Source organism: Chiloscyllium punctatum, chromosome 20 (genome assembly GCF_047496795.1).
Source record: "Chiloscyllium punctatum isolate Juve2018m chromosome 20, sChiPun1.3, whole genome shotgun sequence".
Taxonomy (NCBI): domain Eukaryota; kingdom Metazoa; phylum Chordata; class Chondrichthyes; order Orectolobiformes; family Hemiscylliidae; genus Chiloscyllium; species Chiloscyllium punctatum.
The window spans coordinates 33523516-33595604 of record NC_092758.1 but is presented as its reverse complement, the minus strand read 5'-3'; the positions used below and the strand labels follow the sequence as shown (position 1 = coordinate 33595604).

Sequence of the window (72089 nt, the reverse complement as noted above, 5' to 3'; positions counted from 1 at the left end):
GTTAGAATTTTATAAGTCTCTGAGACACCCCCAACTCATCGAAACTCCAACAAAAACAATCCTAACCTAGTCAATCTTTCCTCATGTCAGTCCCACCATCCCGGAATCAGCCTGGTAGACCTTCACTGCACTCTTTCAAGAGTGAGAGCAAGAGCATCCTTCCTCAGAAAAGGCAACCAAAACTGCAACAGCACATCCCCTGCTCCTGCATTTGAAATATCTGACAATGAAGGCCAACATACCATTAACCTTCTTTATAGCCTGTTGTACTGCATGCTTAACTTCAGTGACTGGTGCACAAGGAACCCAGGACCCACTGCACACCCACCTCTCCTACTTTATAGCCAAACAGGTAGTATTTGCCTTCTCGATTTAAGTTTCAAAGTGAATACCTTCATGTTTATCCAAACTATACTACATCTGTCATTAATTTTCCCACTCATCCAACCTGTCCAGATCATATTGAAGGACCTCTGCATCCTCGTCATAGATCACCCTCCCACCCAACTTGGCATCACCTGCAAACTTTGAGATGTTATGTTTTGTACCCTCATACAAATCATTAATATATATTGTGAATACCTGGGGTGCCCCACTAGTTACTGCCTGCCAAGGGCCCATTAATTCCTAATCTTTTTATTTCATCTCTGTCAGCTAGTTATCTATCCATCTCAATATGCTGGCCCCAATCTCATGTGCTTGAATCTTGCACAATAATCTGTTCTGCGGGACTTTGGGCTTTCAGAAAGTGTTTGACAAATATACCACATCAACTAGCTCCCCCTTGTCAACTGTACTAGTTGCATTTTCATAGAATTCCAAGATTTTTCAAGCATGATTTCCCTTATTTACGTGTTGACTTTCTGATTCTGCCACTGCTTTCTAAATGCTCCGCTTAAGTTCCTGGGTAATGAATTTGAGAATGTTCCCTGCTACCGATGTTAGATGGATCCTATTTAACCCTGCTGTTTCTTGAGTGAGTATGTGGGTCTTTTTTTTTGTTCCAATCATACTGGTCCCCTCTCTTTCAGTACTTTGATAACTGTATCAATGCCGTTTCTTGCTCTCAGCATGGATTGAAAGAAATCATTTAACATAGCTTCCAATTTTCTATCCTTTCCCCCTTTAAAGATGAGCCATCTTCAACCCTTATCATTTTTCCCATTTCTAAATATAGCCTGTTACTCAATATCCACTTATCACCAGGATATTCCTGATATACTAATTATTCGGCAATTTGCCCTATTTTGATTATCTCACGAGTTAGTGATAGCAACTCATCTTCCCATCCTTTTAAAATTATTCTCTACCAGCCTACCAAGTAAAATTAAAGTTTTACTAACTCTTGAGAAAAACTAAATATTGCATTTGCTGAGAAGTTAAAATAATGGAAAATGCCGGAAAAACTCCAGATCAAAGTTCTTTCTCTCCACAGCTGCTACCTGACCTGCTGACTTTGTAATCAGTCATTTCAGTGTTCTGTCTCTGAATTCAATACCCTCTTATCCTTACAAATCTCTCTTTAAGTGTCCCAACCCATATTCACAGCCACCACCTCTTCCTTGCTGTTTGACATGATCTTGAATCTGATTGCCTTTTATATAATTGGTACAATCTCTGATCCCTACCTTGGACCATTTATCATCCACATCTTCCTGCATATGCAAAGCCTTTGGCTGCCCTCATCTGCCACTGGAACGTGCCTGGACAGAATCCACTCATGCTGAGACACCACGTGCTCTCAAAAGGCTGGGTCAAGACACCACCATGGGTGCCTCACCAGGTCTGTGCTGAGGCTGGAAGAAACACCAAGTGAGAGAAACAAAAAGGAAAACTGAGAGAGAAACAAACTGAGAGCATGAGCTCAAGCTGATCCGTCCTACTCTTCCACATCTTGAATACCAAGACATTCATTAAAAAGCTCATTCATCTGTCCATGATTTTGGTAACTTGAATTTATGCTGCTCAGTGTGATTTTGTTCTATAATGTTCATGAGAAGTGCCATGGACATCTTATAAAGTAATAGAGATGTACAGCATGGAAACAAACCCGTTGGTCCAACCCGTCCATACCGACCAGATATCCCAACCCAATCTAGTCCCACCTGCCAGCACCTGGCCCATATCCCTCCAAACCCTCCTTATTCATCCCATCCAAATGCCTCTCAAATGTTGCAATTGTACCAGGCTCCACCACTTCCTCCAGCAGCCCTTTCCATACACATACCACCCTCTGTGAAAAAGTTGCCTCATAGGTCTCTTTTATATCTTTCCCCTCTCGCCCTAAACCTATGCCCTGTAGTTCTGAACCTCCTGACCCCCGGGAAATAACTTTGCCTATTTACCCTATCCATACCCCTCCATTTTTAAACCTCTATAAGGTCACCCCTCAGCATCCACTCCAGGGAAATAAGCCCCAGCCTGTTCAGCGCCTCTCTATAGCTCAAATCCTCCGACCCTGGCAACATCCTTGTAAATCTTTTCTGAACCCTTTCAAGTTTCACGGTGGCACAGTGGTTAGCACTGCTGCCTCACAGCGCCAGAGACCTGGGTTCAATTCCTGCCTCAGGCGACTGACTGTGTGGAGTTTGCACATTCTCCCCGTGTCTGCGTGGGTTTCCTCCGGGTGCTCCGGTTTCCTCCCACAGTCCAAAGATGTGCAGGTTAGGTGAATTGGCCATGCTAAATTGCCCGTAGTGTTAGGTAAGGGGTAGATGTAGGGGTATGGGTGGGTTGTGCTTCGGCGGGGCGGTGTGGACTTGTTGGGCCGAAGGGCCTGTTTCCACACTGTAAGTAATCTAATCTAATCTAATCTTTCCGATAGGAAGGAGACCAGAGTTGCATGCAATATTCCAACAGTGGCCTAACAAATGTCCTGTACAGCCTCAACATGACCTCCAAACTCCCTGTACTCAATACTCTGACCAATAAAAGAAAGCATACCAAATGCGGCCTTCACTGTCCTATCTACCTGTGACTCCACTTTCAAAGAACTATGAACCTGCACTCCAAGGTCTCTTTGTTCAGCAACACTCCTTTGGACCTAACTATTAAGTGTATAAGTCCTGCTAAGATTTGCTTTCCCAAAATGCAGCTCCTCACGTTTACCTGAATTAAACTCCCATCTGCCACTTCTCAGCCCATTGGCCCATCTGATCAAGATCCTGTTGTAATCTGAGGTAACTCTCTTCGCTGTCCACCTCCAATTTTGGTGTCATCTGCAAACTTACTAACTGTACCTCTTACGCTGGCATTCAAATCATTTATGTAAATGACAAAAGGTAGAGGCCCCAGCACCTGTCCTTGTTGCACTCCACTGGTCACAGGCCTCCAATCTGAAAAACGACCCTCCACTACCACCCTCTGTATTCTACCTTTGAGCCAATTCTGTATCCAAATGGCTAGTTCTCCCTGTATTCTGTGAGATCTAACCATGCTAATCAGTCTCCCATGGGGAACCTTGTTGAATGCCTTTGAAGTCCATATAGATCCCATCTACCACTCTGCCCTCATTAATCCTCTTTGTTACTTTCTCAAAAACTCAATCAAGTTTGTGAGACATGATTTCCCACGCACAAAGCCATGTTGACTATCCCTAATCAGTCTTTGCCTTTGCAAATACATGTACATCCTGTCCCTCAGGATTCCCTCCAACAACTTGCCCACCACCGACATCAGGCTCACTGGTCTATAGTTCCCTGGCTTGTCCTTACCACCCTTCTTAAACAGTGGCACCACATTAGCCCACCAAGAGTCTTCTGGCACCTCACCTGTGACTATCGATGATACAAATATCTCAGCAAGAGACCCAGCAACCACTTCTCTAGCTTCCCACAGTTATTAAAAAAGGCCATGTAAATTAGTTTTACAAGACCACCAGTGCACACAGATACTTGGACTGTATCTCTTAACCCTTTTTTCTGTAAGGACTGTTCAATTCTATTCCGTTATTTTGATAATACTGTGGCTTTAAGAGGTTTGTGTTGTCCTAGTTTATTTTATAGATTGGATGACAAGTGTCAAGCAGTTTGAGAAGATAAACAAATTGGGTATTATTTTAAAAGCTGGAGTAATAGATGTGGCCTGAATGGGTGTGGTCAGACCCCCACCCCCAGAAAGAGGCATTTTTGGTTTAGCTTTCAGTAGTTGCTGTTGGGACCTTGAACAACATCAAGATGTTGTTGATGTTGGAAGTTTTTTTAGTCCATCTCTGTTATTGCTGAAAGCTGGGGATTTTTTTGCCTGCTATAGGAGTCATGTGTGAGACAGTGTTTTCTGAATTTGCCCTTTTTCCAAAGTTGTGTTAATGGGATGTTACTATATTGAACAGTTAATTAATAATAATTACTATATCTATTGTTCTAAGTTTTTAAATAGCATTGTTATCCCAATTTCTTTATTCCTTTCTGTATTTTAACTATAGTGGATGAATAAAGTATGTTTTCTTTAAATCTAGTAATTTGACCAATTGAATTGCATCTGGAATGCAACACCTTACCTTTAAAATAAGAAATGGTTAGTTTGATTCTACCTGGTGTACAACAGAGCCATCTGTGGTGCCATCACTCTGACTGCTGCTGTTGCCATCCCTTGAAAGGTCATCATCTTTCAAAACCAGTATACTTGTTAGAAGGGGGACAGTCATAGTGGACTCCTGACTGCCTGTGCTTTTTTGCAATCACCTATCTATCTGCCTGAACCCTGAGTGTGACATGACTCTCTCAATCCTTCGCTCTCTGCCTCTGGCATGCTCCTAAATGCCACTGTTCTAACAGATCCATGCGGTCTGACAGAAGCTGCAATTGGACACATTTCCTGCAGATGTAGTCATCAGAGACATTCAAACTGACTCTGATTTCCCACATTTTGCAGAAGCATATTACCTCACTGACTGCAGCAAATATTAAATAAAAATAAATTTCTATTAAAATTAAACTGTCTTAGTCTCAGCCTCCATGCAAGCTCAAGAACAATGCTTTGTCTTTTCACTAGGCATTTTATGGCCTTCTGGATTCAGAACTGGGCGAAACAATTTGTGATCCCTGCCCTCATTTTTTGATCTTGTATTTTGAATGGCAGCTTGTGCCATCATCCTTTTGTCACTTATTTATTATCCTCTTTCCTTACTGTTCTTTCACAAACATTCCCCTTTGTTCTCCCCTCTCTCCCTTATCTGTCTCAGGTTTTAAATCCATTGTATTATCACATCTGTGATTTGTTTCCAGCTCTAATGAAAGGCAATTGACCTGGAATATTAACTCTCTTTATCTCTACAGATGCTCCCAGGCACACTAGTTCCAGCATTTTGGTTGTATTTCAGAATGCTGACATCTGCAGTATTTTGGTTTTGTATTTATGTCACCTGATCCCATTAGGCATGCATTTGCAACATAACATTTGGCATTGTTGATGACATCTAAAAGAGCCTGTACAATTTTTTTTCAGTGATTTGAAACATATCGTGACACTAAATATTGGGAACTTTTCAAAGCTTGGCAAAGCTCATTTTGAAGGGGTTGGAGGGGTGGAAAGCAACTCGGTAAAAACAATGACTGTAGATGCTGGAAACCAGATTCTGGATTAGTGGTGCTGGAAGAGCACAGCAGTTCAGGCAGCATCCCCAAGTAGCTTCGAAATCGACATTTCGGGCAAAAGCCCTTTATCAGGAATAAAGGCAGTGAGCCTGAAGCGTGGAGAGATAAGCTAGAGGACGGTGGGGGTGGGGAGAAAGCAGCATAGAGTACAATGGGTGAGTGGGGGAGGGGATGAAGGTGATAGGTCAAGGAGGAGAGGGTGGAGTTGATAGGTGGAAAAGAAGATAGGCAGGTAGGACAAGTCCGGACAAGTCATGGGGACAGTTCCTGAGCTGGAAGTTTAGAACTAGGGTGAGGTGGGGGAAGGGGAAATGAGGAAACTGTTGAAGTCCACATTGATGCCTTGGGGTTGAAGTGTTCTGAGGCGGAAGATGAGGCGTTCTTCCTCCAGGCATCCAATTCTGTTGTATTTCACTTGTGATCTGAATGTGCAGTTTATACCATTGTCTTGAATGTTTCCTGACTCTTGTTTATAGCTTTTCTTTTGAGATGTGTATGGATGTTTTCTCAATCTACTGCATTATTGTATTTCTTTGCGAAGTACATTGAAGATTCGTATTAGGAGAGCATATTTTCTATGCACAAAATGCTGTGATCTAAATGTAGTTTGAAATCCCCATGCCCTCCCCTCCCCCTGAAATGGTGTCTCCCTGAACCATACCTGAGGTTTTAAATTTAACTAGATTATAGTTTAAGAAAAAAATGCTAGTTTCTATCTTTTTTCACAGTTAGTGAGATACAAGTTTTTTTAAGATAATGTTATCGAAAGTGGGTGGGGAGAGAAGTTGAAACCCCTACTTACATTCCATAGTGCCTGTAAGCACTTTTTTTTTGGATAGCTGGGTGTGTATGTTTCTAGCCCCAAGTTTGTTTGAATTTAAAAGACCCAACAGCAGATTTTTGTAGGTTTGAAAGTAAAGATTAATTATTCATCAGCCTAACCTCAAATTTAAATGCAAGTCACTCACACGCCACAAATTCAGGAAAGATACAGATAAGATAGTCTGTGTTCCATGAGTGGGGGCTCTCCATGGTGGTCCATTTAGAGCTTTGTGGAAGCTTGAGAGAGTCTGGTGAATAAGCAAAGTTACCTGTCATTTTAGCCATCTTGTGCATGTCCAGGCAGTCCCAGAAGCTTTTACAAGACATTGTTATGCTCAGGGAAGGTACTTTTAACTTTATTTACAAATCATGTACCAGACGTGTGTACAGATTAAAGGTGGTTGTAAATCATATTCATACACCACTTGAATATATTTGATGTCATGCTATTTCAAAACACTGGGAATGCCATTGGATTATGTAATTATATGTTCAGCATTTAAGAGAATTTTTTGTTAGTGTTCTATGTAAAAGGTAAATATCAGAGAAAGTGTTATTGTCCTTAAATTATATGCTAATATTCTAAAGTGGAAAACCGTTCTCAAAACAAATGTTTGTTATAGCCTGATGACCTCTTTTATGGACAGTAAATTAAAATGTCAGCGTGTGAAATAACTGCATAGAGGCCAGTATCCTGTCACCAAGTCACACTTTGTTTACTTGTGTACAGTTCACTGGCAGTGGTCAGTCACCTCTGAGTCAGTCCCCTGGACTGAGAAGATTCTAAATCCCCTGTTTATTTTGGTCAGCCAGTGCCCCCTGATTGTGGTTGTTAACCTGGACCAATCAAGGACCTTGTAGTTAATGAGGTCCATCTGGTTCCACTCATGCAATGTGCCTTCATACTAAATATTGATTGGTATAGCATACATAGTGCTCAATGCTGAAAAATGGAAAACAAATCCCTGATTTTAATTGGTATGATGAAAACAAGAACAAAAGATTTCTCACAACTACAAAGTCTTGAAGAAAAATAAATATGCCATATTATGGTTGTGACAAGGAGAACACTGACAATTCAGCTCTAGGATTTCACCAGTTCCACTGTTAATTTCAGTGTGATGATTCACTTGCCAAAAAAATGGTCAGTTCCACACATTTGTGCTATAATACAGAATTAAGAAATATTTAACTCTATATAATTAGTTCATTATAAACAAAACTTAAAGCAACTGACAGGTGGAACTAGGTTGGGGTGGGATATCTGGCCGGCATGTACGAGTTGGACAGAAGGATCTGTTTCCATGCTGTACATCTCTATGACTCGAAGTGGATATCACTAATTAGAATCTAAACCATCATTTATGCAGTTAGTACTATAGCTCTTTAATTCAATAATTACAACAAAAAAAATCTCCACATGGATTTTTTTTAAAACAAATTTACTCTTGGTTTGTTTCTTCTCAAAGAATTTGGAGACAAAAGATAAAATGTGATGACATCTCACATCCACTTTTCCATCACAATGAAGCAGAGTTGATTACAACCATAGATTGATAGATCTTTAAATCTTAAAGGAGATTTTGTTCCAATCAACTTAACTTGGAGTCTCTTGAAATGTGGGCATAATCCAACTTTTTAGGCTTTACCAATTAATTTCCAAGTACCAGTATTTCAATCTATCAGGTTCCCAAGGAACCTCTACTGAGACCAGAATTTGAATCTTGCAATTTCAGAGGTATCTTCCCACTAATAAGTCTAGATCTCTAGAACAGAACGCTCAAATCTAGAGAGAGTTGTTAAGTAACCATGGCCAATGGGAGTCCCCAGTTCTCAAAGCCATGTTATTTTCAGTAATTAAGGTAATAAACCCCATCTTCCCCTTAAGCTTTCCTTAGTTGTTTCTCCAAAATCCCATTTTCCAGTTTAAAGGGTAGTTGGCTAACTCCATATATTAAACTGGTTGTTTGAAAAGAAATCACATGGTAAAACCAATCTTGATCCATATAATGTTTAAATAGTCCTCATGTATTTCTGGCACGGTGATATATTGAATTGAATGATACAATTCACAGAACAGGTGTTTTCTTCTGTTACATGATATTCTAAAAAGAGCTTGTATGTATTGAAGCTATCCCAAAGACCTCCACAGCCAATCAAGTAATTTGGAAGTATGATAACTTCAGAATGCAGGAAATACAATGGTTAAATTTCTGTCAGTGAAGACACATAGCATGAAGGCAATAATAATCAAACAATCTGTGATATCAAGGGATAAAGTTTGGTCATGCAATCAAAAGAAAACTCTTCCATTTATCAAAAGTCAACGCGATCTTAAATGTTCACTGGAGAATCCAGAGAATTGAAAAGATAACACCTCTTATAATTAAGCACACTTAACTTTGCATTAGAGTATCAGATTATTTGCTTCAGTGTTTGGACAGGAGCTTCAACAACAGATTTGTATTTATGTGATGTTTTAAACACAGCATACCAAGGTGCTTCACATGAACATTGTACAATAAAACTTGATGCAGAACAACTGAAGGAGATAATGAAGTTTATCAAAATCTTCACAGTGGAGGTAGGTTTTAAAGACTGTGTCAGTAATAAAAAAATAGAAGCTGGCAGAGTGGTATAGGGAGAAAGTTTCAAGATCTTGGGACCTTGGTAGCTGAAAGTTTGCCCAATAATAATTGGAACATAGATACTTAGTCATGGAGACATTTGAAACCAGGAGTATATTTAACTTGTGTTGCTTTACTAGAAACCAATGTCAGTCAGTAAGCACAGATATAATGAGTGAATGGGACTTGACTGAAGTGATATTGCCAATAGAACTTTGGATGGTCTGAAATGAAAGGAGAGTGGAATGTGGAAACCAGCCAATGCAACTTTAGAATAGTTCTGAAGTAATGATGAATATTATTTAAATGAATAGATGGAAGAGGGATGAGGACCTGAAAAGTTAATATATGGAGTTAGGTTGGAAGCTAAAATGCAGGAAAAGCAGAGCAGCAATCTCAGGATTGCCACCAGTGCCATGGGCTGATGAAAATAGGAACAGAGAGCCAGTGCAGCTGAGCATGTTGCTTCAGAGCTGGTGTAGGAGGGAGGGTTTCGGATATGTGGATCACTGGGGAAGGTGGGACCTGTACAAGGAGGACGGGTCCCATCTGAATGGGAGTAGTACCAATATCCTGGCGGGAGGTTTGCTAGAGCTCTTCGGGAGGCTTTAAACTAGTTTGGCAGAGGGATGGGAACCGGAGCTATGGATCAGAGGATGGGGTAGCTGGTAAGCAGGCAGATGCTGTGTGCAAAGAGTCTGAGAGGAAGGATAGGAAGTTGATAGGGCAGAGTTGCAGTCAGTGTGATGGGTTGAAGTATCAGGAATAAGGCTGGTAAACTTAAAGCATGGAACAGTACTTGGAGCTACGATGTGGTTGGATGTTTCAAAAGGTATAGGGAGGGAGGTAAAAGAGGTGGGGGAATGGTATTGCTAATCATGAATAGTATCACAGCTGTAGAAAGCAAGGTCATAGAGGAGGGTTTGTCTACTGAGTCAGTATGGGTGAAAGTCAGAAACAGGAAGGGGGCAGCCACTTTGAGACTTTTCCATAGACCCCCCCCCCCCCCAATAGCAACAGAAACACCGAGGTCCAGATGTGATAGGGTTATCGTCATGGGTGGCTTCAACATCCCTAATATTGATTGGAACCTCCATAGTGAAAATAGTTCGGATGAAGCAGATTTAGTCAGTGTGTCCAGGAAGGATTCCTGACTCTATATATAGATACAAAATCAAAACTGCAGATATACTGGAATCCAAAATAGACAGGGAGGAGGATGGAAGAATACAGCAGGAGGTGGCAAAGCCCATTTTTTGGGTGTAAACCTTCTTCAGGACTTAGCTGTCTATTCAATATGTAGATAGGCTGACAAGAGGGGAGGCCATATTGAATTTGGTGTTTGGCAATGAACCAGGTCGGGTGTCAGATCTCTCAGTGGGAGAGCATTTTGGTGATAACATTTCCCTGACTTTCACTATAGTCATGGAGACGGATAGGGGCAGATGGCGTGGTATTTAATTGGGGGGGGGGGGGGGGGGGGAGAAGGAGGAAGGAGGAATTACAGTGCTATTAGGTAGGAACTGTGGAGCATAAATTGGAGACAGATGTTTTCTGGGAAATGCACAACAGAAATGTGGAGGCTGTTTAGGGAGCACTTGCTGCAAGTGCTGGATTGGTTTATCCCATTGAGACAAGGAAGGGATGGTAGGTTAAAGAAACCTTGGATGACAGGAGATGTGGAACATCTAGTCATAGAGATGTACAGCATGGAAACAGACCCTTCGGTCCAACCCGTCCACACCGACCCACCTGCCAGCACCCGGCCCTTATCCCTCCAAACCCTTCCTATTCATACACCCATCCAAATGCCTCTTAAATGTTGCAATTGTACCAGCTTCCACCACATCCCCTGGCAGCTCATTCCATATATGTACCACCCTCTGTGTGAAAAAGTTGCCCCTTAGGTCTCTTTTATATCTTTCCCCTCACACCCTAAATCTATGCCCACTAGTTCTGGACTCCCGGACCCCAGGGAAAAGACTTTGCCTATTTGTCCTAACTATGCCCCTCATAATTTTGTAAACCTCTATAAGGTCACCCCTCAGCCTCTGATGCTGCAAGGTAACCAGTCCCAGCCTGTTCAGCCTCTCCCTGTAGCTCAGATCCTCCAACCCTGGCAACATCCTTGTAAATCTTTTCTGAACCCTAAGCTTACCTAAGGTTGAGGATGTAAGGATCAGACAGGGCTCTCGAGGGTTACAAGGTAGCCAGGAGGAAACTGAAGAATGGACTTAGTAGAGCTAGAAGGGAGCATGAAATTGCTTTGGGTAAGATTAAGGAAAACTCCAAGGTGCTCTACACTTGTGAGGAACACGAGGATGGCCAGAGTGAGGGTAGGGCTGATCAAGGGTGGTGGAGGGAACATGTGCCAAGTTGGAGGAAGTAGGGGAGGTCTTTAATGAATACTTTGCTTCAGTGTTCACTAGTGAGAAGGGCCTTGTTTGTGAGGACAGCGTGAAACAGGCTGATATGCTCGAACAGGTTGATGTTAAGGAGGATATGTTGGAAATTTTGAAAAACATGAGGATAGATCATTCCTCTGGGCCAGACAGGATATACTCAAGGTCAATACAGGAAGCGAGGAAAGAGATTGCTGCGTCTTTGATGATCTTTACTTCCTCACTGTCTGCTGGGATACTACCAGATGATTGGAGGGTGAGTAGAGTGGGTTCATTCTTGATTATATGTTTTTGGAGATATGTCTGTTGATTAAACTTAAAATATAAGCCATAACTATTAATTTAACCTGGGGCAGTGTTTTGTAGAGGAATAAGACGGTGTTATTTTCTGGGTCTGCAGATTGTGAAGGAACAAAAATGGCCTTTAGTAGATTGATAGGTGCTTCTTGTCAGATGTGGGAGTTTAGAGAGTTTAAGGGTTACTGCGGATTATATCTGCAATAAATGCTGTTGATTGTGAATCTCATCAGATTTAATGGATCAGTTGGAGAGGCAGTTAGAAGCAATGAGGAATTTTCAACAGCAGCAGCAACACTCTGACGGATGGCAGTTATAGGAAGGAAGAAGTCTCAGATACAGTCACACAGATAGGTTAACTCCAGGAAAGGTAAGAGGTAGGAAGCTAGTGCTGCCTTCTGTGGCTATCCCCATTTGAAACCAGTATGCTGTTTTGGAAAATGTAGGGGGTGATGGATTGTCAGGGGAATATAGCACAAGCAGCCAGGTTTCCGATATTAAGACTGGCTCTAATACAACAAGGGGTACATTGGGTTCCAAGAGATCAATTGTGTTCGGGGATTCTCTCGTCTGAGGTACAGACAGATGTTTCTGTGGCCAGTAGTGAAAAATCAGATTTGTGTGTTGCTTTCCTGTTGCCAGGATTAAGGATGTCTCAGAGAGTGTGCAGAATGTTCTCAAGGGGGAGAGGGACCAGCAAGAGGTTATTGTGCACATTGGAACCAATGACATGGGAAGAGAAAAGGTTGAGATTTTGAACGGAGATTACAGAGAGTTAGGCAGGAATTTAAAAATTAGGTCCTCGAGAGTAGTAATATCTGGATTACTCCTGGTGCTACGAGCTAGTGAGGGCAGGAATAGGATAATAGAGCAGATGAATGCATGGCTGAGGAGCTGGTGTATGGGAGAAGGATTCACATTTTTTTGACCATCGGAATATCTTGGGGTAGAAGTGACCTGCACAAGAAGAATGGTTTGCACCGAAATTGGAAAGGGACTAATGTACTGCCAGGGAGATTTGCTAGAGCTGCTTGAGAGGATTTAAATTAGTAAGGTGATGGGGGTGGGGGTGGGACCCAGGAAGATAGTGAGGAAAGAGATCAATCTGAGACTGGTACAGTTGAGCATAGAAGCGAGTCAAACAATCAGGGCAGGCAGTGACAAAGCAGAGAACAAGGTAGGACTGATAAATTAAACTGCATTTATTTCAATGCAAGGGCCCTAACAGGGAAGGCAGATGAACTCCGGGCATGGTTAGGAACATGGGACAGGGATATCATAGCAATTACAGAAACATGGCTCAGGGATGGGCAGGTTAATGTTCCAGGATACAAATGCCATAGGATGGACAGAAAAGGAGGCAAGAGAGGAGGGGGAGTGGCATTTTTGATAAGGGATAGCTGAGGGAGGATATTCCTGGAAATACATCCAGGGAAGTTATTTGGGTAGAACTGAGAAATAAGAAAGGAATGATCACCTTATTGGGATTGTATTATAGACCTCCTAAGAGTCAAAGGGAAATTGAGAAACAAACTTTGTAAAGAAATCTCAGCTATCTGTAAGAATAATTGGGTGGTTATGGTAGGGGATTTTAACTTTAAGCGTTAGGAGAGGGTGCAGAGGAGATTTACCAGGATGCTGCCTGGATTGGAGGACATGTCTTATGAAGGGATTTAGGGCTTTTCTCATTGGTGAGATGAGAGATGACTTGATAGAGGTGTACAAGATGATAAGAAGCATAGATAGCAAGATAGCAGGAGACATTTTTTTTACCAGGGTGGGAATGGCTATCATGAGGGGGCATAACTTTTAAGGATGATTGGAAGGTTACAAGGAGATGTCAGAGGTTGGTTTTTTACAGTGTGGTGGGTGCGTGGAGTTCACTGCCAGCAGTGGTGGTAGAGTCAGATACATTAGGGACATTTGAAGTGGCTCTTGGATAGGCATATGGGTAATAGTGAAATGTAGGTTAGTTTGAACTTAGAGTGGGATAAAAGGTCAGCACAACATTGAGGACTGAAGAGCCAGTACTGTGCTGTATTGTTCTATGTTCTGTAGAAAAAGATTTACAAGGATGCTGCTAGAGTTGGAGGATTTGAGTTATAGGGAGCAGCTGAATGGACTGGGACTATTTTCCCTGGACTGTTGGAGGCTGAGGGTGACTGTATACTGGTTTATAAAATCATGAGGGGCATGGAATGGGTAAATAGACAAGGTCTTTTCACTAAGTTGGGGAAGTCCAGAACTTTTTCACGCAGAGGATATGTGTATGGAATGCACTGCCAGAGGAAATGGTGGAGGCTGGTACAATTACAGCATTTAAAGACCATCTGGATGGGTATATGAATAGGAAGGGTTTAGAGGGAAATTGGCCAAATACTGCCAAATGGGACTACGTTTCTGGTCCACGTGGACAGGTAGGACTAGGACCAAAGGGTCTGTTTCCATGCTGTATATCTCTGTGCTCCATGAAAGACTCCAGAAAGCTATGGAACAATGATTTGGGTGTCCTTGTCTGTCCTGGGCCGCCTCCATCGCCCCTCCATTGCCATTCCCTCACCACCTGACGCCTGGAGGAAGAATGCCTTATCTGTCTCCTCGGGACCCTTCAACCCCACGGCATCAATGTAGACTTCACCAGTTTCCTCATTTTCCCTCCCCCACTTTACCCCAGTTCCAACCTTCCAGTTCAGCATTGCCCTCATGCCCTGTCCCACCTGTCAATCATCCTTCCCACCTATCGACTCCACCTTCCTCTTTGACCTTTATTCCCTCCTCCAACCACCTACTGCGCTCTCAGCTACCTTCTCCCCAGCCCCACTCCCTCCAATTTATCTCTCCACCCCAAGACTCCCAGCCTCATTCCTGATAAAGGACGCTGGTGAAAATGTCGATTTCTTTTTTCTTCCCTGCACCTCAGATGCTGCCTGACCTGCTGTGCTTTTCCAGCAGCACACTCTCAACATTGCCAAACTTGGATGCTAGATTTTGTGATTGACAGAGAGGGAAGGCAAACAGAACTTTTGACCTTTATTGCAAAGAGAATATAAAACATTAGCATAAATTTCACCAGAGGAAGAGAACAACATCAGACCCCCCTTCCTAGATGTTACAGTGGAACGAACAGTTAGTGGAGAACCAAACAAAGACAATTTACAGCCCAGGAACAGATCCTTCGGCCCTCCAAGCCTGAGACGATCCAAATATACTGTCTAAACCTGTCCGTCAATTCCTAAGCATCTGTATTCCTCTGCTCCCCACCTACTCATGTATTTGTCTAGACGCATCGTAAATGAATCTATTGTGCCTGCCTCTAACACCTCTGCTGGCAACGTGTTCCAAATGCCCACCACCCTCTGTGTGAAGTACTTACCGCGTGTATCCCCCTTAAACTTTCCACCTCTCACCTTGAAAACGTGATCTCTCGGTTAACTGCAGACCAGCATCTACAGGAAAGCAACACATAGCCAGATACTCAACTACAGGAGCAATCATTCCAACGCCCACAAATGGAGCTGCAACAGGACATTATTTAATGGGCCACAATACACTGCAGCAAGCAGGAACAACAACCCTGAACAAGAAGACACAACAAGCCCAGAGACTCTAGCCACGTTACCATACATCAAAGATATCTCAGATGACAACCAGACTATTCTGATCCCTTGGCATCATGGTAGCCCAAAATACTACCAACCCACTGAAACAGCCATTGATGAACCTAAAGAACCCTGTATCAACAGCCAGCAAAACAAATGACATATACAAAACATCCTGCAAGGTCTACAACAAACACTACGTCGGACAGACAGGCAGGAAAACTAGCCACCAAAAGAAGTGAAACTATCATTAGTATCCTTACACACAGATGAAGAAGGACACCACTTCAACTGGGGCAATACTGCCATCTTAGGACAGGCTAAATAAAGACATGCATAGGAATTTCTGGAGGCCTGGCATTCAAACCAGAACTTCATCAATAAACACATCGATTTGAACCCCGTTTACCAACCTCTCAAAAAAAGAAGCGGAAATGATATCATCCCCTCCTCTTCAACGGAGGCTCATTGATGATGTTACCTAGCATGGTGACGAAACGTTTGAGAACAAACCTACCAGCTCAGCGAGCAAACTTATACATTTGATATTCTGGTTGGAAGAGTATAAAAGCAGAGATGTTTTCCTAAAACTATGTAAGGGACTAGTAACACCTCCACGAATGATACTGAACAGTTTGGAGCCCCTTATCTAAAAAAAAAATATACTGGTATTGGAGGCAGTCCAGAGAAGATTCAGGAAGCTGACACCAGGTATGGTCAGACACTCTTAGAAGGAGAAGTTGGATTGATTGGATCTGTTTTTATTGGAATGTAAAAGTATGAGAGGCAATCTTACTGAAATATACAAGATTCTCAGGGAATTTGACAAAGTTGATATGGAAAGGGTGTCCCCCATCCTTGGGTCAGAGACTAGGACCAGAGGGCATCATCTCAATCTTAAATGTGCGATCCCTTATTCTGAGATTAAGAGGGACTTCTCAGAGTCATGAATCTGTGGAATTCTTTACTATAGAGGGTGTTGAGGCTCAGCCATTAAGTAGATTCAAGCATGAGATTTTGAATCAGTAAATGAAGTGAGGGTTATAGGGAAAAGGCAGGAGACTGAAATTGAGGATTATTAGATCAGCAATGCTCTGAATGAATGACAGATCAGACATGATGGGCTGATTGGCCTACTTCTGCTCCCACATCTTAAAGTCTTAATATTTTCAGCAGCAGTTGAACTGAAGCAGAGTGCAGTTAGTTACTGTTACAGAGGGACAGTAGGCCATCTTGGGGATCATGTGGAGTTCGGATGAGATGTAGAGCACAGCTTTGGACCAAATTTGAGATCAGGATTGCAAACAAGCTTGCTCAACTTTAGGCTGTTGCCAGGGAAGGGGATGTCAATAGATAAGGAAGGGAATTTCTGGCAGTGACTGAACACAGTGGCTTTGGTGTTCCTAATATGTAATAAAAGATTATTTCTGGCACCCAAGTGCTCTATCTCTGTGGATGATTTGGAGATGCCAGTATTGGACTGGGGTGTACAAAGTTAAAAATCTCACAATGCCAGGTTATAGTCCAACAGGTTTATTTGGAAGCACTAGCTTTCGAAGCAATGCTTCTTCATCAGGAGGTTGTCTGATGATGAAGGAGCAGCACTCTGAAAGCTAGTACTTTCAAATAAACCTGTTGGGCTATAACCTGGTCATGTGTGATTTTTAATTATCTCTATGAATGTTTTTTTTTAAATGAATCTTTCATATTGTTAAATGATGACTGTCAAGGACCTTTTAGCAATTATACACCATTGTTTTTGTTTTGTTTTGTTATTCATTTAATGCATTTTCAGACCTTCTATTCTATATGTATTGAATTAGCTCCTATTCTGATTTAGCAGAACCTTTTTTTACACAATTCTATGACTACCTATCTACTTAGCAGTCAATGGGAATGTATCTAAGACTTGCTTAATAGGGGGCAGCACAGTGGGTAGCACTGCTGCCTCACAGCACCAGAGACCTGGGTTCTATTCCTGCCTCAGGCAACTGTTTCCCTGTATCTGCATGGGTTTCCTCCGGGTGCTCCGGTTTCCTCCCACAGTCTGAAAATGTGCAGGTTAGGTTAATTGGCCATGTTAGGTGAAGGGGTAAATGTAGGGGAATGGGTCTGGGTGGGTTGCTCTTCAGTGTGGACTTGTTGGGCTGAAGGGCCTGTTTCCACACTGTAAGTAATCTAATTGTTTGATCATACAGTGGGTCTCTAAGTACACAAAGGCGCAAAATGTTTAACAAATAGTTTTTGAGGATGTAACTAGGAGCATAAATCAACGATATCAGAGGATGTAGTTTACTTAAATTTCCAAAAGGTGTTTCATAAGGTGCAACCAAAAGTGCTTGTAGGTAAGATAAGGATTTATGGAGTTGGGTTCAATTAGTGTGGATAGAGGATTGATTAATGGACAGCAAATAGAAGTTGGTATACAGGTAGATGGGCTACTTCCAAGTTAGTAGGCTGTGATGTGTGAATTACATTAAGAATCAGTGCTGGGATCTTAGTCATTTACAATCTGTTATTGACTTATCAAAAAAAGTATTTTCCAGAATCAAAATGCAAAATGTTCCTTAAAATAATGCTTGGCCTTATTATGTTAACCTCTTACATTTTTTTCCTATGGTGTACATAAAACTTTAAAAGGATAAATATTGGTCAACTTGCATTTATAGTTGATAAAGAGCCGGAAAAAGCACAGTAAGTCAGGCAGCATGCAAGCTGTGCCTTTTCTGGCACCACACCAGATTCGGGATTGCAGATGTTGGAGAAATCATTGTCTCCGACTTGCATTTTATACTTCCAAATTGAACTTTGTTACACACATATCCAAGTATTTGACCTTTGGGGTGAACACGTAGCCAACACACAACTACAACAAGCAAAACGATTTGGTATTTTGGCCTTTATTTCAAGGCAATTGGAGCACAAGAATAAATGAGTCTTGCGAAAATTGTACCGGGTATGGGTGAGATCAATATCTAGAATACAGTGCAGAATTTTTTTTTCTCGTTTAGATATCATGGAAGGCATAATCTTAAATAGTTCATGAAAACCTGTACTTATTATAAATTTCTTTCTGCAGGCATGGTTCCTGGAATAGTTTTTTTTTGTATTTCGCAAAACATACAAAAAGCCTGCTTACCTGCAGTAAATATTTGCACAAGCAATTAACTGCTCCTATATTCAAGACTAAATACTTGTAAACTTGGTTAAGAAAAAGAAGGAAACATATGCCAGGTATAGACAGGATAGGTCGAGTGAATCCTTAGAGTATAAAGGAAGTAGGAGTATACTTAAGAGGGAAATCAGGAGGGCAAAAAGGGGACATGAGATAGCTTTGGCAAATAGAATTAAGGAGAATCCAAAAGGTCTTTACAAATATATTAAGGACAAAAGGGTAACGAGGGAGAGAATAGGGCCCCATAAAGATCAGCAAGGTGGCCTTTGTGTGGAGCTACAGAAAATGTGGGAGATAACAAATGAATATTTTGCATCAGTATTTACTGTGCAAAAGGATATGGAAGATATAGATTGTAGGGAAATAGATGGTGACATCTTGCAAAATGTCCAGATTACAGAGGAGGAAGTGCTGGATGTCTTGAAATGGTTAAAGGTGGGTAAATTCCCAGGACCTGATCAGGTGTACCCGGGAACTCTGTGGGAAGCTAGAGAAGTGATTGCTGGGCCTCTTGCTGAGATATTTGTATCATCGATAGTCACAGGTGAGGTGCCAGAAGACTGGAGGTTGGCAAACGTGGTGCTACTATTTAAGAAGGGCAGTAAAGACAAGCCAGGGAACTATAGACCGGTGATCCTGACCTCAGTGGTGGGCAAGTTGTTGGAGGGAATCCTGAGGGACAGGATGTACATGTATTTGGAAAGGCAAGGACTGATTAGGGATAGTAAACATGGATTTGTGCTTGGGAAATCATGTCTCACAAACTTGATTGAGTTTCTTGAAGAAGTAGCAAAGAAGATTGATGAGGGCAGAGCAGTAGATGTGATCTATATGGACTTCAGTAAGGCATTCAACAAGGTTTCCCATGGGAGACTCATTAGCAAGGTTAGATCTCATGGAATACAGGGAGAACTAGCCATTTGGATACAGAACTAGCTCAAAGGTAGAAGACAGAGGGTGGTGGTGGAGGGTTGTTTTTCAGACTAGAGGCCTGTGACCAGTGGAGTGCCACAAGGATAGGTGCTGGGCCCACTACTTTTTGTCATTTACATAAATGACTTGGATGCGAGCATAAGAGGTACAGTTAGTAAGTTTGCAGATGACACCAAAATTGGAGGTGTAGTGGACAGCGAAGAGGGTTACCTCAGATTACAACAGGATCTTGATCAGATGGGCCAATGGGCTGAGAAGTGGCAGATGGAGTTTAATTCAGATAAATGTGAGGTGCTGCATTTTGGGAAAGCAAATCTTAGCAGGACTTATACACTTAATGGTAAGGTCCTCGGGAGTGTTGCCGAACAAAGAGACCTTGGAGTGCAGGTTCATAGCTCCTTGAAAGTGGAGTCACAGGTAGCTAGGATAGTGAAGACAACATTCGGTATGCTTTCCTTTATTGGTCAGAGTATTGAGTACAGGAGTTGGGAGGCCATGTTGCGGCTGTACAGGACATTGGTTAGGCCACTGTTGGAATATTGCGTGCAATTCTGGTCTCCTTCCTATCGGAAAGATGTTGTGAAACTTGAAAGCGTTCAGAAAAGATTTACAAGGATGTTGCCAGGGTTGGAGGATATGAGCTACAGGGAGAGGCTGAATAGGCTGGGGCTGTTTTCCCTGGAGCATCAGAGGCTGAGGGGTGACCTTATAGAGGTTTACAAAATTATGAGGGGCATGGATAGGATAAATAGACAAAGTCTTTTCCCTGGGGATGGGGGAGTCCAGAATTAGAGGGCATAGGTTTAGGGTGAGAGGGGAAAGATATAAGAGAGACCTAAGGGGCAACATTTTCACGGAGAGGCTGCTATGTTTATGGATTGAGCTGCTAGAGGAAGTGGTGGAGGCTGGTACAATTGCAACATTTAAGAGGCATTTGGTTGGGTATATGAATAGGAACACTTTTGAGGAATATGGGCCGGGTGCTGGCAGGTGGGACTAGATTGGGTTGGTGTGAGAAACAGAACTCTCTCTCAAATCAGCCTGAGACAAAGCCTTGGAAACAAGAACAATTTATTACGGGCTTGCAAGTACCAGACGCCTCTGCACTCAAGCAAATATGCATGCGAAAACAAAGCATCCTTATTCAGTTTGCAAGTTGCGGAAGCACGCCTCCCTTTTCCCATCCTATCATAAGCCGATTACCTCACTTGTTTTTTTTTTCTCTAGTTATTTTCTTATCTGGCCATCCTGCTGTCCTTGTATGTCTGCATTCTTTGTTCCTTGTTTGTTACAGCTTGTTCTTTTATCCAGTTTCTCTTATCATACTATAAGCTTTATTGTGAAATGCCCCTGCTGCTTCTTTGTGGTCAGCTACAACCCTTCATAGTTATTTCCTTGCTTAAAACTATTTTCTTTAAAAGACCCTCTATATTCATTAAAGTCTTAGCCTTAAAGTCATTAAAGTCATGCTACAAGAATTCCGCGACGGTTTGTATAATGTTCCCCTTCCCCCACCTGCAAAACTACATTTCTAATCTCCCACAATTCCCCCTTTTTCTTTTTCTCTCACTGTTGTTTCTGCACTTAAGTCTCCTTTAATTCATTTTCTTATGTTCTGCCCTCTTACTCCTTTTGGCGATGAGGTTCACAATCTTATACACGGTATAAAAGCATTTGATGATGTATTTGGGTTCCTTCCCCAAGGGATGTCATCAGTCGGCTCATTACCCATTTTAGGGCATTGAACCCTACCACCAGACCCACTAATATCAATAATCCATAGGTAGCCAGATTGACTAACCACCTTCCCCAATTAGTGCATAGATACCATCTTTCTCTCCAGAATATAATCCAGAGCCATCCTGTTCTGAAGGGTCGTTAACCTAGTGGCAATCATTTCGGTCATTATGGCTGCTACTTGGGATTGGGTTTCGGCCAACGCATCAGCAGTATTGTTGGCCAACTCTTCCATGGAAGCCGCCAACGTTTGTATTTCTACTCCTGCTCGAGCGGTCCCATACATAGGTATCAAAGTCCAGAGGAGGCGATCTCCTTCGGTTACTTTCCGGGTTACTCGCCTTCCCCCCTGTTTATTCCAAGGTATTTTTGGGGCTCTCTTTAACAGCATCAAGTGGGGAATTATATAGGCGAGGTAGCAGCATCCACTCCAGCCTTTCTGGCTTTGAGGCAGTGTTTGATCAACATCATAAAATGCATGCATTTCTATATATTTGGTCACGTGAATATATTTTTCCCTGGGAATAAATGGATAGGCCTTCAGGCTGCATACCCAATATGTTCCGTTTAATATTTGGGGAATGGTCATGGCAGTGGCTTGGCTGGTGTGGACACAAGATGATTTTCCTAATCGAAGGGTGTGGTATCATTCTGATTACAGAAACAAGTGGTATTTACTGTTCCTTTCGGTGGGGAAACTCTAAGGCCATCGATAGCACCCAGAGTTTTTGGGGCTGGTCGAGGGAGCCATCCCGTAAAGTTATAATTACCCCTGTCAGATCTCCATTTTGTATTGTTTGAGCCCGAGTCAAATTGTTGTACATTGTACGCTTCTCTTTTGATAAGTGGTATTACCGTGAGAGGAATTCCCGATTCCCCATGGTGTGGGATCTCAGCACGTACCCAACAGTCGGTATGCCCCTTTAGTTTAGCATAATTCTGACATAAAGTGGTAAAATGATTTTTGTTTCCCCCCCCCCCCCCCCCCCCCCCCCCCGGCAGCTAGCACCAATATTATCATGACAATATAAAGCTGACCAGTCATTTCAGCTCACAACTCTATCTGTCTATTCCCTAACCCTTTGTATGCCAGGGAGGAGTGAGTCCATGCAGCACCTACAATTGTTTTGGGATATAGTTTTTTTAATCAATACTTAATAGTCTCTTATCTCAGTCCATTCTTTTTGCTCAGCTTGACTTTCAGAGGGTTGTGTGTAGGTTGAGCTTGCCACTCTGCCGAAGAGGAAGGATCATGCACGGGGCCCTTAACGAGTGTGATGACTCCACCCTTTTTCAGCAGTTTGGATGGCTGTTTCAGTAGTCAGGAAGGTTAGGAACGGTCCCTCCCAGCTTGGGTGCAGTTTGGTATCGTTCCAGGTCTTTATCAGCACCCAATCACCTGGTTGTATCCGATGTACTGCGAACTCAAGTGGAGGTGTCTGGGTCAACAGACCCTTCTTCCTAAGGACAGACAAAAAAGAGCCGAGCACCACAATATAGTTCTTTAAAAACTTATCATTGAACTCTACAGTTGGTAATTCCCCTCTTCCTCCCAAGAAAGGTAATCCAAACATCATCTCATAAGGAGAGAGGCCTATATCACGTCTAGGCGCAGTCCTAATGCGTAGCAACGCGATAGGTAAACATTTTGTCCATGGTAATCGAGTCTCTAGGACTAGCTTAGACAATTGCTTCTTTAAGGTTTGATTCATTCATTCCACCCGTCCAGAGGAAGGTGGGTGCCAAGGAGTGTGGAATTCCCAAGAGATTTCTAATCCCGCCATTACTTCTTGTAAGATCTTAGGGGTAAAATGGCTACCTTGGTCTGAATCTATACTTTCCACCACTCCATATCGAGGAATTATATGTTCTAAAAAAGTTTTCACTACTCTCTTCGAGGTAGCTGAGGACATTGGAAATGCCTTCACCCACCCAGTTAGGTGATAGTCTGTCAACCATCTCCCTGCCTTTTGGTTTAACACCGTTCTAACTTGATGGGGGGGTACTAACGACTAGCGCCCCTCCAAAAGTAAGCTTACGGCTTTCCTCTACCAGTATGGCAGTGGCTGCTACTGCATGTATACATTCAGGCCATCCTCTCGAGATAGGGTCCAAGATCTTGGACAGGAAGGCTATGGGCTGTCTCTTTCCCTCTCCTTTCTGGGTTAACACTCCTAAGGCTGCTCCATCAATTACTGTCACAAAAAGGTGGAATAATTTATCTAGGGAGGAAAGGGCCAACACCGGAGCTCGTATTAGACTACGCTTCAACTCATGTAACCCTTCCTTTTCCTCTTCTGTCCAGTGCAGTCTTTCATGTTCAGATTCTGTCAATTTGTGATATAACCCTTTCATTTCCTGGGCGTATGCTTCTATCCATAATCTACAATAGCCCACCAGCCCCAAGAACTTCCGTAATTCTTGTTTGTAGTTGGAAGGGGCAGTTCTACTGTCCCTTTAATTCTCTCAGGGATAATGCGCCTAGTGCCCTCACTAATAAGGTGTCCTAAGTATTTCACCTCTTTCTCTACATATTGCAATTTATTCCTAGATACTCTTAAACCCTGTTGTCCTCGGAAATTTTACATGTGGCTAAACTCACATCATCTCTCTTTTGTCCTGATACAAGTAAATCGTCCACATATTGTAACAATGACGTTCCTCGAGGCATTTTATGTTGTTCCGGGACCTATTCCAGTACTTGCCCAAATAGATTAGGTGATTCTTTGAATCCCTGGGGAAGTATCGTCCATCGGAACTGTTGTTTGCTACCAGTGTATGGGTTTTCCCATTCAAAAGCAAACATGTTGTGGCTTTCTGGGGCCAGAAGACAAGCCCAGAATGCATCTTTTAAATCTATTACACTAAACCAGTGGTGGTTACACGGTATTTTGCCTAGCAAAGTATATGGATTAGGTACCACCGGGTGTCATGTTCGAACCAATCAGTTCAATGCCCTAAGATCCTGCACCATTGATAGGTTTCATCTGGTTTACAGACGGGCAGTATTGGGGTATTAAAAGGCGACATACATGGTTCTAACAGTCCAGTTTTTACCAGAGAATCTATAACTAGTTGCAGACCTCTACGGCCTTCCAACGATATAGGGTATTGTCTAACCCGAACCGTCTCATCTTCTCGAGTTAACGTAATCACCAACAGAGTAATATTTAGATGCCCTGTGTTATCCGCTTTCGCCCACACATCAGGGCTGATTTGTTTTTCTTCACTAGGTGTTAACATAGCCATCATTTACAGTTACTGCACTATCCTCCACCCCAATTTTTATGCCCAACAATATAATCAAATCCCTACCTAATAGATTACTTCTAATGTCAGGAATATATAGTAATTGTCCTATCACTTCCTTATCATTTCTTCTAATTAGGGTTGGCTCAAAAAGAGGCACCAAGAATTCTTCGCCTTTTACTCCGGAAACCTTAAGATACTCCTTAGTCAATTTAACACCGGTAGGTCTAAAACTTAGGGATGACCATGCCGCTCCCGTGTCCACCAAAAATACTGCCTCCTCCCCTTCAGGTCCCACCTTTAAATTTATCAAGGGTTCCCGGTGGGTCTCAGGAGGAAGGAACCCCCGACTCCCCTAATCTTCATCTAAGGTCATTAGGGAAAAGGCTTCCCTTTCTCATGCTAATTCCGGGCATTCCCGTTTAAAATGCCCCACTTTCCCGCAATGGTAACACCCTGCCTGTTGCATCCTTTCCCGGGTATCTGACCCTTGTCTTTCGTGTCCCCCCCTACCCTTCCTGTTATCACTTGATCCCATTCTCCTTTTTGTTATTTCTTCTACTGCCGCCACCATCATTTTGGCTTTCTGTTTCTGCTTCTCGTCTTCCCTTTTCACATACACTTTCTGTGCCTCACGTAACAGTTCTTCCATCTGTCTTTCACTCCATCCATCTAATTTCTGTAATTTCTTTTGTATGTCCGGCCATGATTTAGTTACAAACTGGGCCTTTAAGAGTTCCTGTGCTATCGGATTATTGGGATCCATTCCCAAATATTTCCTTGTGGCCTTCTTGAGCCTTTTAAGAAATGCAGAAGGGGTTTCATCCTTCTCTTGTCGTACTTCAAAGGCCTTAACAAAGTTTTATGATCTAGGTGCCGCCTCTTTAATTCCTAATATTACCATTTCTCATAGATCCCTCATTGACTCCCTATCTTCTCTGTCATTATTTTCCCAATGAGGGTCAACATTTGGGAATTTCTGTTCTGCTGGGGCCCCTTTTTCCCCAACTGGGTGCTTCTTTTCCCATTCCTATAAAGCCGCTCTCCTAATCATACCTCGTTCTTCCCCTGAAAATAATGTTCCTAAAATTGCCATCTGTTCTCCCCAGGTATATAAATTAGGCGCTGGCAATTGATCTAATTGTTCGGCTAGTCCAACCGGATCCTCTATTAAACTTTTCATTTCCTTTTTAAAGGCCCAAACGTCTCTGCTAGTTAAGGGAGCATTTACATATCCGATTGTACCTTCCCCAATCGGAACCTCTCTTAAGGGACATAATTTTGTATTTTCCATTATGTCTGCTCCTCCTTTTACGTGTGGTGGCTCGAGTGACTCTGGGCACCCCCCCCGCCACCCCCCCCTACCCTTCCCCAGGTTCTGCATCTTTTAGCTCAGAGTCCGTTCCCCTTTCTGTGTCTGGACTCGGTTCTAGTTCGGGAGCTGTAGGCTCGTTCTGGGGAGTAGTATATGGGGGCGGCAAACACGTTAAGGGATCCCACTGTGGCTTCCCTTGTTCATTCTTTTTTTGGTTCTTTCTCTGATCCCTCCATATTCATGGGACATAATTTTACTATCCAGTGAGCCGCATAATCGGACTCTTTTTGACTGTACGGTTCTTTTCGATTGACATATATATTAAGATCTTGACACAGCCAATCCTCATCGGACCCATATTTGGGCCAAAAAATAGCAGGCGCCTTAATACTTTCCCTAGTCCAAACGAAACAATAGTTTATCACTTAGCCTTATTTTTCTCCCGCGGGTGGGAGTTGTGTTCCCATTTACCCAACATTCTCCCCAAAGAACTGTCGGGCAGGATATATCCCCCTTTAACGTTATTTACAGATCAATCGTTACACAGGCAACTCCCCGTACCTCCCATTGTTACTAATTTAATTAATCTTAACTAGGTCCGGTGTCACCTTCTTCCACACCCCCTTCAGGGTCCTGACTAGACACTTTACTAATCCGATTATTCTGACCAATTATATGTTTTTTTTTGAGACTTCAACTGTTCTCCATAAATCACTTTTATGTAAGGATAAAAGAGATTAGTTAGAAACTGATAGTAAGGCAGTCATGACCTGTAAAAAGAACAGGAGTTAATATTTTATTTCATAATCTGTAAAATCCTTAACCTTAAAAGAAATCATGTTTAAATTTCCATAGTAGAAATCAGATTCAAAACAGTTCCGGATCTCAAGCTCCAGCGAACAAAGCACAAACATTCAATCGCCAACAAACAAACGTTCATTCAAACCGAATCACAAAGGGTTAAACTTTCTACTAGCTGTACAGCTCTTCTCTCTCTCTCTCACACACACACACCCCGTGTCTCACAGACACTTTGAGCTTCCCGCAATGACTCCTCTAGCTTTTGAATATTCTTCTGGACGTCTGGCCAGCAGTTAGTTACGAAGTGCACCCTCAGTAGCCCTTCAGTTACTAGCCCTTCTGACATGGGCTGTTTTCCATTGACATATGCTTTATTTTATATATCACCAATTCCCTGTACTTCCGTACATCCCGACCACCAAGGTAGTACCTAAAAGTCTTTTTTCTTACCTTGGTCTGTGCACACAGTTACCTAGTCGTTTCGGTGTGGCAATTCCTGCAACAAATACCACTGCCCCCGGTCGCCCGGATATATCCTTTAAGATCTTTCCCTACCCCCCGGTTTTGTGCACAAGAGTTGCACGACCGAACCTGTCGCGTCTGCACGCGTCTGTTTCTAGTCCGGATCGTACTCGCCCAAACCACGAACAACAAGCAAGGGAGTTGGAGATCACCGAAATCGGCGAGGTACACCTCCCCATTCCTCCCAAGAGTGTCGAGCGGACGGAGTTTTGGATCCTGGAACGAGCCCCCAATTGTGAGAAACAGAACTCACTTACAAATCAGCCTGAGTCAAAGCCTTGGAAACAAGAACAATTTATTACAGCCTTGCAAGTACTGGATGCTGCTGCAATCAAGCAGAAATGCGCGCTAAAACAAAGCATGTAAGCATCCTTATTCAGTTTGCAAGTTGCGGAATCACGCCTCCCTTTTCCCATCCTATTATAAGCCGATTACCTCACTTTTTTTTCCTCTAGTTATTTTCTTAACTGGCCATCCTGCTGTCCTCGTATGTCTGCATTCTTTGTTGGGTGGGTGGGCAGGGCGACAGGAATGGCCTGGGTGTTGGGGATGAGGAGGTGGGACAGGGTGGGGTGATCAGTGGGTGTGAAAAGGGCCACGTGGACATATGTGGGTTGGGCAATGGGTGGGTTGTAGACCAAAAGAGAAAATGCTGCAAAATCTCAGCAGGTCTGGCAGCAGCTGTGAGGAGAGAAAAGAGCTGACGTTTCGAGTCTAACTGTCCCTTTGTCAAAGCTGGGTGGGTGTTCGAAATGCGCGGGGGATGAGTGCGCGTGACGAAAACTGAAGGGGCGGAGCTATAGGCGTGCGTGTGACGAAGAGGCGGGGCAATGTGCGTGCGTGAGGAGGGATGAAGATGCAGAGCGATGCAGGGTGAAGGGGCGGGGCGTTGTGTGTGCGTATGCGGCGGGGAAAAGGACGGGGCGACGTGGTTGGGTGAGGCGTGGGGAAATGGGTGGGGCGATGTGGTTGGGTGAGGTGTGGGGGAAAATGGGCGGGGCGACATGGGTGAGGTTTGGGGAAGTGGGCGGGGCGATGTGTGTGCGTGTGGGATGGGAAATGGGTGGGGCCGGGATCGTGCGGCGATGCTGATGTCACTGGTCAAGTGGAAGGCATTGTGGAAGATGGAGGCGCGCGTTGGTCCCGAGATCTGGGCGAAGGCGCGCGCTTTCATACTGGTCTTGGTCGTTGTTAGTGCTGGTGTGGTCGTCGCGGATGGTCAGGAAGGCAACGGTTAGTGGGGGTGGGGCGCTCTCATTATAAATCTGGTAGTATCGGTACTCACATAGTGGGGGCCTGGGAGAGTCGGGTCGATTCGAATTCATTCTATAGAGTGATTCTCTGGGTAGATGTGGAATATTATGTGTGTAGTCTGAAATTCGTGATTTCATAAAAGTAAAAAATATCCTGTTCACATTCTCCAAACCGATTACTATTGGCAGGGGTTGTGTAAACATTAAGTTAGTTGCTAATGAACGTATGTGTTGACTAGATATGGTGTTTCAGACAAGTTCTGTTTTAGTAGTATCTGAGGTGAAAGCACAAAGTAAAATACGGTAGTACAGATGCTTTGAATCTAAAATAAAAAAAGTGCTTGAAATATTCAACAGTCAGGCAATACTAATGGCGTGGAAAAAGAGTCAACATTTTATCTGGATGGTCTGATAAAGCATCATCAATGTGGAATCTTAACTCTGACCTGCTGAGCATTTCTGGCTTTTTTTGTCTTCATTCCAAAATGAAAGTTTGCTTTGTAAATTGTTGACTGCACCTTATTGGTTTTTTTTTGTTTATGCACACATTGATTGTGACACTATCGAGTAAACCTTATCAGAGGGATTATGCACCAACTGCTGTGATAGAAATAAGATTAATGCCAACAAAATGAATAAACCCTGCAAACTCTACAATATTGCAAAAACAATTTTTGTTATATCAATTTAAGACCATTTTGTAAACTTGTGCTACAGGAAATTTGCTAAATGTATCTGCTGAAATGCAAGCAAGCTTAGAAATGAAATTTGTTTTAAAATGTTCTAAGCTACAATGTTGGCCCTTCATTAAGCTTGCATTATTGTTTCCAGTAATTTGATTTATGCCTGTACATAAACAAAAGTGGATTTATCTTTTATTTGTAATGCTCTTAGTCAGAATTGACATACTAATTTCAGAAGCTATTTTGTTTTCAGAAGAACTACTGAGCTGAAAGATCCATTAATACAGAAGCAAAATACTGCATATTCTAACAATCTGAAATAAAAACAAAACATGCTGAAACATTAGCTCATGTTTGAGGTCAAGCAAATGTTATCAGATCAAGTCTGATGTAAAGTTAACATTTGGCATTTAAGTAAAGATTTATAATAACTTTCTCAAATTGACTTGTTGTGAAACTTGAAAGGGTTCAGAAAAGATTTACAAGGATGTTGACAGGATTGGAGGGTTTGAGCTTTAGGGAGAGGCTGAATAGGCTGGGGCAGTTTTCCCTAGACCGTTGGAGGCTGAGGGGTGACCTTATAGAGGTTTATAAAATCATGAGGGGCATAGATAGGATAAATAGACAAAGTCTCTTGCCTGATGTGGGGGAGTCCAGAACGAGAGGGCACAGGTTTAGGGTGAGAGGAGAAAAATATTAAAGAGACCTACGGAGCAACTTTTTCCACACAGAGTGGTGCATGTATGGAATGAGTTGCTAGAGGAAGTGGTGGAGAATGGTACAATTGCAGCATTTAAAAGGCATCCAGATGGGTATATGAATAGGAAGGGTTTGGAGGGATATGGGCCAGGTGCTAGAAAATGGGTCTAAATTAGATTAGGTTAGGATAACTGGTCAGCATGGACGAGTTGGACCAGAGGGTCTGTTTCTGTGCTATATGTCTCTATGACTGACTGGTGTATTTTATTTCCTGGATTAGTGGTGCTGGAAGAGCACAGCAGTTCAGGCAGCATCCAAGTAGCTTCGAAATTGACGTTTCGGGCAAAAGCCGGTTCCTGATGAAGGGCTTTTGCCCGAAACGTCGATTTCGAAGCTACTTGGATGCTGCCTGAACTGCTGTGCTCTTCCAGCACCACTAATCCAGAATCTGGTTTCCAGCATCTGCAGTCATTATTTTTACCACCCTGGTGTATTTTATTTGATTGGTGCCTATTAAGTTCCCAAATGGAGTTTGGCTGTTAACAGTTTGGCTTTTTTAGTATGACTTAAACCAATGAATTTCTTATCCTAATTTGTTTTTCTGAAATCAGCTAACTGAGTGGGATAAATTGAAAAGTCAAGATTGTTTTCCACCCGTAGGTTAGTATGAATCACTGCAAGCCTTGTGTTGGTTTCTTAAAAAAGGTGTTGATTTTTGGTGTTTTGACCCAAGAATAATGAAGGAAGGTGATGTTATAGAGTCATACAGCAAAGAAATAGAACCTTCAGTCCAACTTGTCCGCCCCGACCATGCAACCCAATTTGACCTAGTCCCATTTGTTACAGCATTTGGCCCCTATCCCTCTAACCCTTCCTGTTTCATTTGCTTTTAAATATTGTACTTGACACAAATTCAAGAGGAAATATTGGGATGGGATATAATCATTTGAAACATAGTTGCCTGTATCCTAAATTGCATTAAGTCCTGTCCATCCATTGGCCATGCATCTGATGATTGACCAAAATAAACTAAGAACTGCAGAAGCTGGAGATTTGGAAGCGAAACAGAAATTCCTGGAGAAACTCAGCAGGTCTGGCATTTTCTATGGATGAAAGCAGAGTTAATGTTTTAGAGTTGTGCAATTCTGATTAATCTTTCCCCTTACTAAGTTTCTCCAACAGTTTCTGTTTTTGTTTTGGCTGACCGACGTTTTCTGCAAAGCCTCAATTTAAAATTCCCATAATTGTTTTGAAATCATTTTATAGACATTCCTGATATTCTTAAACACCTGCAGCCCAATATATCTCTAAGATCTCTTTGTCCCCAGTGCTTCCTCAGTTTCATCATTGGCAACTGTGCCTTTAGCATGCAGGCCCCAAGTTCCGTAAATCCAAATGCAAACTTTTCTGTTCTCTTTTGCTCCACAAAACCTATTTGTTTGATCAGGTGTGGTTGCTCGGGTTTGTATCTTACATGGCTTTGTCAAATTTTGTTTGATAATGTTTGTGAACACTTTTTGTTGTTTACTTCGTTAAATATGCTGTGAAAAAAGGGGGTGCTGGCTGTGGAAGGGCAATTCGAGAGGTTGACTAAAGGCTTGCCTGCATACCACCAGTGGTGGCTTGAAGGGGTGCGAAATGGATTAGAGTTGATGTGCGGCTTCTGAAAGGTTGCAGACTTAACAGACGTTACAGTGATAGGTAATGGATAAGCTGAGGGTGAACCTTAATGTGCAATGTTATGGCTAAGTCTGCAGGGTGATAAAATTCTGTCTTCACTCCTGAGGTTGGTATGACAGTGTTAGAATTAAAAAGATTTTTGTTGTCGATTAATGTATGTGTAAAGCTATGAAGAAACAAGCCAGCTAGATATTGAGTTAATTAGAAGTAAGGTGCTAATTTTATTGTAAACACACTCAGTTTAAAAAAAAAGACCGTATTAAAGTATTGAATCTTGTGAGACAAATGTTACTATGAAGTGAAACATTACCAGCTGGGTGGTGGTTGGGGGGTGGGGCAAGAAATGGGATTTAGAAATGTTGATCTTAATGTTATCCACTATTGCTGTGGCCAGTGTAGGTTGGTTGTTCTCCAGGAAATAGTCTGTTTTAAACTGCATCTCAGTTTGGGTGCTTTTGCACTTGAAATTCCTTTTTATATTTGAATTCTCTATCTCTGTGACATATTCCAACTTGTAACAGCAATTGGGTCCGAGCTTGATAAAACTCTTCAGGGAAAGATGTTGTTACTTGGAGACCAGCTTGATATTCTTTACAAAAAAAGTATAATGTTAGTTCTTTGTCAAATTTCAATCATGTGACAGCTGGCTATTGGTGCACTATTTAGAAAGGGGTTTTGCTCTCCCATGTCATGGGCATCAGGGTGCCACTGAATCAGAAAACAGGTCTCCAGCACTTTTTTGGTAAAATGGTTTCCCTTTGTCTCCAACAGTTTCTGCAGTCAAGATGGCCTCTGATTATTTTCTTAGGCTTTTCCCAGATAGTTCAATCGATGGCACGTGTGAAATTCTGCAGGAGAACTTCCCAGACATGCTAATCCATGTTTGAGGTTTTCTGAAACTTTACTGTTCTTCTAGGTCAGATGACTTCTTCAGCCTTTGTTTCAAACAGTAAAGGGCTGATTTAAAGATATTTTATTTCATACAAAAATCTGAGGTAATAAATATATTGATAGGGTTCCAAGTCCATATTTTGCAATTTCATGACAGTATAAGAATTCTAAAACCAAGACTTTGGACCAAGAGCCAGTGTAGGAAAGCAAGTATGGGAGATAGGTACACTGAACACTGTGGGAATTTGGCAAAATGCAGAATTTTGGATGAACTTAAGCTAATGGAGAATGCAAGATGATAGGTCAGTTAGAAGAACATTAAAATATTTGAGATTGGAGGTCACAAAAGTTTGGTTGGAAGTTTCAGCAAATTTTTTTATTACAAAAATATACTTTTATTCATAAAATTATTTAGATATCTATGTAATTGGTGATGCCATACATATGTATACATTCCATTTCTTTACATACAGAGATCGGAATTAATCATTCGTATGTACAAGTCTGTACATTGACCATCCAGGTATTTTGCAGCAAATATGCTCAGGAGGTGGAGATGGGAAATTATGCGGACAGGAAAGTGAATGGTCTTGGTGCTGAAAGGGATATGCGTTGGCAATCACCTCTAAGTCAGATAGGACTCTGTATGGTTTCACCTGAGGCAGATACTAGGGACAGAGTTATTGTGCAGGCTGAAACCAGCAGCCACATTCATCCTATTGTACAGTTGGTAGAAATTTTATCTCATTCAAGACTGAATGTCAAGTGAACAGTCCAAGAATACAGTCAGTGGCGGAGGTCAAATAATGGTGTGAAGTAGATTAAGGGGCTGTCTGTGTACCTGTGGAACCTGAATGACATTTTTTAAAATCAGTCTTTCAGTTGGCCGAAGTAAACATTTGCATCTTGTACTAGGTATATGTTTGCATGTTTCTAAGATCGACAATGTGATGTGCACCATGAAGATGGCATTTAACTGTAAAATATGTGTGTACAATATTAGCATAAGACTGAAATATGAATACTTTGAATATCTGTTTCATAGAGCCCTTGGAATGTATTTTGACTTCTGTTGATTGTTGACGTAACTGCTTTTGTCTCAACTACTTGATGTACTTGTTTAGGTCCAGAATTTGCTAGGAAACGCGATTTAATGGCTGTTCTGTTCTTGAAGTGTAAATTGTGTGTCAATTTGGGATGAATAAAAAAATAGATTTTCATTTGTGTTGCACGCTTCATGCCTCAGGGACGTCCCAAATTTACTTACAATCAGTGAAGTGTAATTTTAGAGGTGTGTTAGTCAATCTGTGCATAAGATTCCATAGCAGCAATGTGAAGACGATTATATAATTTATTTTTATGATGTATGTTGAAGAATGAATTAGGAAAAGGAGGAGAATTCTCCAGTTGTTTTTTTAAAAACTGCCACAATCTTTTACTGGCGTGAAAGATCAAGTAGAAACTCGAATTTTGTATTTAATTTCATCTAACTTAACTCTTTTGACTTCTGTCATTCTTTATTTTTCCTTTCAATCCTTAAATCTCCTTCTATATGGCTAGCCTATAGGTCCCATGTTTCATCATGGCTCCAGCTTTCTTGTTCTCAGCTCTGATTTCCAGTAATTTGCAGCATTTGAGCTGAACAGCAAGGGAACTGTTCATGGAGCGCAGTGCAAGATACTAGACTTCAGCAAAATCTGGGCCATCATGTGCAGTACAGAAATCCCAAATATGCATATGTTGGGGATGAAGTTTGTAAAGGTTCTCATCTTTTTGAAAATATCCCACTTTTCAATCTTTTGACCTTTTGTATTTTAAGGGAATTGATGATGCGCTGTTGGGGTTGGTTATGCTGAATTGCATTGGTTAATTTCTGTCTGGCTTTAGATTTAAAACAGGGTTGCCTTCCAAAATGCTTGCAGAAAAATTAAAATGGTTACAAAAGTCATTGTGGATTTAACAGGTTGAGAAAAGAAACCTGAAAATGTGTTGCTGGAAAAGCGCAGCAGGTCAGGCAGCATCCAAGGAACAGGAGAATCTTGGATGCTGCCTGACCTGCTGTGCTTTTCCAGCAACACATTTTCAGCTCTGATCTCCAGCATCTGCAGTCCTCACTTTCTCCTCTGAGAAAAGAGACCGCAATGTAACAGAAGCAAATACAACAACTGCTTTATTCTTTTAGTTCCAGCATTCTGATATTTAATATTTAGAATTTGCAAATATGTTAGTTCCAGCAGCTAAATATCTCAGCAATATCTATCTGAAATATGCTACGAAGCTTCTGTGTTCAAAGCCTCTGACGAAATGGTTGATTTCGCTGGTTAGAGTCATAGAGATGCACAGCGTAGAAACAGACCCTTTGGTCCAACCTGTCCACACCCACCAGATATCCCAACCCAATCTAGTCCCACCTGCCAGCACTCGGCCCATATCCCTCCAAACCCTTCCTATTCATATACACATCCAAATGCCTCTTAAATGTCGCAATTGTACCAGCCTCCACCACTTCCTCTGGCAGCTCATTTGACACACGCACCACCCTCTGCATGAAAAAGTTGCCCCGTAGATCTCTTTTATATCTTTCCCCTCTCACCCTAAACCTATGCCCTCTAGTTCTGGACTCTCAGGGAAAAGACTTTGTCTATATATCCTATCCATGCCCCTCATAATTTTGTGAACCTCTATCAGAAGGTCACCCCTGAGCCTCTGATGCTCCAGGGAAAACAGCCCCAGCCTGTTCAGCCTCTCCCTATAACTCAAATCCTCCAACCCTGGCAACATCCTTATAAATCTTTTCTGAACCCTTTCAAGTTTCACAACATCTTTCCGATAGGAAGGAGACCAGAATTGCACACAATATTCCAACACAGTGGCCTAACCAATGTCCTGTACAGCTGCAACATGACCTCCCAATTCCTGTACTCCATACTCTGACCAATAAAGGAAAGCATACCAAACGCCGCCTTCATTATCCTATCTACCTGCGACTCCACTTTCAAGGAGCTATGAACCTGCACTCCAAGATCTCTTTGTTCAGCAACACTCCCTAGGACCTTACCATTAAGTGTGTAAGTCCTGCTAAGATTTGCTTTCCCAAAATGTAGCACCTCACGTTTATCTGAATTAAACTCCATCTGTCACTTATCAGCCCATTGGCCCATCTGGTCCAGATCCTGTTGTAATCTGAGGTAACCCTCTTCACTGTCCACTACACCTCCAATTTTGGTGTCATCTGCAAGCTTAATAACTGTACCTCTAATGCTCACATTCAAATCATTTATGTAAATGACAAAAAGTAGAGGACCCAGCACCGATCCTTGTGGCATTCCACTGGTCACAGGCCTCCAGTCTGAGAAACAACCCTCCACCACTACCCTCTGTCTTCTACCTTTGAACCAGTTCTATATCCAAATGGCTAGTTCTCCCTTTATTCCATGAGATCTAACCTTGCTAACCAGTGTCCCATGGGGAACCTTGTCAAACGCCTTACTGAAGTCCATATAGATCACATCTACTGCTCTGCTCTCATCAATCTCCTTTGTTACTTCTTCAAAAAACTCAATCAAGTTTGAGAGACATGATTTCTCACACATGTTGACTATCCCTAATCAGTCCTTGCCTTTCCAAATACATGTACATCCTGTCCCTCAGGATTCCCTCCAACAATTGCCCACCACCGAGGTCAGGCTCACCGGTCTATAGTTCCCTGGCTTGTCTTTACTGCCCTTCTTAAACAGTAGCACCACGTTTGCCAACCTCCAGTCTTCTGGCACCTCACCTGTGACTATCGATGATACAAATATCTCAGTAAGAGGCCTAGCAATCACTTCTCTTGCTTCCCACAGAGTTCTTGGGTACACCTGATCAGGTCCTGGGGATTTATCCACCTTTACAGACTCTTTGAATGATAGATTGGGCTGTCTTTTGAGACTTCCTTCTAATAATTCAAGGGAACACCTTTCTTTAACTGCAGTAAAGATCTCCGATGTGTTCAACCTTTTATATCCTTTTGCATGGAATAAAATTGAGTAATAATTTTGACAGCCCATCCTATCCAATGAAATGACTTCTTAAAAAATGCCATGCCTGAATATGCTCTCCAAATGTTGAGTGATCTATAATTTGAATCTGAAAGTTCATCTTTTTTACATTTGTGAGTAATGTTCCATTACATGAACTCCTTTATAATCAGTTTTCCAGGAAAAACTATTGTATTTGCTGGAACGCCGTGCTTCAGCGTATCTTGATTCCAGACTATTTTCTTTTATAAATTAAGCATTAGTATCTCTGGCTGCATTGTAATATGTCTGATATTTCCCTTAATAGACTCAAAACAAATATGATCAACTTGATTAGAGCAATGAATTTAATTTTGAAAGGCTGATTTTAAAAAAAACTTCAGTCCAGCACATTTCTTGATTCACAATTGTGCTAGTTGAATATCAATTTGAAAACTGTTAAAAGTTTTTTGTTTGTTCTACTGGTTCATAGCCAAGCTCTTTGATGTTTGTTATTGGTTTGCTAAAAAATAAAATGTGCAGCTATTGAATTGTTAAACTGAGGTAACTGTTGGAGTTAATGTTATTTCTACACTTTTAAATGTATTCATGCAACAATACTTTGGTTAGAGAAAAGAAAGTGCAATTACATAGCACTTTCATGGCCTTAACATCTCAGAGCACCTCAGTCCTTTGAAGTGCAATCATTTTTATAATTTAAAAAACATTAATAAAAACGTAAATTGATATTGTACATTTTGCCTTGAGTTGAAGAAACATTTGGTCATTAACAACCCAAAGAAGAGAAGATTTAATAATGGTGCTCAAAACTAAAGTTTTGATGAGGGTAAATAAGAATTTCTTGACACTATTCACAGGCCTCAATTCCCTGTGCCAGCATTGTGCTCTGACAAAGGGATTTACCTTTGGCCGAATTCCATTTTGCATTCACGTGCTGCCCTTCGTGATATGAGGACTGTCAACCCTATGTCATCATCACCTTTGATTCTTCCACTATCTTTGAATTAATGTACTGTTTGTCTAACATCCAGCATTGCATGCTCAAAATTTCATCCTCTTCAATATAAGGAAGACTGAAGCAGTGTCTTCACTCTCCTTTTTACCTGGCAACATGCTGAGGCTGAGTTATATTTGACCCTGAGATGAGTTTCCAACCACTTAAGCTATTATGAAAACCATTTCTGTGTCTATCCTCTTGTGAACCTGTGACTGCCTTAGCTTTTCTGTTGAAACCTCCTCTATGCCTTTATTAGATTGGATTGGGCAAGAACATTCCTGACCAGTCTCCTATGATTTACTCTGTAAACTTCAGATTATTTGAAACACTGCTGCCTGTATCCTTAATTGTACTAAATCCTGTTCACTGCTACCATTATGCTTGCTGACTCAGGTTGACTCTCAGTCAAGACTTGTCTCAATTTTAAAATGCTAATCTCAGGGACACCTGTGCTGCTCTTATTCTGGTATCAGGAGCACCCTCAATTTTAGTTGCTTCACCAATGGCAGCTGTGCCTCCAGTTGATAAAGGCCTATGCCCTCAAATTCCCTCACTGCCTTTCTACATTTCTCTCCTCTGAATCATTCTTAAAACCTAGCTCTTTAACTAAGCTTTTGGTCACCTTTTGTGATGCTGTAAAATTTTGCTTGATCATACAATTGTTAAGTTGTAACATCTTTATCTTGCTAAGAACTGCCATAAATGCATAAATTGTTATTGTTTCCTTTCTCAGCTAGCCTCACCCCAACATTTTTTCATTTTTGTCTTTATTCAGTTGCTGATTCACCTGCCAGTATTTCTGGTAGTTTATGTTTCAAACTGTAAAAGGTCATGAGATTGTTGTGCGGTGTTGTTCAGAGCTCATTCCTACTTTAGTAGCTGACCAACATTCACTGTTGTAATAAAATATACGTATGAACCTCCTGACCAGCATACACAGAAGGAGGGACTGAGTTTTTAATTAACCTGTCAGTCAGCTGTACAGTGTCCATTAAAGGCCACGAGGTCAATTTTGCAGCATTTGATACTGCGATCTTTTGTACATTAACCACTTTGTTTTAAATCAGTTGGGCTGCTAAATACACTTCTTTGTATATGTAATTCTGTCAAGTAAGCTGAATTGTTCTTTTTAAGCTTGTTTGTACTTTGCGCATTTATTTGAATGTAGTACAGATTTTAAAAAAAATTCCTTTATATCAGTTCTCAAAGATTTTTCTATTTTTGTAAATGTGTTTAATGTGACTGTGACCCAATGTGTGCTCCTGTAATACAAGGATAATGTTGTGAAAGATAGAAACCTGATGTTAAACTAACACAAACAGCAGATGACATTGAAAGTATAGGGTTGCATATTTGCCATCTATTTTAATAGATTATATTAAAAGGAAATAATAGAGCTATGTGATTGTTTTACTGTAGTGGCTATAAAATTACCAATGTGCAAATCTTTACTAATTTTGTTTGGGAAGAGATTCAGAAGTTTGCAGTCTACTTTTCTATATTGAAAGGTTGAGCTGACATTGGATATGTTCAACTAATAGTGCTATTGAAATAGACTTGAATATTATGTAGTCTCAAGCCACTAGTTACATAAATACAGACATTTTTGTAAAAGACATGAAGTAAATAGTTGTGGTCTGTAATGAGGTCTAGAACCTTTTGGCAATGCATGAATGAGTTTATTCAGCTCCAGCAGTAATATACTGTGCTGTGTGTGAATAGCTGTGTAATTTCATTTTTCTGTGCCACGAGGGAATAAGCCTGTATAGCACTAAAAGGCGCCAGAAGCCTTCCTTGTCAGTGTCTGAACATTTAGTGTACTGTAAGTGCTGAGGTAATGCAAGGCAAAACATTGACCCTTATGCACACAGTTCTCAGTGGAGCATTGTAGAAATTTGATGACTCAAGTACTGTATCTTAAATCAAGTTCTGCACTAAAAGATTTTCAATGAAAATTGAAGACACTGATCACACAATAGACTAGATGTGTTTCGTTGCAAGTCTGTCCCTTTCACTATCTTGGGTAAAAATCTCATTGTTTTGATGCAAAAGGCCATTCAACTTCTCTTTTGTACGCTGAATGAGATCATTGAATTAGAAATGTTCCAGGTACTAATTTTTTGATCTGCTTTTGTAACCTGTAAGTTACTTACGCAGGCATTGATTAAAGACTTGATTAATCCTTTTAGTCATCTGCCCTAACATATGACATACTTACAAATTAGGAGCAGAATTATTTGTCCCCTTTAGCATAGTCTTATTGACTCGGGCAGGGCTATGGGTCATCTGTTAATGTTTTGAATTCCGTATTCTCATCTACCTTTGTAAACCTTAGATTCTTTTTGGGCAATGGAATATTTTACCTACACTCCAAAAATAGTCAGTGAATCCACCTCTACCACCTTCTAAGACAGAGTTCCAAAATCATACAATCCTCTGAGAGAAAAAATAATATTGTTATCTCAGTCATGACAATGTTATCCTTTCATGTTAAAACGACGCTTCTAGTTCTGGGCCCGTTCAAAAGAGGACCTTGTCAAACCAATTTAGGACCTTGTACACTACAATTACACTTCCAAGCCTCATTCCTCTCACGTCCAGTTAAAACAAACCCAACCTTACCTCATGGACTCACTCCAAATATCAATCTAATAAACCTCTTATTGATCACTTCCAAAACAGTTATGTCATTCTTTTAGTGAGGAGGCCACATCTGTACACAATATTTACGACATGGTCTCTCAAATACCTGGATAACTGCAGCAGAGCATCATTAATTTTCAATTCCTCTAGTAATAAAGGATAATATTTAATTAGCCTTAATTGCTTGCTGTACCTGCATTTTATCCTTTTGTGATTGTAGAATATCTAGATTCTTCTGCATCTCTTTTGTTTCTCATCTATATAAATAATTTGGATGAGAATATAGGAAGCAGGGTTTGCACGTTTGCAGATAACACCAAAATTGGGGTGCAGTGGGACAGTGAAGAAAGTTATCTAAGATTACAAAGAAATTGTGATCAGTTGGGTCAGTGGGCTGAGGAGTGGCAGATGGAAGTTAATTTGGATAATTGTATGGTATTGCATATTTGGTAATACAAACAAGGACTGGACTTATACAACTATTGGTTGGGCCCTAGATAGTGTTGTAGAGTATAGAAGGGTTCAGGTATATAATTCGTTGAATTTTTATGCAACAGGTAGACAGGGTGGTTAAGACGGTGTTTAGCTTGCTTTCATTGCTCAGACTTTTGGGTATAGGACTTGGGGTGTCAAGTGGAGGTTGCACAGGACATTGGTGAGGTCTCTTCTGGAGTACAGTGTATAGTTCCAGTTACCTTTTTTAGAAGGAAATTATTAAACTGGAGAGGATTCAGAAAAGCCTTACTAGGATGTTGCCAGGAATGGAGGGTTTCAGATACAAAAATAGACTAGACTGCAACTTTTTCCACTGGAGACATAGGAGGTTGAGGGGTGACATTATGGAGTTTTATAAATTCATGAGGATAAGGTGAATGACAAGGATCTTTTTCCTGTCGTGGGAAGTTTGCAACTCAGTGCATTTTTAAGGTGAGAGGAGAAAGATTTAGAAAGGACAATGAGGGGCAACGTTTTTAGCGTGTGGTAGAATGAACTACCAGATAACATTGTAACTGTACTACTAGCACCTACCATGTTTAAAAAATATTTGGATAAATACATGAATAGGGAAGGTTTGGAGGGATATGGGCCAAGCACAGGCATGCAGGATTGGTTTAGTTTGGGAACATGGTTGTAGAGTTGTAGAAATATACAGAATGGAAACAGACGAGCGTAGACTGGTTGGACAGATTGATCTGTTTCCATGTTGTATGACTCTATCTTGGGATTCTGGAGTTCTCTGTTTTAAGTAATAAGCTTTTTGTCATTCTTCTTGCCTGAAATATTTCACATTTTGCCACACTATGCTCCATTGGCCAGATTTTTGTCCACTCACGTGATGAGTATACAGAGTGATTATGTCCTCTCCAAAGCATTTGCTTCTACCTATCTTTCTGTCATGTGTAAGTTTAGTTACCATAGTTTTCCTCCCTTCATTGTATTGCAGTGGTAGTGTCCCTATGTTTGGACCAGGAACTCCAAGTTCAAGTCCATTCACATAAGAAGTGTGTAATGGCACCTCTAACAGGTTGATTGGAAAATGTCTGTAGGTTGTCATTCTCCTGCTCTTAATCCTAATCATTACAGGTTGAAAATACGTACCAGAGAGTTTCCATTTGCATCAGTTTAACACTCTGTTGAAGTTGTGCTCTTTCATGAATTTTTTGAAGTAATTCCATAGAGGCTGATATCCATCACTAAGCTACCCTTTATTTGTACGTGTACAGTACTTGATACTGGTTCTGCTTCCTCAGCCAACTCTGCATGGGCAGAACCTCTGATTTTATCTTTCAGCCGGGGTTCCCCGACTGGACCAGGTTAACAGCCCCAAACACCTGGCTGACTTCATTACAGTCCATACATTTTCCACGTGACTCATTTTTAAAATTAAATTAGTTTTTGTGTGTTGATTTGAATTTTGGAAAGTAAAATGTGTTGCCAAACGTTGCAGCAATATCCTGAAGTGCAGTGGTTCAATTTGAGTACTTTGCTAACCATCTTTACCTAATTCGATTCTTCCTCCTTGTTTCAAAATAAATATGTATTGATGAATATATGAGAAAAAGATGTGACTTCTGCAAATTTTGTAGCCTGTGTTTTTCAGGTGGAAGTGAATGCATAGCCAGCTTGGAAAATGACACTGTGAAATGCTGAAAGGATTACTGTGCTTGCTATTTATTTGTACATGTTTATCATTGCTAGGATTAGGATGGATTAAATACAACTTTGCAATGTTGAGAAAGTATGCACAATTGCTGTGGATACTCATCTAATTTTACTTTTCCATTTTGTGGCCTTTTTCACAGCAACCAGCAACAGCGTCCCTACAGGAAATGTAACACGAACGACTGTAACTCAACAGGCTGCCTATATTACCAACGATCTGACATCTCAGAGAAGTGAGTCAGTTAAAGCAATTGAATCCAAAAGTACAGAGACGAAATTGACCATTAATGCTACAACCCTGAAAACAACCACCACCGCCACTACATCTACAACCACTTTGAAATCTTCAACAACATCAATGGAAGCTGTCAGGAGTACAGAATCTCTTCTAGCAATAACACAGAAAGCAACTGCTGTCCAAAATTCTGACCAAATTATACCAACTAGAAAAGGTATTTCAATCGTAGAAGGTAACAGCATTAATGACAAGCAAGATACAGAAGTTATGGTAATTGGCACTGATATTGGAGAGGATGAAAGTATAATTTCGAACACAGATCCAGACAAAATGGATGAAATAACGGATAACCAGTTGTTGCTTGTTGGACAAGGCAATTCTCCATCCTATTATGAAGCAGATGAAGAAAAAGGGGCAGAGGAGTACTTTGATATAAATCAATTGGATGAGGATGATCTGGAAAATGATGATATGGATGAACCTCCTGAGCTCCCTGATCAACCAATATACATTTCTGCACATGAAGAAGACAGTCACTTCTTTTTCTACCTTGTTGTTGCTGCTTTTCTAATTGCTGTTGTTTATATTACATATCACAATAAAAGAAAGGTGAGTTTCTGCTAAAACTATATGGATCAAACTTCTCATCAACTTTTAAATCAGAAGGTGAGGTCTTCTGTTCTTTCTAGAAGCCTCTGGGTTTTTGCTATATCTGTAACTAAAGCAAAAGACTGACAGTTGGATGTAAACTAAAGCATCAACGTTGTACTTCACTCCAAGTGTTGAAAAAAAACCACTCAATTTATTGCTCAAGCCACCTTATGGCTTTCTGATGAGAAATATGTACCGAATTAGGAGTGCCTTGGTGCTCTGGGCCTCTTGTCTTCTAACAGTTGAAGAAACAGTTACAAGTTAGTCAGGAAGGACCTAAAAGAGAGAGCTAAGAAAAGTCAGGAGGGGACATGAGAAGTCTTTGGTAGGTAGGATCAAGGAAAGCCCTAAAACTTCCTATAGGTATGTCAGGAATAAATGAATAAGATTACAGCCAGTCAAAGAGAGTTGGTGAGCTCCCTGATCAACCAATATACATTTCTGCACATGAAGAAGAAGACAGTTTTGAGGCTTTTGCCAAGGGAAGTTGTGCAAGGAGATAGGAGGGGTGTTAAATGAATATTTTTTGTCAGTATTCACACTGGAAAATGACAACTTTGTCGAGGAGAAATACTGAGATACATTCTATTAGACTAGCAGGATTGAGGTTCGTAAGGAGGTGTTAGCAATTCTGCAAAGTGTGAAAATAGATAAATTGGCTGGGCCAGATGGGATTTAACAGAGGATTCTCTGGGAAGCTGCGGAGGAGATTGCAGAACCTTTGGCTTGGATCTTTGTCGTCATTGCCTACAGGAATAATGCCAGCAGACTGGAAGATAGCAAAGGTTCAAAAAGGGGAATAGAGACAACCCTGTAAATTATAGATCTGTGAGCCTTACTTCGGTTGTGGGTAAAGTGTTGGAAAGGATTATAAGAGAGAGGACTTAAAATTATTCTTTTCTAGATTATTATATTAGGGATAGTCAAAATAGTTTTGAGAAGGGTGGGTCATGCCTCTCAAACCTTTATCGAGTTCTTTCAGATGGTGACCAAAGAGGTGGATGAGGGTCAAGTGGTTGATGTGGTGCATATGGATTTCAGTAAAGTGTTTGATAAGGTTCCCCATGGTAGGCTATTGCAGAAAATATGGAAGCATGGGATTGAGGGTGATTTAGTGGTTTGGATCAGTAATTGGCTTGCTGAAAGAAGACAGAGGGTGTTGGTTGATGGGAAATCTTCACCCTGGAGTTCAGTTACTAGTGGTGCACCGCAAGGATCTGTTTAGGGGCCACTGCTGTTTGTCATTTTTATAAACGATCTTGTGTGTGTAGAAGGATGGGTTAGTAAATGTGCGGATAACATTTAAAGTTAGTGAAATTGTGGATAGTGCAGAAGGATGTTGTAGATTACAGAGGGACATAGATAAGCTGCAGAGCTGGGCTGAGAGGTGGCAGATGGAATTTAATGGGGAAAAGTGTGAGGTGATTCACTTTGGAAGGTGTAACTGCAATATAGAGTACTGGCCAATGGAAAGATTCTTCATCGTATGGGTGAGTAGAGAGATCTGTGTCCATGTACATAGATCCATGAAAATTGCCATCCAGGTTGATAGGGGTGTTAAGAAGGCATAAACAGTATGTTAGCTTTTATTGGTAGAAGGATTGAGTTTTGGGGTCATGAGGTCATGTTGCAACTGCACACGGTAGCTCAGTGATTAGCACTGCTGCCTCACAGTGCCAGGGACGCGGGTTCGATTCCAGCCTCTGGCAACTGTCTGTGGAGTTTGCACATTCTCCCCGTGTCTGCGTGGGTTTCCTTCGGGTGCTCTGGTTTCCTCCCACAGTCCAGAGATGTGCAGGTTAGGTGAACTGGCCATGCTAAATTGCCCATAGAGTTAGGTGAATTAGTTAGGGGGAATGGGTCTGGGTATGTTACTCTTCGGAGGGTTGGTGTGGACAAGTGGGGCTGAAGGGCCTGTTTCCACACTGTAGGGAATCTTAAAAAAAAAACTCTGGTGCAGCTGCACTTGGAGTATTGCGTACAGGACGTGGAAGCTTTGGAATGGATTCAGAGGAGATTTACCAGGATGTTGCCTGGTGTAGAGGGAAGGTCTTTTGAGGAAAGGCTGAGGGACTTGAGGCTATTTTTGTTAGAGAGAAGAAGGTTGAGAGGTGACATAATTGAGACATAAGATGATCAGAGGATTAGATAGGGTGGACAAGAGCCTTTTTCCACAGATGGTGATGGCTAGCATGAGCTGGCATAGCTTCAAATTGAGGGGTGATAGATAGAGGACAGATGTCAGAGGTCGTTTCTTTACTCAGAGTAGTAAAGGTGTGTTCGTTTCCGAGGATTTAAATGGTCATTAGATAAACATATGGATGAGAATGGAATAGTGCAGGTTAAATGGGCTTCAGATTGGTTTCACAGGTTGGCACAGCATCGAGGGCTGAAGGGCTTGTACTGTGCTCTAATGTTCTATGTACAGTGGGGAGGCAGTGGTGTAATTGTGATGCCACTGGTTTTGCCAGTGACCCAGGCCAGTGCTATGGGAACACTAGTTTAAATGTCACCTTGGCAGTTGGTTGAATTTAAATTCAATTAATAAAAGTCTGTATTTGAAAACTAGTCTCAGTAGTGATAGCGTTGAAGCTACCATTGTTTCCATAAAACCCCATTGAGTTCACAAATTCCTCTTTGGGAAGTTTGCTGTTCTTGTCTAACCTACATGTGAAACCAAATGCATAGCTGTGGATGATTCTTGAATGACCTTGCAAGCCACCAGTTTAAAAGGAATCAAATTGGATGGACCTGCTGGCATTTACTGAGGCACTGGAGACAAAAATGGCACTCCTAACCCCGCAAAGGTCTTACTAATATCTGGATCGTATGCCAACATAGTATACAATAGCAGCCTGATATATTATACTTTCAGAATCATGTCATATATCCTAGACATCGCTATCACCATTGCTGAGTATGCTTTGTCATTATCAATAGGACTGATCCATCAGAGGTGGGGATATGGATATTCAGTTTGGAGAGGACTTCCCTAGAAGTGTTCAACACTGACTGGTGTCCATGAAGTTTCATGCCATCAGGTCAAACATAGATCTGACTTGCTGATTACCAACTACCACTTCTCTCATCTCTGCTGATGAATCTGTATTACCCCCACACCTAGCATTATTCTAAAGATGGCAATTGCACAGAATGTACTGTGGATGTCCATAACGGCTAAGGAAGCCAAGCAATGGATAAAACTACTTAATGACTCAAGTTACAGCTGCTTTCTGTTTTGTTCTTCATAATATACCAAAATGTGTATTTAAGAACTTTTATTGTTTTAGCAGGATGGTATTGACTCAGAGCACCAAGGAACCGGGTTTGATTCCAGCCTTGGGCGACTGTCTGTGTGGAGTTTGCACAGTCTCCCCATGTCTGCATGAGATACCTTTGGGTGCTCTGATTTCATCACACAGTCCAAAGATGTGTTGGATGGATTGGCCGTGCAAAATTTCCCATGGTGTCCAGGGATGTCCAGGCTAGGTGGATTAGCCAGTGGAAATGTAGGGTGAAAGGGATAAGGTGGGGGGTGGGACTGGGTCGGATGCTCTTTGGAGGATTGGTGTGGATCCAATGGGCTAAATGGCCTGCTTCCACACTAGGTATTCTATTTTCGTAATTGATTTTGTTAAGTGCAATACTTTGTGTGCAAATGTAAAGGTTACTGTAAATTAATACTTACTCGATGTTACTTCCTCCCTCACTTTAATGAAAATGAGGACTTGTTTGCCAAATTTTGGTAATTGTTTATTCTTTTTCCTTTTTTTTTCAGATTTACATTCTCTTAGTTCAAAGCAGACGATGGAAGGATAGTCTTTGCTCAAGAACAATTGAATATCAGCGTTTGGACCAGAATGTACATGATGCTATGCCATCACTTAAGATTACAAAAGACTACATTTTCTAAAAGCATTACTTCTAACTTTAATAAAAAAGTAAATAAAATTGCATTTTTTCAATTTTTTCCAAAATCTTGCTGGTGGCCAATTAACACTAAACGTAGCTATCCAGTCCTTTCTGTCAGCATTAAAAAAAATCTTTGCACTTTCAAATAAAATAAACAAAAATGTTAAAATATATAAATAACAACACTACCTTTTGAGAATGCATCTGATAAAAGCATAACTTCTGAAATGGTTCTCTGAATTATTATACCTATTGTCATTGAATCAAACATTGCTTTGGTGGCTGCTGAAATCAGTAGTCAGGAAGAACAACCTACCTAGCTGACTAACAAGGATCATCTGAACAAGACTTTAAATCAAGTTATTTGGGTTTAATGCCTTTCAGAATTTAATTTTTCACAAATTCTAGGATCTGAAACTTGGACAGCTGTAACTAGCTAACTTAAATTTTATACAAGATTAATGTTCACATCCAATTCAGATTCTGAAGAAATGATTCAATGACAGAAGTTGTATAGTTATTTTTAGTCATGGGGCTATTGATTGTAATTTCTTTATTAGGGGCCAGTTAAAATTGTACATAGTCATGAAAAGTGGCAAATGATTTCTTTGGGTGTCATATTATTTGTCTTAAGACCCTTTGCTATTAAGATATTACTTGTAAGGTTAAATGGTACATCAGCCAAAACCAGGGTAACATATACCTGTAGCCTTAGGAGAATGCCTTGGTATTAAGCTGCATATTGCCCCCTCCTTATTCCAAAGTACATGTCTACTGAAATGTGAAGAATATTTTATTAGCTTTCTAGAATATATTATTAGAAGCACGGTACTTTATTTCAGAATATTCAGTGCGATGTCTTAAATCGTGTACTTTATTTTTAGTTTATATTTTCTTGATGTTTCAGTGCTAGAAATTTGAAACTGTTGAATGTTACATTATTGGTTTGAGTCAGTAAATCATTTTACTGAAAATTGGTTTCTGGAATGGGTTACTATTACCTGAGTGATGGATAAGTTTGCCTTTTAAGAAGAGATACTTCAGTTACTAAATGTGTGTTTCAGAAATTGTCAAATTCCTAAAGCAAAATAACTAATGTAATTGGCTTACAATGATTGTAATGGTTAGATCAGCATGGGATATAAAGATTGCTGAAATGTTTAGTTGGTTTTGATCAGTGTTTATGTGCACACTTGATTTTGGTGTTTCTGACAAATATTGCAAAAAGAAGCGCAATGAATCATAAAATATGGTAGAATTTTTTTACCTAACTTCTGTATGTTTTAATAAAGTTTTAGAATTAATGTTGTGACTTCTAATCCTTTAATATTTAGTAATTATTGACAAAATGGAGTCTCCTCAAAAAATTAGGTTCTAGCTTTGGGACAAGTCGAGAATTATGGACTGAATGGATACATAGATGGGAAAATACGGTGCTGCTCACTTGATTTGTTTGATGTGTGCCTGTGAGATTTGTTTTGGATTGCATCACCACTGATCCAGATTGACGACCTCCTGCTCCTTTTCTTACTCAATGATTAATTGACATAGAAGTTATTTGTAAGTCAATGGTTTTGATTTTTTTTTATTGTCCCTTTCCTTTCCACTGCAATAAAGATTGGTTGGGAGACAGTCCACAAGGCTGATTCATTGTGTAAAAATAAAAGTTTGGAGGTTTAGTTTTAGTGGGATGCTAATGAGGAGCAATCATTTTGGCAACAAGGAGGCTGCTCACCACCACGTTTTCAAGGGCTGGATAATAACTGCTGGCACTGCCAGTGATACACATCTTATGCTATGTCATTTTAAAAAAATCATTCATAAGATGTGGAAAAGGTAAATATGGAAAATTACTTCAAATGAAAACATTCCCTGAATAAAAGTCATGAAATTCTTCACACAAAAGATTTAGAATAAATTTATTTAAGTAGAATAAATTCCTGGGTAGATCACTAAAGTAGAACTCAAGACAATTGAATCAGTTACGAATGTTGCAGTAGGAGGATGTTTGTAAATGCATGGTCTATGATCCAACTGCATGTCTTTCCTCAACAGCAGTTAGATTATCTAACTACACTACTTTTTAAAATATGCTTTGGTAAGTCTAATTGGTATAAACCCACAAAATAACAAAAATAGTTAATTTGAATTGCTGAAATTTTAAAAGTGCTGGAGAAATTCTGCATGTTGGACAGCATCTGTGGAGAGAAAAACAGTTAATATTTTGTTTGTTCTGACAAAAGGTAACTGCACTCAACATTAACTGTATTTTTCTCTCAGATGTTACCAGACTTGCTGAGTTTCTCTAACACTTTGCTTTTGTTTTAGATCTCCAGCATCTGCAGTTCTTATGTTTTATTTGATGGACTTAGAGGGCTAATAAGGTAGGGGTGGAGAATGGGATTAGCTGAGTAAATCTTTTGGGAACAGTTACAAACATGGGGCGAATGGCTGTTTCCATCCTCTAAAATTTCATGAGTTTACCACAAAGTTTCACTTATTTAATGCATGGGCTAGTTTCACCTTTCAATTTATTTTCTGAATACCATTAGATCTGCCATGTGTGCATCTTTTGTCAATCATCTCTAAGCTTTTTATAAATGTCCTAATGGCATGTCTTCAAGTGCCTCCAGCCCTGGAAAGGTTGGTGCTGGGAATGTACTATCTTGATGTGGGAGGCAGCAATCTGGGTTGGTTATGTGGCAAGTAATGGTAGTGCTAGGAGTAGAAATGCTGACATCCTGAGAAAACAGTAGATTCATATTACAGTTTGTAATGTTAAAAGATTAAATGGGAATATCTCTCTGGACATTAAAGACTTAAATTGTACTGAGTGAGCATTCTGGAAGTGGTGGGGATGAAAGATAGGCAAGAATGTGACTCCAATTAGACAGTCATTCACTGCTACTGTCCTACTATTATCAAATTAAACTATCATTCAATCTCTTCCATTCAGAAATGCTTTCGAGCCATTCCCAAAAGGAGGATACCTCACGCCTGCATTGTCTTGGGGAAATTACTGAATAAGGAAATTGTCTGCATAAGTATTCTCCAGGATTAGGGCGTTAGCATTTGCATTATCTCCAAGGATGATCTTATCCTACCATTGTACCTGGGGTAATATGTGACTGAGTGACGGTGGGGTGGGGGGGGGGGGGTTGTCTTGAGTGGCAGGTGACTGTGGGGGAGTGGCCAGAGCATCTATAAGCATGACCAACTGACCTGTATAAAGGGGATGTATATTGCTTGTTCAGGACCTCACTTTGACTCAACCTTGCATGCTTGTGGGGGGGAGGGGGTCACCTAGCTTGTACAAGCTTTAATAAGTTTTAACTGTGCAGAAATTGGTGTGTGCAAATTACATCTCGTGTGCGGAACCTCAGGAAAAGAACCTAACAGGCTTATAGAGCATTGGTGAGGCCACATCTTGAATAATCTGTATAGTTTTGGTCTGCTTATTTAAAAAAGCATGTAAACGTTTTAGCTCTGAAGTGAAGGTTCACTCAAATGATAAGTGGGATCTACATGCAATATAATTTATCTTGCTGCTACATGTACCTCTGAGGTCTGTACATGGTAATGAATTGGAAGTTGATGTGTCCATACATTGAGGACTGCAGATGCTGGAGATCAGAGCTGAAAATGTGTTGCTGGAAAAGCACAGCAGGTCAGGCAGCATCCAACGAACAGGAGAATCAACGTTTCGGGCATGAGCCCTTCAGGAATGAGGAAAGTGTGTCCAGCAGGCTAAGATAAAAGGTAGGGAGGAGGGACTTGGGGGAGGGGCATTGGGAATGTGATAGGTGGAAGGAGGTCAAGGTGAGGGTGATAGGCCGGAGTGGGGGCGGAGAGGTCAGGAAGATGATTGCAAGTGTCCATACATTGATCAACATAAGTAGCACCACTGAGTGTCTGCTTGGCTGTGCAATTTAGAGAAACATTACCTGGGATTGGGGGAGATTATCGTATGGAGAAAGGTTAGATAGACTGAGCGTCTTCACAATGGAGTTTATAAATGAAAAATTATGTTACTGAGACATGTAAGATCCTGAGGAGATTTGATGGTGGATCATGAAATGATGTGACCCACTGTGGGAAAGAAGCGCAAGGGCCATGGTTTAAAAACGAGATCTCCCATTTAAGAGCAAGATGAGGAATTTGTTTTCTGGCTTCAGTGGAGAGTGATTGAAATAATGTCAAAGAATGTTTTTAAGGTGGAAGCAGTTAGAGGAATCTTAATTGACAAGAAGTCAATGGTTTTCAGGGTAGGTGGGAATGTGAAATTGAGGTCTCGATCAGATCAGTTATGGTGGCATATAATGGCCTAGACCTGCTAATTTATATGTACTTGTATTTGTACGTTCAATTAAACAACTGCCACTTCTACTTGTGCTGGGTTGACAAAATCCTAGAAATCTTTGCTTTGACATTGATTTATCCTTGAGTAATGCTTCCTGCTCACGTTTGCTAAATCACATCTCAATTTAATAAAATTAGCCTTTCTCCAGTTGAGAACTTATACCACTGGATGTCGAATAAAACAAAGCAGTACTACTAACTTTCCAAAATATATACTTCACAGAATCTTGAGGATTCTTTCACAACGTCTGGGACCACACCAAGGTATACCACAGTTCTTAGGACTTTGAATCTCCCCAATATTTCTGCTATTCTAAAGAATTAGTTTTCTTGGGGTCCTTGCCACAGCACCCAGTAAGGTGACCTTCCACTTTTAAGCATTTAATGATTGCCTGCTCAAGAATGGATATTGCTGCACTTTTGTTAAGTGACTCCAAAATCAGAAAAGTTCTTTGCTTCTGATAGCTGATTGCTCTGGAAAATTTGCAGCTTCTCAAAGCTGCTCCCTAGCTCCAACTGGTGGTGACTCTGTGTTTCCAAGCTGTTTCAACTTTAGATGTATTATATCGTGCATTATTTCTGTGAAAAATCACATTAGAAAACCAAAAAAAAAAATCATGCAATCTACCTCAGCAGTGTTGCACTTTTGGAATGTTCAAAGTAGAAAATTTTAAATAATTACAATGGGGAGGTGATGGCCTAATAATATTATCGCTAGACCGCTAACCCAGGAGGTCTGGGTAATGTTCTGGGGACCTGGGTATAAATTCAATTTGAATTCAATAAAAATATAGAATCATAAGTAATTAAATGTGACCATGAAACCATTGCTGAGAAATGCCTGTCTGATTCTTTGTGCTCTTTAGGGAGGTAAATCTGCCATTCTTACCTGATCTGGTCAATATGTGAGTCGACACTCAGCGATGTGGCTGTCTCGAAAGTGACCTCGCAGCAATTAGGGACGGGCAATAAATACTGGCCCAGCTATCACCTTCTACTATCTGCAAGGCACACGTCAGGAGTGTTGATGGAATACTCTTCTTTAGCCTGGATGATGCAGTTCTAAGAAAGTTCATCCAGGACACAGTGACCTCATGAACCATCTTAAATGTTCACTACCTCTAGCATGCTCGCCTAACATCCTGTAAATGAAGAGAAGAAAGCCTTTACTTACCAAACATGACCTTTGATCTACAAATATTTTCTTATAATCTGGGAAGTTGATGTTTCAGAAAGAAATCCAACTACTTTGTTTTGACTAATAGAAGCAAGCCATAAGATTTCACTGCTTCACAAACGAGCTTTAGTGTATATAAAGGAAATAAAATTAGGACTAGTAATTTGATATACCTTATAGTAACCCATGTTATGGATTTGAATGTACCTTTTACTCCCCTAAGTATTCTTTAAAATACATCAATCATAAAGTGATTTGTTTCCAAAGGGGATGACCCATGCCCATTTCACAATCCTCTGAAAACATCAGGTTAATATTCTGCTCAGCTGCAGCTATTCCCAAAGATAAAACTTTCACCTACCATCTTGCCTGCGGATACTTTTCAGTAAAAATCTGTGAAGTATTGCTGTTGATTCTTCCACTAGTTTTATGTTGGCAATGTTCCAGCTTCTGGTCCCGCATTAACTCAGAGAAAAGCATCATCACCACATGGTCAGTGATGAAGTTTTTTTTAACTGTGCTTCCAGGCAAGTCTACCTATTTGTTATTTGGCTTTTGTCAATGAGTTTCAAGTTGCACACATTAGATTTGAGTTGCAATTAATTATTCCAGAAAGCATCCAGATAACTTGAAGTGGGGAGCTTTCTTAAGCTCTTCCCATCTCCATGACAACAGAACTCACACTGGGGTGTTTGAAAATGATTCTTTAATTATCGCTTACTACATTTATTTACTTTCATAGTTTGTGGGCTAATATGACTGAGCCAGCATATATTACCCATTCCTAATTGCCCTTTTGAAGGTGGTGGTGAATGTCAGACCATGGGGTGTATGTAGATCCACAATGCTGTTAAGGAAGCTCCTGAAATTGGATCCAATGATGGTGAAGAAATAGTGATATGGTTTCAACTATTGTGTGTAGTTTGGAGGGGAACTTACAGATGGTGGAGTACCCATGCATCTGCTACCCTTGTCACTCTTGGTGGTAGTAGTCATGGGTTTAGAATGCCTTGGTTAAAAAAAAATGTTTTGGTGAGTTGCCACCTGAATCATCTTGTCACAGCATTGGTGGCAGAGTGAGGGTTTAAGATGGTTGATGGGGTGCTAATCAAGCAGGCTTGCTAGTCCTGGCTGAGCTTTGTTGGAGGTGCACCATCCAATCACAGACCTGACATGTCCTGCAGGTAGTGAAAAGCCATGACTAGGCCAGCATTTATTTCCCATCCCTGATTACTTAAAGGGAAGTTAAGAAAGAATCTATCAAATTGTTAATGGGTCTGGTGTCACATGTAGGCCAGAGCAGGTAGTGATGGCAGATTCCCCTTCCTAAAGGACATTAGTGATTCGAATGGGTTTGTACAACAATCTACAGTGTTACAACGTCACTATTTGTCTTGTGTTTTATCCCATGTTTTCACTATCTGCTATGGTGGGTTTCAAAGCCATCGTTCACCAGAATATTAACCTGATTTTTGGATCGCTGGTCCAGTGATATTGCCACACCACTACTTTCCCCTGTCTTAACCAAGCTTGGAGCCAACTGGTCCTGGCGAAATGCAAAAAGCATCGAGGAGCATCCTTAGTGAGCAAATACCACTGGATGGCATTATTGACAGCACTTTTCATCATTTTGTTGATGATTGAGCATTTACTGCATGTTAATTGGTTGGGTTGGATTCTTCCTGGGTTCAATCTTACTGACATACCTGAACAACATTTCATGTGGTCAGATGAATGCTAGTGTTGTAACTGCACTGTAACAGCTTGGTTAGTAGTGTAGCTATTTCTGAAGCACAAGTCCATATCTGACCTCAGCTTTCACTATATCACTTGTGCTAAGCTATTACTTACTACCAGACAGAGTAAAGCAAGTTGACTGAAAACTGACCTCTGTAATGCTGAAGACCTCTGGAAAAGGCTGAAATGAATGTTGAAGAACCCAGCCTTTTGCATTGATGTGTTGGACTTCACCATGATTGAGGGTGAGAACTTTCATAAAGCTTCCTTCTTGGTATTTGTGTCATGTCACACAGATGGTTTCACACACTTTTGGAGCAGGTGGGATTTGAACCTGGGTTTCCTGGCTCAGAAGTAAGGTCACTATCACCACATTACAAGAGCCCCAAGACCTACCTTCCTTTCATTAATTGTTTAATTATTCACCATCATTCACTATTGGATATAACAGAACTACAGAGGACTGATGTGTCGCTTGTGAGATTGCTTTATCTTGTTCATGAGAATTGTTAAGTTTGCTTTGTTTTTCAGACTGCAAATTAAGATGCAAAGTAATAATTCAGGCAAGTCTGAACTTATTTCATTGAATCACATTTCTGTTTTTGCAAAGATAATAAACCACAACTCTGTTTCATTTATGAGATAATTTTCTTGTCTTTGGCATTACCTTTTTTTCTAATTAGCTTTAGTTTTATACGTAGACCTTCTACAACTTAGCTTTCACCTCAAGGATCAGGCCCATCCCTTGTAATTTCCTGTTTGAAAACTCATTGGCTACAAATTCTTCTCTTCCAGTCTACTTTTTCTCATTGTGGGAGGGCTGATTCTTTCAATTGTTTCTGAACTTCAGGGTTCTTCAGTAGGACAGACAGCTAAAGCAATAGCTTTCAGTTTCTACAGTTCAGAACAACTGTCAGGTTAGAATCCCGAAATACTATGGATATTTTCAATTTGTGCATCCATAATTTTTAAAGATGAGAGGTATAATTAAAAAAAAGACCGATTACACAAATTAAGTGATTATGTGGAGCTGGGGATGTAAAAGACAAGTCTAAACATTCTGGACTGACATCTCTTGTGTCAACACAAATAAAGTTGAGCTAATGAACAGCAAGCCACCCTTATGTATTATACCAAAATTGCAGAAAAACTAAGGATAACATCAAATTGAAAGGATAAAAATACTTAAAATGTAGCAAACAATAGTAGAAGGATAAAGGATTAGGCAAGTTTTAAAAACCAACCAAAACATTTCCAGAAAAAGAGAGAAATAAACTTTGAAGGTAAACCTGCAAATAATGCCTAGACAGACAGACAGACAGACAGCAACAGCTTCTTTAAAAAGGAGAGAGAAGTCATGTGAAGATAGAATAATGTGAATAAAATTGCATTTTGTGTTTTATCCTTTGAAGCATACACAAGGACAAAGTTTTAAAAAGTCAGTTTCAATTTTACTGGAGAATGGTAATGGGAGTGAATGTTCCATACGATCATAAGACACACGAGTAGATACAGGTCATTCAGCCCATTACATCTGTTCCACTATTTAATGAGCTCAAGGTTTATCTGCTATTCCTTAATTCCACTTTCCTGCCTTATTCCCATAATTCTGATTCCTTTATTGATTAAAAACTTGTCTGCATCAGTTTTGAATCTACTTAATGACCCAGACTCTACAGCTGTCTGTGATAAAGAAGGTAAAAACAATGGCTGCAGATGCTGAAAATCAAATACTGGATTAGTGGTGCTGGAAGAGCACAGCAGTTCAGGCAGCATCCAACGAGCAGCGAAATCGACGTTTCGGGCAAAAGCCCTTCATCAGGAATAAAGGCAGTGAGCCTGAAGCATGGAGAGATAAGCTAGAGGAGGGTGGGGGTGGGGAGAGAGTAGCATAGAGTACAATGGGTGAGTGGGGGAGGAGATGAAGGATCCAACAGATTCACTACTCTCCAAGAGAAAAAGATCCTCCTCAGCTATCTTATTTTTTGTAAATATTTTTATTGAAAAGAAAAAGATTTTTGAGTTTTGATATAATTTTATTTTGAATGCATATCTATTTATTTACCTCCTCAGCTGTCTTATCTGGGTGATTCCCTTTCTCTGAGGTTATACCCTCTCGTCCTAGACTCTCCCACAAGGGTAAACAACATTTCCATATCTACTCTGTCACGTTCCTTAAGAACCCTTATGCTTCAATAAAGTCAACTCTTCTAAAGTTTAATTAATACACGCCCAACCTACTCAAGGCTTCCTCAAAAAAACACCTCTCCATTCCCAGAATGAATCTAGACAGCAATCTTTGGACTACCTCCAGTGCAAGTATATCTATTCTTAGATAAGTGCATCAGAACTGTTTACAGCTGTGATATAACTCCTGACTTATATCATTTTAGCAAGACCTCCCTATTTTTATACTCCATTCTGTTAAAATAAAGGCCAATATTCAATTTGCCTTTCCTATTGTCTGAAGAATACGTATGCCAGCATTTTGTGATGTATGCACAAGGATTCCAAATTGATTGTGTTCTGTAGCTTTTTGTGGTTTTTCTCTACTCAAATTCAACTCCTGTATTCTTGCTGCCAAAGTGCATGACCTCACATTTCCCTCATTATATTGCATTGCTTAACCTGTCTATATCCCTCTGTAGACTCTTTGTGTCATCATCATCACAGTCATAGAGATGTACAACACGGAAATAGACCCTTCAGTCCAACTCATCCATGCTGACAAGATATCTTAAATTAATCTAATCCCATTTGCCAGCATTTGGCCCATATCCCTCTGAGTCCTTCCTTTTCATATACCCATCCAGATGCTTTTAAAATATTGTAATCATACCATTCTCCACCATTTCTTCTGGCAGCTCATTCCAAACATGCATCACCTTTTACGTGAAAAGATTACCCCTTATGCCTCTTTTAAGTCTTTTCCCTTCCAGCTTAAACCTATGCCCTCTAGTTTTGGACTCCACTACCCTAGGGAAAAGACCTTATCCATTTATGCTATCCATGTCGCTCATGATTTTATGAACTTCTGTAAGGTCACCCCTCAGCCTCTGACGCTTCAGGGAAAATAGTCCCAGCCTATTCAGCCTCTCCCTCTAGCTCAGACCCTCTAACCCTGGTATCCTTATAAGTCTTATTTGAACCTTTCCAAGTTTCACAACACTTATAAAATTATAGAGATTCGACTGGATGGAAAGAGGGCCTTCAAACCCATCATGTCCATGATGGTCATCAAACTTCCATCCATTTTTGTAACATTAGCAAACGTCGCCATAGTACATTCATCATCGAAGTCTAATAAATGCTATAAATAATTGTCATCCCAGCACTGATCCTGGTGGCACTCCATTAGTTATGGTTTCCATCTGAAAAATAGTCCATTATCCCAAATCTCTCCTATTAGTTAGCCAATCCTGTATCCATTGTACCACTGTAGTGATTGTAATGAGGTCAGCCTCGTAGAATATGACTTCGCTGATTGGAGCTATTAATCTGGTCCAATTAAGGAGCCCCAGCTGACAGGTAAGAACAGGAGTGTCTGTTTCCCTTCTTCCTGTTGGTGGACTATAAATAAAGATTTGCGCACCTGTTGCCCTTCACTGTGTCCTACACCTGTACACACACGATGTGGGTGCTGGGGTAAAATAAGCACCAGAAAAAAAAATAAACAGGAGTATCAGAGGTTCTTTTCACTCTGAGAGCTGGCTCTGGAGAAGCTGGATCAGTGTGTGAAGGACTCTCCATTTTGTGTCAGAGGAGGGGACTGACTCTGAGCTGGCTGGCCCACAGTCAGTGTACTGTAAGGAGGGAGAAAAAGAAGAGGAGGAGAGTTCTCTGAGCTAAGAGACATTTTGATTTCTGGTGTTCTTTTTGATTGTTTGGTTTTGTATTTGTTTTTGAGTTTCTCTTTTTCTTTTACTGCTGCTGCTGCTCCTGCTGCAGCCTGGGCCTGCTTCTTGTGCTAAAAACAAGTAAAAAAAGAACAGGAGTGTCTGTTTCCTTTCTTCCTGGTGGTGGAATATAAATAAAGATTTGCGCACTTGTTGTTTTTCACCATGTCCTACACCTGCACACACACAACATGGGTGCTGGGGAAAAAAATAAGCACTACCTCTGTTAGGCAGCAGTGTAGGGGAAAACTTGAAAAATGAAGAAAAAGAGAAAAAAAAAGAACAGGAGTGTCAGATATCCTATTGATTCTGACGGCTGGTTCTGTGGGAGTCAGAACAGTGTCAAGACTCTCCACATGTAAGTAAAAGGTGACTTGGTGATGAGATAGTGGCCTCTGTGAAGTTATTCTGTGGCAATGATTAGATTAGATTAGATTACTTACCATGTGGAAACAGGCCCTTCAGCCCAACAAGCCCACACCGACCCTCCGAAGAGCAACCCACCCAGACCCATTCCCCTATATTTACCCCTTCACCTAACACTACGGGCAATTTTAGCATAGCCAATTCACCTAACCTGCACATTTTTTGACTGTGGGAGGAAACCGGAGCCACAGGGAGAATGTGCAAACTCCACACAGCCAGTTGCCTGAGGTGGGAATTGAACCCAGGTCTCTGGCGCTGTGAGACAGCAGTGCTAACCACTGTGCCATCGTGCTGCCCAAATGAGAGAAAAGCATGCTCCTGAAGAAATTCACTTGCAACAGTTGTCTTTGAGTTGGGGTGAGCATTTCTGGCATAATGCCGTTATTTGGGAAGCTTGACTCTTTCAATCGTGCTAATATAAAGAAATGAGCAGTTGTCCTGACAGCTTGAAGTCCCATAAGTTTTTTGGTTATTAAGAGCCTTACTTTCCCTGAGGAATCAGATACCAAACCTTTTCCAGAGTTGATTTAGTTAAGCAATATTACAATTCAAGTGTCCTCTAATTCTCTAAATCTGTATGGGGCTTTTTGACTAAGTTAAGTCAAGTGACAGAGAAATGTGACTTTGGTTTAACCCTTAGTAAGATAATGAAATGCTGAGAGACCATTTGATATGTAGGATATGCAAAGCAGCTACAGGCTGAAGCCCAAATGGACTTCAAACTGGCTTCACCATTTGAAAATGCAGCAAGTGGAGCATATGAGTTATAGGGTATTCTGATGGAATTGGATACTTTTGCTGGTCTGACTGAGCTTAGGGAACACTACTTGAATGAAAGTGGTTCTCAAATGTACCAACCTGTGATAGGTACATAATGCTGTGTTTGAGCATTATCATGTTGTGAAGATCAAATCAAAGAATCATGTTCTAGTCACCCTTGTGTCACAGGTAAAGACGATCTCTTACTCCAAGTCCTCCAATCCAGACAAGTGAAAGAAAGGACAAAAAAAGACTCTCTTTCTCATTCTGAATGCTGGAAGTTAATCACGTTTGAAAAGGATCCAAGCAACAGAATTTTAACCAATCTGCAAAACCAAGGTTTGTGAAACTGACTGTTCAACTAACAACGTCACCTCCACCTCTCCTGCAATAGCTGCAACATTCAACTATCCACTGTTCATGAATAATTCAGAATTTGTTCTGTATAATCTTTAATCGTCTTTTAACTCATTTCTAATTTGCATAAATCATTCGTACTTCTCCGTGCATGTTGTAATTAAGCTAATTATTTTTTGTTAATTCTAGAAAGCCTGGTTAAAATGACTCCATTTAAGATGTAAGATCATTTGAGTCTGGTGGGGGAACGAATCCTTTCTAAATTAATCTTTTTGCAACAAACCGAGGGGTTGAGCAAATAAAGAAGGGGAACCGGTTCACTCCACTTCCCCGAGATGGATGAACAGATTGGGGTATCCTGTCTAGAAGCATTTCAGGGTTTAGTCATAACACAGCTGACTTATCTCATCATTTTCTTGTGGCTAGTTTTGTCAAGTATGAAATCAGAGAGGTAGATATTACCACCCAGGCAATTAATAGTGCTGTAGATTGCCTGCTTGTTATAGAAATTCTCCAGTAAAAGGAAAATTGATTAGTTTTATAAAAGGCAGCTAATCCTAATCTTATGTCCATGCAGGAATTTGAAAATCTACCACCAGATAATGAATCCACTATTAAACTCCCATCTGCACTGAGAATAATTGGGTTACTTAGTTTCTTACAACTTTAAATTCTCATTGTCTCTGTTGCTCCTGTATTGGACATTTTAAATGTGTATTTTAAAACCATAATGCTTTCACAAAAGGTACTCCTAAATCTTCACTCTGAAAAAATATTTGATCAAGAATCATAATCCATGACAAGGGATAAAGCTATTACAAGAGACTGGGATCCTTCCCGCTTGCTTCCATTTGGCTGGATGCCAAGATATGACATTAGTTCATTGAACTCTAGTAGTCAATGTTATCATGTAGAGGTCTCTAATCCCTGGCTACTGCCAATCAGCATTTATACTGTATGTTTTTAAGTAAATTGAGGATTGCGTAGGTTTCTCTTTCTGATTAATAATGCCCTGGGCAAACTACTGAGATCACTGGGACTGTATCTCAGCGAGTGCTGAAATTGAGCAGTGGAGAACCGTGCTACAGAAATATCAATTTATTATTGCACAGCTTGGAGGAATGTATTATTGATCCTCTGTCTGCTGATTTCCTTCTTTCTGGTTGTACTGTTGTGGATAGAGTTCTTCATGCAGGAACAGGAACAGGAACAGGAGTGGGCTATTCAGCTCATTGAATCTACTCTGCTGTTCAACAATTTCTTGGTCAGTATCCCACTGCATCACCATTTTCCACACTTTTCCACGTCCCTTGGTATCTTGAAGGGGATTGTTTCCCTCACCAGCTGAGGATGCTGTGGTGGTCTCTCCTTCTCAAACTTTCCCCTCACCTGAGAGGCAGTGACCCCACCCTCAGTTAGACCACCATTCTAATGGGAGAGCGGCTTTATTGTCTAGTATGACTATGGTAAATCCACCTTTTTTAACCTTGATATCTAGAAATCTGTTGATTTTGTTTTGAATATATCGATGACTGACCATCCAATTCCAAAGATTCACTATGCTACGAGTGCAGAAATTCCTCATTAGTGCTGTCCCAAATTTCCCTAAATCCTGGTTCTAAATCCTCAGAAATGTGTCAAATACAGCCAGAAGATAATCAGAAAGAATTCCATTACTAAGCTGATCTCATGCATCTTCTAGTAGCCAAGACAAGGCTTAGAAATTAGTTTCCTTTATTTAAGGAGATTTATAGCTCAATAAGATGAAAAGAAACTTAAAATGTGAGTGCCTAATGTACTTTTTAAAGCAAAAATGAACAATCTGTAAGTACATCAATTCTATAACTTTTCACTAGATGGCAGTCTGACAGCAGTAAACCATGATTTGGAGATGCCGGTGTTGGACTGGGGTGTACAAGGTTAAAAATCACACAACGCCAGGTTATAGTCCAACAGGTCTAATTGGAAGCACACTAGCTTTCGGAGCGACTCTCCTTCATCAGGTGATTGTCTCCTGATGAAGGAGTGTCGCTCCGAACGCTAGTGTGCTTCCAATTAAACCTGTTGGACTATAACCTGGTGTCGTGTGATTTTTAACAGTAAACCATTGACTCTTCATTCATCAATTTACATTACCCATTGTAACTTAATCAATTTGATATAATTCAGAGTTTTTTGTGAAAAAGTTACAGCATAGGAAGCTTGCAAACTTTCTCAAGTCATGGCACAGTTCTTGTAGGTATGCACAGGATGAGAATGTTACATACACAATTCTGTATATTTGAGTGATATGACTCTATGGCAGAGCTGCGTACCCAATTCTGGCAGGAGATTAAATGAGACGTTTTTTGAAGAAATAAAAGACTTGTATTTAGGTAGCACCTTGTCATGTGCTTCAGAACTGATTAAATAATTTTGAAAATTAATTGTTATGAAGACAACAACAGCAGTTGACTTATGCATAATAAGTTTCTACAGACAACAAAGGAGAAGTAGCAATTTAACTTATTTTGGTGCTGTTCAGTGAGAAGAAATCCCAGGAGGGCTCTACTGGCCAAACATGAGCAATGACCACACCAGCCAGTGCAGTATATGGAATGAGTACAAACCTAAACATGCTGGAGAGCCACTGTTGACACATGATAACCCAGACAGATCATGGATGGAGTTGAGAGTAGGTCTCTTCAATCTCAAAGGAACTGATTATCTAGATAACGTAGATTATTATTCTGACTACGTGGATGTAGACTGGCTGACTTTAATGACTACTGATAAGATTGTAGAATGCCTAAAAGCACACTTCAGCCATTATGTCATTCCCGCTATTAAAATGAGTGACTACAGCCCTGAGTTCACAAAGGAAGAATTCAGTCACTTAATGAAACTATTAAGGAATTCAAAACTATATATCATCGCCCTAATATACCCAGCCAAATGGAAAGGCCTAGGCAGCAGGGAAAATTGCCACAAGAGCCATAGAGAAACCGAGCAAATCTAGCACAGATGTATCCAAAGCAATTCTCAAGTGGAGACCTACTGAAGATATAAAAAGTAGTCCAGGACAGCATCTTGCACCCAACCTACCGTTGCAACAGCAAAAAAAAAGCTACGGAAGCTAGAAGTAACAATTGACATGAGTGACAAAATCTCAGGGAAATGGCAAAAGCCAAAGTTTCTTTGGCCAAGACTGACAAACCAATGTCAGGGTTGATCGCTGAGAAAAAAAGCTGAAAAATGTGTTGCTGGAAAAGCGCAGCAGGTCAGGCAGCATCCAAGGAGCAGGAGAATCGACGTTTTGGGCATAAGCCCTTCTTCAGGAATCATGATCGCTGAGAAAGCCAATCAGGATTCAAACCTTCAGTACTCTGAATAAGAGTCAGACCAAGTGGTTTGGGATCTGTGTATAGCAACTGTGACCTCAGTCATATATGGTAGGAGCGAACAATTAGATTACCATCGTGACCACAGGCACATGCACACAACTGAAGAAGCCGTTCTTCCACTGCAGTTGGCCACTCAGGAAGGTATGTTTTTGAATTCAGTAACTGCACAGACCACAGATCAACCATCAGTTCCAGAAATCCACAGCATCATCAATGGACATGGAACAACAGCAGGTACAAAACAAAACTGGTAACGCAAGAACAATGTTCCCCAGATAAATAGCCAGTGACAACAGGCACACGGACCAAACAGTAACAGACTGGCAAGAGTTAAAGACTATGAATACAATTAATTTGTAGAGACTGACATGGATATAAACTGCTAAGGCAAGAAGGGCAGTTGTGTGCATAATGGGTAACTTGGGTAACTGACAATGCAAATGATATTGCAAACAGTATTCTTCTATTTTCTTTCTATGAAAAGGGGGATGCACTACCGTGCTAATGTGCATCCTGTCATGTCATAGTCATGATGAACTACTGAAGACACAGTGGAAGCCAGACAGTTTTCCTGTGAGCTTGTAACAGGAATAATAATGCACAATGGACCAACACAGAGAGTGTTAATCATGGGTTTGGTGAGAGTTATGGGCCAGATAGAATAATCCTTTTCAAAGACAAACGAAAGTGTCTGGAGGCCTTCAAAAACGCTACGAAAGGCACCAAAAGTAACCTGTTCAAGGAGAATTCTTGCCTAGGCAATGGCAGAGGAGCATGGGGCATGAAGAGAGAATAGAAAGACAAGGTAGTGAATGCTACGATAAAAGTTAGGGAATCAAGAGACATAAGTGGGAGAAAAAAATCAAATTTGATTAAGCAACAGAAAAGGGGGAGCTTTGGACAAGAAAACTATGGTACTGCTGTCTTGAATGGGTTAAATTGAACATTAAAAGGTTAAGAGTAGAAGAAATCTCATGCAGGTCAGCACTAAATTCAGACAGATTTATGTATGACACTAGTTCTTTCACACTTCTGTGAGTTGTTTAGCATAATACATCTTAGCTAGTAAAGGAATCCATCTGGGTAAATCTGTTAATGAATGAGATTCTCCCTATCTGAAGTAATTATACAGCCCACACTTCATCCAAATGCAGCTTCCTAGAGATTGAATAATAACAGGCTTGTTACACTATGTCATTTTTTGAGAGGAAGAATGTGAAACCTGCACATCACAGACAGGCTTAAATGCACACTATAATTTACTTTGCAATAAAGCAAAGCCTCTCCTCTGGTTTTGGACACATCTGTCAAATAAAAGACAATGACATTGTACATTGAGACCCAGCAACTTTGAGAGCAATTCTTAAAAGTCTACATGAGTGTGAGGTTGTTCATGCTGGGGGAATTCATGTTTGATTTTATTTGAAGAAAATTACTTAAATCTTACCCGAGCAGTGGGAATGATTTATCACTTCATTCATTTTCTTCAGTGGATGCATACACTTGCAAAGTTAATCACAAGCAAAAAGTAGTTAATAGGGAAGGCAGCATCAAATACCTCAAGTTCCTATGAAGCTATTCCTTCAGTTTTGGGACTTCTGTTTAATTTCAGCTTGGGTTGATGGTATGAAAGTTGTAAAAGGATCATACCTACACTTTCCAACTCCACATTTAAGTATTTTTTAAGCATTCTAACCGTCTTTGGTGGGTGCCTATAATGAATGCTCTGTTTCCTCAAAAACAGTTGGCCAAATGCTGGTTCTGAGTTGTTCTTTAGGAAGGTAATGTTAGACCTTTACCACAGCTGTGGTAAAGCTGCTTTTGCAACATTGTTTGGTCAGAAAGCTAAAGATTTCAACCAAGTACCAATGGGTCAGAGTATTGAGTACAGGAGTTGCGAGGTCATGTTGCGGCTGTACAGGACATTGGTTAGGCCACTGTTGGAATATTGTGTGCAATTCTGGTCTCCTTCCTATCGAAAAGATGTTGTGAAACTTGAAAGGGTTCAGAAAAGATTGACAAAGATGTTGCCAGGGTTGGAGGATCTGAGCTACAGGGAGAGGCTGAACAGGCTGGGGCTGTTTTCCCTGGAGTATCGGAGGCTAAGGGGTGACCTATTAGAGGTTTACAAAATTATGAGGGGCATGGATAGGATAAATAGACAAAGCCTTTCCCTGGGGTCGGGGAGTCCAGAACTAGAGGCCATAGGTTTAGGGTGAGAGGGGAAATATATAAAAGAGACCTAAGGGGCAACTTTTTCATGCAGAGGGTGGTACGTGTATGGAATGAGCTACCAGAGGATGTGGTGTAGGCTGGTACAATTGCAACATTTAAGAGGCATTTGGATGGTTATATGAATAGGAAGGGTTTGGAGGGATATGGGCCGGGCGCTGGCTGGTGGGACTAGATTGGGTTGGGATATCTGGTTGGCATGGACGGGTTGGATGAAGGGTCTGTTTCCATGCTGTACATCTCTATGATTCTATGAAAATAAGACAAGATATATGTAACTCAGCTTGGTTTGTGAATTGGAAGGGAACTTGTAGCTGATCATTTCCCAATTACAACCGCATCTCTTGAGTTGCTAGGTAATGATGGTGGTTTCTGTATGTTTGTAACGTGAGGGCTTTCTGAGTAGTTACAAAATATTGTATAGATAGTGCACATTGCATTCACAATAATCTAGTGGTGGAGAGAGTAGATGTTTTTACTACAGTATCAATTTCAATACACAGGGGGCTAACACCTTCAACATCTCAACATCTTATCTGCGCTGACACCAACTGTTACAGTTGACCTGAGAATGTAACTTTTTAAAAAAATGTTTTGTGACTTACATATTAAAGAAGTGAAACTATCATGGTCATTCTAACAGATGAGAGACTTAACAAACAATCAAGGTATTTTTCAATGTATAATTTCAGTTACATCACACTGTACACTTTTGCTACAAATTCTGTGTCTTACAATTGTGTACTCCACAATGACCTGATGAAGGAGCGGCATTCCAAAAGCTAGTGCTTCCAATTAAACCTGTTGGACTATAACCTGGTGTTGTGTGATTTTTTTTTGACTTAATACAGAGAGAGTAACCATAAACATCCAGGATAAAATGGATGTGGTGGATGATTTGCAGTAAAACATAATTTGAAATATATTTAGCAAAATTTCTGAATAATAAAATAATGGGGCTAGAGAAATGAAATAAACTTTATTTTGCAATGAACATAAATCAGTGTCTCATTTATATGATAAGATCTGGAGAGTAAAATGAAATGAGCTAATCCACCCAAAGTATGTCACATTTATTTGCCTTGAAAACTGAGTCACAAAGATTGTTGGCTGCAGTTTTGTTTTAAATTCACCTCATGACTCAAAGCCCCACAGGAAGGCTGAAGTTATTCCACCATGCTGTATGCTAGGCACAGGCTGTTTGGTGTTCATTGGTGCATGTGTACATCTGATACGGCTATAAAATGCATGGTATATTCAATCACATGCCAGATCATTTTGTTTTGAGACAGTCCAATATGAATCAGATACACCTGAGAAAGCAAGAAGTTAATTGGGGATCAAATTTACCTCACCTCGCTCATTTCTGGGCGAATGGTACACACTGTGACTTAACTAGGTCAAGCTTTTAATCAAAGCAAATTTTTAAATGCCAGATAACAGTTAATTCTTCTCAAATAAATAATTCCAATTCCTACCACAGTAGGGTGGGAGTACTGCAAGGCTCCTAATAAATTCCATGGGGGCAAACCCAGGATAAGAGATCAACTACCTTAGTAGCATGATAAATTCCAATCAGTTTATTTGCTGAAGGCACCTATTGTGCTAGAATTATTCATTTTACTAATTTTTCCTCCAATTTCTTCCCTTTTTTTTATCTGATATGCTGAATCTTGCTGCTTCAAGGACACTAGCTCTGTTGACCAAAACAACATTTTCTTTGTTTGTGTACCTAGCCAGTGTGTAAGTATTGCCAATTGTTCTGAAGTGGAGTAGTATAAAAGAATCAAATCTTCTAAATACTTTATACTCATATTCTCATTTTCTAGCATTGGGATTGATTTTTTTTCTTCCCCAGACCATTGACACTGAAATCAGGTAACGTAGTATTAAGCAGATATTAACCTTTGCCCTTCTTTGTTTTTATCAAGCAGCATACTTTTTCAGAAATTTATCAAAATAGTTAGTTAAATGCCCAATTTAATTATTTTTTGTGAGCTAATAACTGTACAAACATCTGGAAGGAGTTGTAGGAGAGAATCTCTACAGTGTGGAAGCAGGCCATGCGGCCCATTGAATCCACACTGACCCTCTGAATAGCATCTCATCCAAACTGACCCCCCCCCCCCCACCCTATAACTCTGCATTTTCCATGACCAATCCACCCAGCCTGTACATCCTTGGACTGTGGGAGGAAACCAGAGCAACCTTGCGCAGACATGGGGAGAATGTACAAACTCCATACAGTCACCCGAGGCTGGAATCTAACCAGGTCCTTGGCGCTGTGAGGCAGCAGTGCTATACACCATGCCATCTGGATAGCTTTAACCAGTCTTTCAAATGGCTTTTCCAAGTGGATTTTGGGATCTTGTGCAGACATGGTTTGAAAACTGTTGCCTGTCAGTAACCTCAAGATTTTAACACATCAAGACAGTCTCTAATATCTCCTTTAAGCTTTTTCGAAACTTGTTGGGGGTTAGACATTCAAAAGTCGATTCTCAAATGTAATTTTGGTAAACCCATGATTAGTGCACAAGCCATAGTAGTCAAAGAAAAGTTCTCCTTGTGGTGATAAGAGTTATCCGGCTTTCAGGTAAACAGGGTGTTTGGGCTCAGGTTGATCTGGTCACCCTTTTAAAACACACATTTATCCTTCTGGCCCCCTTATGAGTTACCTGAATCATTGAGACAGCAGCAGGATCCGATATGGCTGATCTCTCCCTAAGCTGCTGGACAGGGAGCTCCTCATCACTCATTGGATACCGAGTGTACCTCTTGCCCAGTTAAGACACTACAATTCAAAATTAGAGTAATGAGTGATGTAATTCAGGTGCTAGTTCAGGACCTAGAATTCAACTGCAAGTTGGTTTTCTGACTCTGACTTGAAGATCAGCCCAAATATAGCTGCGTCTATGTGCAAGACCCTTTTCTTACACTGGTCAGGAATTCTTTATCTGACAATCTCAGCACCAATTGTCTTCAGATAAAGGATATTTTTGGTTTTCAGGCAGACATTTGTCTGTTTGGGCCCTTTGCAAAAAAGCTTCACTTGGCCTGACTAGGCCTAAAAGAGAAGTGTTTTTCTCAAAGGCCTGAATTCAGCACATCTATAGATCCATTTGGATCTACTTTCAAAAAGGTCTTTGGTCTTGAGATTTTCTTCAGTTTTGAGATGTGCAGATAAGGGATACCCAACCTGTGGTCGAAATTTGAGAGAGTAAGTCACAGAATCACAGAATTGTTATAGTGTATAAGAAGGTCATTCAACCATCATGTCAGCCCAAGCTCTCTGAAAGATTACCGTGAATGAGTGCCATTCTCCTTTCTTTGTAACCTAGCACATTACTTTGGGTTAAATAACCATCTGATGCCCTCTTGAATGCCTCACTTGCATCAGCCTCTAACATATTTCCAGACGGTGCAGTGCACTCCTGAACCACAGTTACTTCTTTGACAAATCTGTGCCCTCTCCTTCTTAATCCGTTGATGAGCAGACACAGTTTTTCCCACCTACTTGTCATGATTTTGAAAGATTCAATCAAATCTCCTATTAGCCTTTTCTACTGCAAGGAAAGCTGAAGTTTCTCATCCCTGGAACCATTTTTGTAAACCTCTTCTGCACTCTCTCCAATGCATCACTTATGTTCTATCATGTGCCCCCCATTCCCCCCTAACTGTACATGATATTACAGCTCAGGTCTAACTGGAAAAGCACAGCAGGTCAGGCAGCAGAAGAATTGACATTTCAGGCATCAGCCTTTCATCAGGATTCTCTGCTTCCAAGCGGCCTTTAGAGTAATACACTGCATTTTATATTGTCTACCCAAGTTCTTTCTATAAAAATGTATCACCTCATATTTTTGTGTATTAAACTTTATCTGCCACTATCCGCCCATTCCACCAACTTGATAATATCCTTGCTCTACTACCTACTAGTTTACAATGCTTCCACATTTAGTATCATATGCACACTTTGAAATTATCAGCTTTACTCCAAAAATCAAGGTCATTAATATAAATCAGAAAGACCAAGGGTCCCAATACCATCCCCTGAGGAATACCACAACAAAACTTACTTTAGCCTGACAAATATCCATTAACCATTACTTCTGTTTCCTATCACTCAGTCAATTTTGTAAACACATTGATTACGTCCCGTAAAGTCCATAACATTTTTTGCAAGTCAATTGAGTAGCATTGAATCAAATGCTCTTTGGAGGTCCATGTATACCACGCCAACATCGTTAGCCAAAAGTGAGGACTGCAGATGCTGGAGATTAGAGTCGGGAGTGTGGTGCTGGAAGGGTTTTCCAGATGAAGGGCTTATGCCCTTAACTTTGATTCTTTTGCTCTTCAGCTGCTGCCTGACCTGCTGTGCTTTTCCAGCAACACATTATCGATGTCAACATCATTACCCTTGTGAACCTTCTGTTTTATGTCTTCAAAGAACTCCAGCAAATTATTACATGTGAATTTTGCTAAAAAATAAATCTGTGCTGGCTTTCTCTGATCAATTCATAATTATTCATGTGACTCTTGATTCTATCCCAGTTCTATAAGTTTTTCCACTAGCAAAATTACTAGTCTGTAATTGTGGTGCTTTTCCTTGCAACCTTTTATGAACAAGGGCATAATGTTTATAATTCTCATGTTCTCTGGCACCGCTCCTATAATCAGGGAAGACTGAAAGATTTTGACCAGTGCCTATGTAATTTCCAATCACACTTCTTTCAACATCCTTGGATGAATCTCATTTAGACCAGGTGCCTTGTTAACGCTAAGTACCTGTCCAATTCCTCCTCCTCCTCATTTTTGAACACTTCTGCTGACTGAATTTCCTCCAGTCACCACGGCCTGGGTAACATTTGCTTTATTCCAAGATGCAACCATTCTCCCTGGCTCAATATATAAATTTCCTTTCTTGTCACTAATTGTTTCTACTTCTGCTTTTACTGTTCTTTTTATTATTTATGTCTCAATAGGAGATTTTGGGACTTCCAGTTACTTTAGTTGTCGATTTTTTTCATATTCCCCCTTTGTCACTCTTATTTGGCTTTTCACTCCATTTTGAACATTGTGTATTCAGTTTGGTTCTCAATTGTATGTTTGTGCTGACAACTCTCATAAGTACATCTTTTCTGTTTGGGTTTGATTGGTCTACCTTTCCCTTTTGAGAGAATTTCTTTGCAATATTTTAAATACATATTTTCTAAATCTTAGTATTGAGGAGAATTGAACTAATCAAATAAAAGCAAGGCAAATTATAAGTTGCATTGTTGAATTTCTGGTGATTTTATATTAGTTTACCTTACGAGTGTAATGCCCCTTAACTGCTAAACTGGCACTAAAATGCAGTAATAGAGGCAGTAACTTATATTAATACAGTCCACTTCAGGGTAGAAGAAGGTAGCATGAAAATCTTACCAAAGAGAAAGTCACTTTTTAACGTCTGAAAAGAACTTAGTGATTCATCATTATTTGTCATTCAGTCAGAGCTAGTCAGCAGCATTGTCTGCACTTGTGTATCTGAATGTGTATGTGTAATGTTCACAATTTCAGAAAGATGTGAACATGTAATGAAAACACTGTGGGATTAATACTCATCTGACACCTCCTGGTGCGGTAACAAACTGTACAGAATTTGCTTTCCCTGTGAATCTTATGAGAGAATTTATTACTGGAAAATCATTTTCTTTACTGCAGCCAGTTTTTTAAATGCCTTTTCCTGACCAGTTGTTATCTGGCAGAATGAACTGTGTTCTCATTGTAGAACCTGCCCAGTTTTCATTCTGGTGATCCACTCTGCCAGCTTCCCGTTCAGTCTGTTGAGTTAAAAATTGCACCAACTGTCATTACAAGACTTCTAGTCATCAGACTCTCTGTAAGTACGTGGTTCACATAATCTCAACCTTCAGAAGACACTATTACTTGTTTCTATTTTCCACGTCAATGATCCTTTTGGCTTGACTGATGTGCTGATCCCTGATAATTGGGATCAACCTTTGTGCTGGAAATCCATGTCCATTAGGGACCAAGTTGAAATTGCCCCAAATCATTTCACTTACAGCTGTTAAAAAGTGACTATTTATCTTGCTGACCTAACTTGGATTTTAATGCAAGTGGAAGAACAGGACACTAAATCACTGTGTCAGTCAGTCCATTTGCAATTTGGCTCAAAAGGCTTCAGACACTTCATACTGCTAGCAACTCACATCTTCTTACAACTCATAAGAGCAGACTAATAACTCTCGATACCCATACCAGACACAGGAAAAGAACTTAAACTACCTCAAGGGAAATGTCAGAATTCCTTTTCTACACATCACATAACATATGACATATCATAACCAGAAGTGTTTTTTTTGGTTTTCCATTTCATTTCTTCCAAATGCTTTTTAATTTTCAAATTTCAGGTGAGAGTTTGAAAGGGGAATAAATAGCTAAGGCCTGAAGCTGGGTGTGCAAAATACAACACACATTTAACCCCCAACAATCTAAATAAACGATTTGGATGTGCATATGGGGGGTATGGTTAGTAAATTTGCAGGCGACACTAAAATTGGTGGTATAGTAGATAACAGAGAAGGTTATCTCAGAGTGATCAGATGGGCTGATGGGCTAAGGTGTGCCAGATGGAGTTTAGTTTAAATGAATGTGAGATATTGCATTTTGGTAAGGCAAATCAGGGAAAGTCCTGGGAGTGTTGCCAAACAAAGGCACCTTGGAGGGCAGGTTCATCATTCCTCGAAAGTGGAGCCTCTGATAGATAGGGTAGCAAAGAAGGCATTTGAGCTGTTTGCCTTTATTGGTCAGTCCATTGAGTACAGGAGTACCTCCCTACAGGACATTGGTTAGGCCACT

At 40.6% G+C, this 72089-nt stretch overlaps 1 protein-coding gene across 1 annotated transcript; it reads left to right on the top strand.

Annotated features, from left to right (window-relative positions):
• Nucleotides 1-28147: 28147 nt before the first annotated feature.
• c20h5orf15 (chromosome 20 C5orf15 homolog) lies at nt 28148-48206 on the top strand. Its single transcript, XM_072590619.1, has 3 exons — nt 28148-28306; nt 42242-42948; nt 46769-48206. The coding sequence occupies exons 1-3, from the start codon at nt 28159-28161 to the stop codon at nt 46901-46903; spliced, it is 990 nt and encodes a 329-aa protein (XP_072446720.1). The 5' UTR covers nt 28148-28158; the 3' UTR covers nt 46904-48206.
• Nucleotides 48207-72089: the final 23883 nt, after the last annotated feature.

Excerpts from the sequence above, each read along its gene's own strand:
- c20h5orf15 (XM_072590619.1), top strand. The coding sequence starts at position 28,159 with ATGCTGATGTCACTGGTCAAGTGGAAGGCATTGTGGAAGATGGAGGCG. Across the intron at positions 28,307-42,241 it reads GGATGGTCAGGAAGGCAACG|CAACCAGCAACAGCGTCCCT; the intron begins GTTAGTGGGGGT and ends CCTTTTTCACAG. Across the intron at positions 42,949-46,768 it reads CATATCACAATAAAAGAAAG|ATTTACATTCTCTTAGTTCA; the intron begins GTGAGTTTCTGC and ends TTTTTTTTTCAG.